Here is a 72,089-nt window from a genome sequence, read left to right as displayed (position 1 = left end):
AATGCAACTGGTGCTATGTAAAGCACTCTGACACCCGATATGGGTGAAGTTCACACTATATAAACTCTGTAAAATAAAAAAAATAAAAAAGAGGAGTGGATGCCCCACTCAATTAATAAGCACAATCCTTGTCAGGGAGAACTACAAACTTGTGCTTAGCCCTCTGGTAACGTTGCCCCAATCAGTCAGGCTTTTCTTAGAGGCAATGGATAAAGTATGTTCAACACAAATGGGGCCGTTCCAAGTCTAGTGACAGAGGTGCTCCAAGACTAAATTGTGAGTGTGGACATCTCACAAAAGGGAAGGACTGGCCTCACACACCACCAGATGTCATGCTTCATTCGCCCTCTAGAAACTCGGTTTGGTAGAGGGCGGGCATACACCTGACGACAGGGATGCACTTCTAAACTAAGTGGGGAGCCCTTGAAGAGTGAGTGAGATTTAAAAACCATTATAGTTACCAAAGAACATTTTTAATGTGACCAGCAGCTATATGGTATTAAAACAAGTGGACCGTGCACTGGGGAAAATTTACTGTCCCCTCACCGTAGGGTCAACATGTTTCTGCCGTATGGCCCAGGTGGGTCCGCGGCATTCATCAGGACCTAAAACAAGGGGGCTCCGTTCTTACCAACTTCGTGGTGAGAAGGTGCCATTTGGTGAGCTGACCTGTGTCACACTCCACCGTAGAATGGCTCACGTTAAGCCCTTGGACAAGAACCTACATGCCTCATGGGAGGAGGAAGGAAGGAAGATCCCTGTAGTTGCCTCAAGGTGCGTCTCCCGTGATTGCACCTAGGTGTATTCTCCGGTCCTCCCCGGTGGTGACCTATGGATAAAGTATGCAATGCACAAACAAAAATAAACTGAAAAAACAAAGCATAAAAAATCTCACACCAAATTAGAATAATAGAGTACACTTTAATATATAAAATTTGCAGTCATCTGGTCTTGCCAGACCGTGGAAAAGCCCCAAGTTCAGGCTGACGGCAGTGGAGCGCAGGTCGGACACAGGAACCAGATTAGTCTAGTTAAAAAGTTACCTTCTTATGTCTGGCATGAAAAGTTTTGTTTGCGTTGGAGGAGGCTGCGAGGAGGAGGCTTTTGGTTCGAACAGCAGGCCAAGCATTATGGATTTTTGTTGCTGTTGCACACAGATCTGATCATCACTGGAGCTTTACATCGGCAGTCATTGTGGACTGTCGTTGCTGTAGTGCCAATGTATTGCACTGTCGGTTGTCGCAGGTGGTAACTGTTGGTGCGAAGAGCAGGTCTCACTGGCGCTTCGTATTGCTGGTCATCACAGGTGGTAAAGTTTCAGCTTGACTGGGCCCATTTACGGACGTGAGGAACCCACCCTTCAGGAATTTCATCTTTTTCTTTGGAGGAGCTTCCACAGACCAGCCAAAGGACCATAACCTAGCGGTGAGCACCCCTTGGGGATCAAGGCTCACTTCAGCAGAGATCAGCAACAGGGCTCAGGTAAGCCCAGTTCAGCTGATCTACTGGACAGTTGTAGGGAGGACTCTGAAGCTTCTTGTGTCCTTGTAGCTCATACACAAGGTCATCCAACTGACCATTGTATTCACTCTGGGTAGCCTGGGAGCAAGCCAAGCAGGTCCAATCTTCCTTTTCAGAGAGAAAGGCTGTCCTTCAAGCAGAAGCAGGGCAGTATTTCAAGCAGCATGGCAGTCCTCTAGCAGAAGGACAGTCCTTCTTTTGAATCTTTTACAGGTCCAGGAGTGTTATGATGAGTTGCTCTGGGGATCCAATATATGTACTTGGTTCCAGCCTTTGTGTGGGGGGACTCCCTGTCCTATCTCCACATCTACTTCTGGAAAGTTGTTCTCCTTAGCCTGTCAAGGTTCCAAACTGCCTGGGGTGGCAAAAGGCAATGCAAACCTGGTGACAGGTTCCTTTGTGTGAGCAGAAGGCTAAGTCCTCTGTAGTGTAAGTGGGGCTGGGTACAGCCTCTCCCCAATCATCCTGCCAGGATGACCCATCCTGTCTACACATAAACCACCTTTGTGTTACTGCCTGGAGGCAGCACACAAACCCCAACAACAGAGATATTCACAGTGATGTGACCCAGAACACTGACAGAAGGTACAAATGGTTGGAACAAGAAAATGCCAACTTCCTAAAAGTGGCATTTTCACAATTATAACTTACAATTCAACTTCACTATTAAAGAGGATTACATTACAATCCAGTTGAGTGTGAACAGCATATCTCTACCTGCTCTCAATCTAAAGTTAGCACTTATTGAATGTAATAAGGTACCCCAGTGTTAGCCTAGCACATATTGAATGTATTAAGGTACCCCAGTAATAGTCAATGAGAGAAATAGGCCTTAGAATAGTGAAAAACGTCCTTAGGAGTTCATTGCCAGGACATGTAAAACTTAAGCACAAATACAATTCACTCTGCCCTATGAGCCTTTAAAACTTAATGTGTGGGTGATTTATATGTATTAAAGAGGACGATTTAGACCTGGCAACAGGTTTATTTTGCTAGGTCATAACAGCAGTTTATAACTGCACAACAGGCTGCAGTGGCAGGCCTGAGACATGTTTTACTGTGCTACTCAATTAGGTGGCACAATGAGTGCTGCTGCCCACTAGTAGCATTACATTTACCGGCGCCTTTGTAGTAGTATTACCATTTATTGGGGACTTACAAGTAAATTAAATATACTAATCGGGCATAGGCCAAGTATACCATGTTTTAGGCAGAGAGCACAAGCACTTAACCACCAGTAGGAGTAAATGCACAGATTTCTAAAGCCAACAAAACCAGATTCAGTAACGAAAGGCAAAAATCTGGGGATGAACGTGCAAAAAGGACCAGCACCAACATGGTGCATTTGTAATGAACAGGGTTCTATTGCATTATATCTTGAAATATAGGGGACAAAAGAAATAAACCTAAGGACTTTGAAAATATGTAGTATTATATAACAGAAGAATATATTGAACTAGCTCAAAAACAAAAAGGTGGAAATAACTTGACATTTAATTGTTATACAAGCCAAAAAACTTTAACTATAATAGATAGGATTAGTCAACCCTACTAAAAAGAACCATAGCGAGCTTACCATTTTGATATAAAATGTTAGAAGTGAAACATTATGAGATGAAAGATGATTTTGGCACATTTAAAACAGCTGAAGTGAAATTAAAGATGTTATTTACACTTTGCTGAGTATATGTGCATAAAGCATTTTTTGCAGGAGTGGCTGAGTCTGACAGATGATTCTAGAGTTTGTGTTGGATAATCTAATACACCCAGGCAATTGTCAGATGCACAGTTTCTTATTCCAGAGATATAAACAGTAGTCAAGGTCAATTAGGTAGTAATATGAATACATTATTACAAAAAGAAAAACTTGATTTTTATGCAATGTTTCATACCAGACTTATGCTGTTAAACCAAATTCTACCACTAGTCATTTTTTAGGGCTCGCGCCCTAGCGTTGCAGTGTGCAGGCGAGAGCCCTTTTGTAGGGGGTTTTAAAACAGAGCCTGTAATCGCACACGCTCGTGTGTGTGCTTTTCCTTTTGGCTTCTGCGATTGGCCTTTGAGTGCGTGTATTTCCCAAAGACGGCACGCAATAGGCCAAAGGCAGACGCATTGCTCCGCTGTTAAATGGTAGCGGCAGTTTCAGTCGATAACCCTTCAAGTATTGCCCGGCGGTAATCGCCTCTCATACCATTCGATAATTTACCAATGAAAGAGGCAGGCGCCGGAGACTGGAAGGCAGGAAACAAAGTTTTATTCCGTCGGAGCAGAACACATCAGATCAGACAGCAAGGTATCGTCACGAGGTGCTCTAACTGCATCTCTGAGGCCTGGCCTCTTATACACAGGTTTATGACTTTATTGCAGAGTTATCATACATGGCACATTCTTGAGATTGTTTTGGAACATAAAAGAACATCCTCGGAATCCCCACTTCGAGCTCGTTCCCACACATATCTACAGTGGAAGTCCCCACCCCATCCACAGTAGGAGATGGCTATCACACAGCTGGACATTCCGCCAATTCCCGGGGGTGGGTGCGACCGGCCGGGTCTCAGGGGGTAGGGGCTTTGGTCTACTGTAATCCCTTTGATGTGGGGTGTTTCCCTTACAGTAGGGGCAATAAACTGCATCCGCAGGGCTAGGTGATGGCCTGGGATCGGTTCGGACAATGGGGCGCAGAGGAAGGGGGTTATCAAAGAGATGCATGACCATGTATGGGATGTCGGTCGGGCGTGGGATGTGGTTCCATGGCAGGGTCGTGCAGAAGGAGAGGGTTTATGGCCCGCGTATGAGAGAGCGGGGGTGGCCGGCGCGCGGGGGATGCTCGCAGCGCCAGGGGAATGCGCTGGCGATCGAGAATGAGCGGGGAGAGAGTGGGGTGCCTAAAATGGCGGCCGTGCGTTCGCTGTGCGTGGCTCTGGGGAGAGGCAAGATGGCGCAGATAATGTTCAGTTACAAGCTAAATTTCCACAGTCCTCCCTTTTAACCCCTTCCATGCTCATGACGGAACGGTTCCGTCATGAGCCACGGTTGAGCTGTGCTCATGACGGAACCGTTCCGTCATGAGCCCGCCCGCGCTCGAACCCTTCAGCACCGCGGCGGAATTCGCCCAGCGCTGAAGGGGTTAACATATCTCGCCAGCTTGCCTGGCCGACGTTTACCTTCGTTAACCTTCAGCTATAATATCGCTAATGTTTTTCGTACATTCCTTAAAGATACAGAGTTTTTAGGGCAGGCAGGAGTAATCTGACACATTTGTACATAGTTACATACAGGTGGTAAAGTAGGCGAGGAGGTAGTACATACAAAGTTACATCAGCTGCGCCGCATGTCAGGCCCAGGGGTAGGAAGAGGTGAGCTTGTTTGAGCACAAATAGGATACTGTAAAGCAAAAAAAATGTTTCTGGCAAAGCAAGGGATATTCCGTACATTACATAAGGCACAGACTTCGTGTGGATCAAAGAGATAGTCAGTATAGTCGTGTGCAAGGCTGGTGTTGTATGAATGTCATTATACAAGGTTAGATTTTCTAAACTTCTCAGTGTGCAGTCGGAAGTGACTGATGCAACATCATGAAAACTCGATAGGAAGATAGTTAATATAAAAAGGTGGTTGGGAGAGGATTTTCGACTTAACATGGGTTCTTCTTTCCAGTGTCCTTTTATAAAGAGCCATCACTGGTAAGCTCTTATTGTTGTTCTTCTTTCGTTGGCACTGTTGAGCACCGGCGGTGGAGCTAAGGTCCAGCTCAAATCCAATTTCTCACGTGGCAGGGTGTGACCATTCGCTGTTCTTCGATCACAGTCCTGTTCCTTAACACAGTTCATCATAGGTACTTTGAGACAGGGTACCTGCTTTTTGTTCTTCTGTAGTTAAGTCAAATTCATAATCCATATAAAAGGGGGAGAGGGAGAGAGAAGGGTGTGACGTGCTTCGGGATGCCGAGGGAAGAGGGGGTGGAGTGGGATCGGATCAAAATGCGGACCAAGGAGAGCAGAATCTTCCAGCACTGGGCCCATCAATCGGGCCCGATGGGTTGGGACTTCAGGCACGCTGGTCAGTGAGCAGGGGGCCTTGATATAGCCCTTCGTTCTATCACTTATCATCCTGATATTGGTGCCTCGTCTCACGCCCTTTTTGCTTCGATGGTTCCCCCTTGGTCGATGCCATAGATGTTCCATGGTCCGCAGCCAGGCTGTGCGTCACGTCCGACCCTTCTCTTCCGATGGCCACAGGTTATCTTTGAATGGGTACAAGAAACAAAAATCTTAAAGAGTTGGCAGGGAAGACATTTACATACTTCATCCTCTCTCCCAACCACCGAGTAGTTGCGGAAATGCTTTTATCGGTTGCTGTATGATTGGTGTCTATTGACTCTGATGTTTGTGTGCGTGTTACCAATCTATTAATCATTGCTGTGGTGCAGGTTTCTGTGGGTGTCCCTGTCCATCGTCTGGCCTTCTAGGTGCCGATTCCTGCGTCCTACAATCGTTGCAGGAAGCCTGACATCTGTCAACCTTCTGGTCTATTAAAAAAATTCGAACCGGCTTCTCCGGTAGAGACTCGTTCATCTCAACACAAGTTTTGTTAATACATATTTTCCTCCGCGGACTGCTAAGTTTATGAAAGAGTGCGAGGTGCTACTGTCATGCATTCACGAGTATCCATTTCGGGGAGGAACATAAGCTAAGCATTATTTTTGCTGGCGACAATAGGTAACCCTTTATTAGTTTAGGCGATGTATTATTAGAGAATAAGGTCATCAGCTGTTTCGTTCGGAATACTCTGAGACGGCTAGTATAGGGCTGGGGTTATCTTTGGGGGAACGGGGTGCCTTAGACATTCTATTTCGGGGTAATTGGGCGGGGGTAATTCTGGGCGGTGGAGGTGGTGTTGTTGAAGCTCTAAAGACAAAAACCACTGACATATAGTCCCCGTGATGAGGGCCAGATTGGGAGACATCAGTCGTCTTACCTGTCCCTTCTTTCTCAGCCAATTAAGCTCAACATTTGCAGAAAGGAGAGGTAGTAACGTGGTAAAGTATGGTCGTTTTGTTTCTGTCAATTTGTTCGAACACCACCGTGTTTCAGGCCAATTATACACTTATCGGAGAGGTATGTGTCGTTAATTTATTCAAAAAGAAAAGAGGGCAAGAAAGCCTTTAGTGAAGGAGGGGGAGAGAGAGAGAGAGAGAGAGAGAGAGAGAGAGAGAGAGAGAGAGAGAGAGAGAGAGAGAGAGAGAGAGACGTGTGCATCAAGTAGGCTATTTGGCATATGTACGACACAAAACGAGAGAGAGAGACATGGGTATGATAATAGGCCACTTGGTGCACACACAACATGGAGTGGCATGGGTCTGTTCTATGTAAGAAAACACAAGCGGGGAAAAGACATAAATTCGGTGATCACGTACACACAAATACCGGATAGGGTGGGACAGTACATGCATCAAGCGCAGAAACTTAAGACGGAGACTCAGGGCTACGCTGAGTATGGGGACCTCTCCTTTCCTGTCCTCTTTCCTAAGCATGCTGCGTATTTTCAGTATTTTGTAGTTTATCTTGGGGGGGGGTGTTGGACCTTTTACTCTCCTCCCTTTGATCGATGGACGAGCACTTCAATCATACGGTGACGCTCTTTTCAAGTGACCCAAGCATGAAATGCATACACAGTCATACCGTATAATCGTAGCACACACGCACAGTCATACAGTTTTTTTTTTTCATGTTCCCAATGGTGGTCTGCACTTTACGCACTATCCCACAACGTTTGTCTATGTTTTTCCTGATATCGAACACGGTGCGGTCCATGTCCACTCCATTCTTCAGTCGGAACTTCGTCGTGACCTATAGAGGGGAGAAAAGAGGGGAGGGGATGTGCAGGATTCAAAGTACCTTAGCGCGCGTAGACACGAAAAAGTTCTACTTACCACGTACCAGGCTAGCCGCAGGAGTGGGTAATACCACAGACCTATTATTCTTTTTGTCCGAGGCAAAGATGCTCTATTTCATTCATCTCCTAAATTCGGGTTCCCTGGTCGCGCATGCCTTTCTCAATCGGTCGTGTATTATGGTGCAAGATATCATACCTTGCGTTCGGCCTACACCTTAAGCTATAGTTGACCATCGATTTGACAACTCTTGGAAAAGGACAGGTGTGATGGGTACAAATTCCGTTAATCAAAAAGATTCAGGCAAATGGGGTCTGCATTATCTGTTGCCTATTGCTTGGGAGTAACAATCATTTATTCAAAAGAAAAATCTTTATCAACCTATATGATTTGTCATGACACTGATTCAGTAATCCTTTCAAGAAGCCCTTTATGTAAAACAATGTCAGTATACAAATACGGGCCTACAACCGTTCAGGCCGGCCACGGCGTGAGAGGCGTCGAATATCATGAGCAATACTATCTTAGCTAAAAATAAAAATGGGTAGGTCAGCAATCAGTAAGGTTGTACGTATGCTCGGTCAGTACCCTTCCCGTCCCTCTGCTCATCATGTGTGGGAACATCACATTCATATCCTTTTAACACAAATGCCACGTGACTGGAACGCCACAAGGAGTTGTAGGCCTCTTCTACATCGGCGCCGTTTTGGGGCGAGGTCGGGCCAGTGTACAGTCTAAGTTTTTCCATGAATTAGCTGTTGGACCAGAATTCCTTTCGGTAGTTCGAGAACTTTCGTTAGCGTCAGCTTGCGTCAGCATGGCGTCACCGGGATCTTGTAGCAATGCCATGGTCCGTTCTTGGGGCGGGGCAGCAGGCGGGTTCTTCCGCCGACGTCTTGAATCAGTCTTTCTCACTGCACCAAGCGGAGGCAAGGTGGCTGCCGCCCGGGGCAAAGAACAATGGTGGCGGTTTGTCCTTACCGGAAGTCCGCGGGAGTCGAGTGCCAATGACTCTCACAGACTCTGCAAAGCTGAGGGGGCATTTCGTCAAGGGTGGGGCCCACGCCCCAGCAGACAAGCTTTCGAGTCCAGAATCGCCTCACGGAGGGCTAGGCCTGGATCCGAAGAACCGACCGCCGGAGTCCAAAGGCAGCAGCAGTAGCAGCTCTTCGGTACAGCCACCGGGTGGGCCCAGTAGCAGCGACAGCAGTTTGGATGGTATCGCCACCGGGGTGATTCCAGTAGCAGCAACAACAGCAGTTTGGATGGTATCCGCACCGGGGTGATTCCAGTAGCAGCAACAACAGCAGTTTGGATGGTATCGCCACCGGGGTGGGTCCCCGATTACTTGGCTGCGGGGGCCCACTCCTCGCGTCAGGCGCTAGTGGCGATCCTGGTGAACCCGTGCTTGGGTGGCCGTCCGGCGGTCGAGCGCAGGGGGCCCCAACTTGGCTGGCCGGTGAAGAGAGACGGTTGGGGTGCCCTCATCTGCTGGTGAGCCTCCACCTGGGGAGGTGGGGGAAGCCCGTCCGCGTCGCTTCCCCCCGCCAGGGCACCCTTCGTTATTGAAGGAAGAAGAAGAAAATGGGAAGATCCGCACGACGTGGCAGGCTCCGCCTTGGCGCTGCCAGAGCTTCGGCGCTTCGTGCAGCCTCCGGCCTATTCGCACAGTCGTCCGCCACTGATGTCAATGGATTTTTGCATGGCTTTTATAGCCCAAAACCGACTAAAAGGACCGCCCAAAACAGGCCAATGTTGCAACTTCGAGGAAGGAGAGGCGAGGACGGTGTCACGTGGACGTAAATGCTTTGGGATGCAGGTCGCAGCAGACTGTCATGTAAATAGTTGCTTAAAACGTGTTTTAACCTGTTCATCTTGTCGGAATGTTGTTATACCTATAAGTTATTAAAATGTTTAACCATACCACTTTGTTGGAGTGTTGTACATATTTGCAATTTAGTTAGTGTAATCGGAAAATGGCATTGTCCAATGGCGCGTGATCCTAGTCAAGTTCGGTGACGTTGATGGTGGGTATCAACGGACTTCCGGTTGGGTCTATTGGGTGGGGTGGGTGGTAGGGCAGACATGTTTAGGCAGTGAGAGCGATGGGACCGGGCTACCTCGTGGCCGTCTTGACCGTGAGCTTGGTTCCTTCCCCTAGTTCCATATATCCTACAAAGGGCTATTTCCTAGCGTTTCTTTAGTTTTGTAGGGTCAAAAAGGATCCTACCAGTGGCCACTGACTCTCGGGGTCCCCCTTTGTATATTTTATGCCATAGCTTGCTATAAACTACTACCCCTAACTACATGTCCTTATTAGGGGTGCCTTCCAGAGGAGCCGGATGGTTCACCTCTAATAAGCGGTCCAGGCAGAACCAACTACCAATCAGTGGGGAGAAGATAGGCATGACGGGTTTCAACGGGGACAAAAGTCAGCACTACCTATCTTTTCACTGCTTGCAAAGACTAGACAGAATATCTCTATTCCTCGTTATTTGTAAGCAGAGAATACCTCCAAAGGACCAATATCGAACAACTAGTGTTCGGACAATCAATCAATCAATCAATGGGGAGATAAAGATAGGCACGACGGGTTACAACGGGGACAAAAGTCTGCGTTACCTACCCTTCACTATTTGCAAAGACTTGACAGAATATTTCTATTCTACGTTATTTGCAAACAGAGAATATCTCAAAGAGCACTATTCTTCAAAACAATCAATGTTCGGACAATCAATCAGTGGGGAGATAAAGATAGGCACGACGGGTTACAACGGGGACAAAAGTCTGCGTTACCAACCCTTCACTATCTGCAAAGGGAGAGAGAGAGAGAGAGTATTTCTACTCCTCCCCGTTTGTAGACAGCGAATATCTCAAAGAGAACAATCAATGAGCAATACTAGTATTTCAAAACTTCAAACAATCAATCAATTATTTCGCAATTTGTTGTGTATCACGACCTTACCCGGACCACGTGGACAGTTTCTCGTCTTCCGCCTCCAGCGCCCGATCGTCCTCTACTCTCCGTATTTGCCGCGGCACTCCTGATGGTTCCCAGTCAGGACCGTAGATCACTCGAGAGAGGTCTGCTCGGAACCAGTGAAGTTCGGATGATCGGCTGCCAGACGAGGGTCTATTGGGCAGGAGCTCTCCCGATCGTTGCAGTCGTTCACTCTGTCGTCAGGACCTCTCCCACTGGATCCACGTGTCTCTGATGGGCCCCACGCTTGGGACGCCAATTGTTAAATGGTAGCGGCAGTTTCAGTCGATAACCCTTCAAGTATTGCCCGGCGGTAATCACCTCTCATACCATTCGATAATTTACCAATGAAAGAGGCAGGCGCTGGAGACTGGAAGGCAGGAAACAAAGTTTTATTCCGTCGGAGCAGAACACATCAGATCAGACAGCAAGGTATCGTCACGAGGTGCTCTAACTGCATCTCTGAGGCCTGGCCTCTTATACACAGGTTTATGACTTTATTGCAGAGTTATCATACATGGCACATTCTTGAGATTGTTTTGGAACATAAAAGAACATCCTCGGAATCCCCACTTCGAGCTCGTTCCCACACATATCTACAGTGGAAGTCCCCACCCCATCCACAGTAGGAGATGGCTATCACACAGCTGGACATTCCGCCAATTCCCGGGGGTGGGTGCGACCGGCCGGGTCTCAGGGGGTAGGGGCTTTGGTCTACTGTAATCCCTTTGATGTGGGGTGTTTCCCTTACAGTAGGGGCAATAAACTGCATCCGCAGGGCTAGGTGATGGCCTGGGATCGGTTCGGACAATGGGGCGCAGAGGAAGGGGGTTATCAAAGAGATGCATGACCATGTATGGGATGTCGGTCGGGCGTGGGATGTGGTTCCATGGCAGGGTCGCGCAGAAGGAGAGGGTTTATGGCCCGCGTATGAGAGAGCGGGGGTGGCCGGCGCGCGGGGGATGCTCGCAGCGCCATGGGAACGCGCTGGCGATCGAGAATGAGCGGGGAGAGAGTGGGGTGCCTAAAATGGCGGCCGTGCGTTCGCTGTGCGTGGCGCTGGGGAGAGGCAAGATGGCGCAGATAATGTTCAGTTACAAGCTAAATTTCCACACCGCCCATGGCCTATTGGTGTCTATTACGCGCACCAAAGGTCATGTGGTTTCAATTATTGTGCCCAGACACAGGCGCGATAATTGAAAACCTGACACAAACCCCACTTAGGCCCGGGATCTGCAGCGCCAACCTTTGGGAAAAAGATATTAGGCAGGATCACAGCACCTCCTAGGGCATGAAAACACAACGTGCAGACCTTCAGCATGAGACCTACACATGAGGCCTAGAAGGAAAACATCCCTGCATCATCATATCAACATCAAAGTATGAGCATGGGAACATATGGGCATGGAGGCATAACATTAGGCACGAACCTCAGCAGTGGAAATACCCTTAACTGGAAAGGCAACATCACATTTGCACAACTCAAAGTAGGCCTGCAACATGAGCAATACATTGGGCACCCTCCTGCCCTCGTTGGCGTAAATGCGGGAACCTGGGGCAGCTAAACAACACCGTATGCATCACCTTAGGCATTCACACACGTGCATAAATCATGAGGCTCCTCCCTAGGCATAAATGCCCACCATCAGCATGGCAACCCTGTGGGGAAAACATTAGGTAACATTATGAGCATAAGGCATCACTAGATACATCGTGCCACGTTTAGCAGTGGAACCATTAGGGAGTAGCTGTGCCTGTTATACGTGCCACCAACGTTACAACTGCCCACTGTCCAGCGGGGCTGTGATATATAGTCAGTCCTGGCCTGGTAATGTCCAGTTGGGAGCCCCTACTCTGGGACTTACACAATATCACCCCCAAAAGAACACTGGGCAAGCTGGAGTCCCCTTCTCTGGGGCTCAGAAATCAGGAATGCTCCTTCGTTGCAGCTGCCGCTTCGGCGGTGCAGCTGTGTCAGGCCAAAGAAGGAACTGGCCCCAAAAAAGGGAAAAAACATTTGTGGTGCGGTGGGGGGCCCCTCCTTCCAGGGCTCTGCTCTGCGGGTCTCTGGTGCCCCTAAATCAGCACCCGCGTCGCCCCTCAGAGGCCCCACTCACAGGGCTCACAGGAGAAATCGGCTCTTGGTTGGGGCGGCAGCCGGCAGACTCACCGGCCCGTCGAGGACTCTTCTCCCGGCTCCTCCGGCCGCATGCGGGGCTCTCCCCGGTCCAGGGAGCCCCACCTTCACAGCTCCTTTCACCGGCAGCTCTCCGCACTTCACACGGGCCCCCTCCTGGGACCCGGGACTTCTACGCGAGGCTCGCAGGGCTCTTCTCACACGCGAGAGCCCTGCCTGGACTCCGGCAGCACTCGGGGCTCTCCTCCGCCTCCGGAGAGCCCCCACCACGGAGCGAAGACTCCGTCGACGTGGCTGCTGGGTCAGCGCGGGGTAGGCTCCCACCTGACTGCTCACGGCACCGGCGTCTTCCCTACCCGCGCGGGGTTCCGACCGTTCACCGTTCGGCCTCACCACCACTTCCTGCCTCGACTCCGCCCACGCCAGGCAGTTTGCAGGTCTTCCGGGTCGCCGCGGGCAGCGCGGCGGCTCTACTCTTCTCCTGGCCCTGGGCTGCGGCGGTGATTTATTTCTTGGTGGCAATACGTGGGGTGGGCACCAACTTAATTTAAAAGTACACAAAGCGCCGCCATTACGTGGGTGGGCACCCGCTGAAAAATCAAGTACCGGCGGCAGAGACACGGGGTGGACTCCCGCGGTTCCAATATGCAAAAATACTGCCACATCACGGGGGAATCGAAATGCAGCACCCACCAGGTGCTAGGGAGCAGGCAGCTAGGATTGCAGCACTCACAAGCAGAGCACAGTCCATTAAAATATAGCGCCCACCGAATATAGCGCTCACCTACCCCTGGCAACTTGAATATAGCGCTCTCCTTATGCAGGGAATGCAGTCAGGGTCCCACGAGGTGCTAGGGTGCATGCAGGGAGTCCAGTCATTTAAGTGTAGCGCCCACGCTCCTCACCTCCTGGCCAGTCAGGCGGACAAAGTAGAGCGCTCACGAGACGCTAGGGCGGGTGAGGGGGCAGGTAATGCTGGGTCAGATCAGCAGTCAGGGGGCACTCATCAGTATAGGACAGCTGTTCCTGGAAACAGGCAACCCTCGTAGCGTGGCACTCCTCCAGGCATACAGTCTGCACTCCAGTACAGGCTCTCCCTGGCCCGGTGGACAGCAGAGGGGGAACAGATGGGCACAGGGGCCAGCACACAGGCCCTTGCGGCGGTACCTCCTGGCAGTATGACCCCTCACATTCAAGTCCACGCTCCGTCTGAGCACATGGTGGCCCAGCCCCCCTACCAGAAAGGGCTGGAAGCTTCTGGAAGGTTCCCTGGGAACCGGTCCCAACTGGTTTAGGGGAAGGTGTAGAGCACCCTGGGTGCCAGGCTTCCCTCCAAAAGCTGGGGGTGTTGGGAAATAAACGACTAGACTGGTAACCCACCTCAGTCAGGCGGCACATGTGCAGACAGGAATGGCGTTCATTTTAAAACTGACATTTTACACAATGGTCAAAATAAACCTGTGTACACCATTGTATAACATTTAACATTTGTATTTCAAATACATCATGACATGTTGATTCCCACAAAAGCGAAAAAATTCAGGGAAAAAGGTCCAAGTCCAACACCTTCTTTACAGGTTCTCTCCCTCTCCAGGCCTTGTCTCTCCTGGCACAGCATGGGCATTCCATCTCTGGCTCCTGTGTGGTGTCTGCGGTCTAATTACAGCACCCTCTCTGCTTGCACCCAGTGAGTCTCATACGTTGTTATCCTCCGGTCTAATTTCTTTGTAGCAGGCAGTAGTAGTCACCACTCAATAGTTCCATAGAACAATTAATTATAATTAAAAGGTTTCGTTCTCTGCGTCATCTTTCAGATGGGCCATATTCTGGCCTGGTGGGATATGGTATGGCCCAGTCCCTTTTAAACCCCCGGGTATAGTTTAGCCTAGGACACTTTATCCTCCTGGGTATACTTTGGCCTGGGCCAAACTATACCTGAGTTTAATCTGGGAAGGGGTATTTTTGGCCTGCTACACCTTTGCTATGTTGTCATCCGCTTAGGGTTTGCGGTTTCTCACCTTTACATTGAGATCTTGCTGGTCGTCATTTGGCTCTGAGACACAGTGCCTCCAAAATCCATTCCGGGTTTTCCCGAACACCAGACCTGCAGGAGTGTCTGTCTTTCTTTCTCTCTCTCTTTCTCTCTCTCTCTCCTGCTCTTGCTTTCTCTCTCTCTCTCTCTCTCTCTCTCTCTCTCCCCCCTTTACCCCTTGTCTCCGTAGCTTGGGTCATTTTTAAGATCCTTATTTCAATGCAAGGGGTTACGTTGACCTCCAGAAGGGGACAGAGGGTTTGGCCTTTACAACCATACTCTCTAAACACTGTGTACATGATAAATCGTAACTTCTGGCAAAAAGCTAAATAAAGGCACTGTTAAAGAGAATCAAATATTGTTCATTGAATAAAGGGTATACCGAAAGACAGCTTTAACAATTTTAATGATTACTTTGTATGGTTGAGGAAGTTGTCTGTGACAGAGCAGAATAGCATTTTTTACATATACTCAGCATTGCTTTGCTTCTTTTGTTTGTTTTTGTACACTCAAAACATACGGTTAGCGTGACTTTTTTTATCGCCGTCTGCCATGGGAAATTATCGCCGTGTTAGCGACGTATTAACAACAAGCCGCTAACAGGCGATAGTTTCTCTCACCGGCTGAAATGTCCGGCAATAAAATTTGCGGGACGGCGATAAAAATTCTTGCGCTAACGTTAAAAAAGTGGTGATAAGCCCATTAGCGATAAAAAAACGCACGTTAGGCAGCCCACATGAGTGATTTTTCCCTCTAACTTAAAAAATAGCCTAACAGTCCACCTCACATAGAAATGAGGCCCAAAAAAAAATGTAATGCAGATTGGAGCAGCCAGGGCCAAGTGCAGCACACATCAACAACCCCCTCAAGCCACCCAACATCCAGGATGACCAGGATGAGAGCCTGGATGCAAAGCTGGACCTGCGTCTTGAGCCTGTATGCCTCCCTGGACCTGCATCTGGAGCCTGGATGCCTCCCTAGACCTGCGCCTGGAGCCTGGATGCCCGCTGGGCCTGCGTCTTGAGCCTGGATGCCTCCCTGGACCTGCGTCTGGAGCCTGGATGCCCCGCTGGACCTGCCTCTGGAGCCTGGATACCCCGCTGGACCTGCTTCTTGAGCCTGGATGCCTCCCTGGACCTGCGTCTGGAGCCTAGATGCCCCGCTGGACCTGCATCTTGAGCCTGGATGCCTCGCTGGACCTGAGTCTGGAGCCTCGAGTGGGATGTGGAGGAGCTGTGGAGTCGATGAGCCGTGGCGGGAGATATTGATGCATGATGATCGCCAGTACCTGGTGGTGAAGTCTGGCAGGTCACATGGAGCCACGTAGCTGACCTGTGTGAGAAGACCGCCTTGCAACCCTTGGAGCAGTTAATGGTAGAAGTGCTCCTGCGCACCAATGTAGTGAGGTCCGCATCACATACTACAATCCACCACTACACCGGCGTGCACGGAGGGGATTACCAACGGTGTGTGACCTCTCCCTGCATCACAGGCCGGATGATGTTGGGCTGGCCGTATGCTGTGGAGGCTGAGGCCCCTTGCTACAGTGTACTTGTGTGGCGTAAGCGCTGTGCTTTCACGGCTAAGGGAACCCTGCTGCATCAACTGCATCGGGAAGTCCACCAGCATACTAGGTGGCAACTGCTGTACCCAGGCGAGTGAAATCACACCTTGCTGAGGCTCCTTCCATGCATGCAATCCAATGCAGGCCAAATGTGAGTTAAACACACATCATGTGAGAATTCACCAGAGGATGCCAGGTGAAAATGCCTGTTCACTCTACTGATCATTTAAAACTAAAAACACAGTATGCTGCCATCACCTCGCTCATGCTACCTAACCCCCGGTGAAGTCCCCCGGTGAAGTCACTAGCCTTGAACCACTTGAGAGTAGCGCTGTGGGTGCCTCCCTCAGTCTAAGCTGAATGCAGTCCATGAGACAGGCCTACATCATGACACACACACACACACATGATCCACGTGTCCTCATGACTAAAAATCATTACCAAGGATTCAGATATAATCATAGCTGGGCGCTCAGAGCAGGGGGTACCCATCTTTCACCATGCAAGGGACTTTACAGTCCCAACAACAAGTGAGATCAGAGTTTTAAAATCGTCCCACGGATATCTTTTCCAGGTTTAATTAAGCGGATTGAGAAGTAATGGAGAGATTACTGACCTTCAGGTGTTGAAGCTTTTGAGACACACAAATGATGAGCTGCTAAGTTGGATTGTCTACGGCTATAATGAGCAGGCCTGACTGTAGTGAAAGCTAATGAAGTGAAGAGAATACAGTGATATTGTGATGGAAGATGCATTAGGAGGGTTTGATGGCAAATGTATTGCTCGGCAGAATATATGGTGTGAGTACAGCGGCGGCCGGCCCAGGTAAACGCGGTGGGTTGAGGCGGCGGGGAGGGCGGAACCCGAGAGATGACAGAATAGGTATAATTTAATAAATAAATAATACCTATTCCATCGTCTGTCGAATTTCACCCCTCTCTCCCCGCTGTGCCCTGCCCCTCCCCACCACCTCGCTTACCTGTGCCGGCTGCCGCTGGGTGAGTACAAACAGTAAAATCAGCTTCAAGACAAACTGAGTACCCATTCCATCATTGGCCCTCTGGGTGGAAGCCCTGTCTTAATTTGTCCTCTTTCTGAAATAAGATTGTAGTACAAAAATAAGACATTTCTTCGGTCTTTAAATATCCAAGCGGGTGCTATTCTGAAAATTCTATAATAGATACTTAGAAGCACGTTATCCTGCTAACATCCGTGAAGCATACATTTTAAAACACTGTGCATTGTATACTCTTCTACCCAGAAGGGATCTTGGAAATGGTTGCCTGTTAGGCAAGTAAAAAAAAATACCCATACAGTTTCATAATCAGAGTATAAACGTAATTTACATTTTAAAGTCCTGTCCTTTGATTGGGTCATAATGCATATGCAATACGCTCATGGATTTTTCCAACTGTATGCTCTATGGACAGTAACTCAGAGAAGATGCTGCCTATAGAATGCCGCGTTCAGCTGTGGCATGCACATTTGGATTACTGAAAAGGAGATTTCGAATACTGCATAAAAGTAGACGAGCACTTGATGAGTATTCTCCAAAAACCTATTTTTATAGTAATACAACATTTTTTAAATATAAACATAAAAATTAAGTGTTTTCTTCTGCCTTCACCTAATGAAGAGTGGCCTCTAACATCATCACTCCCTCAGATCATCTGCTCCTTCTACGCTTAAACTCTGCCATTACAAATATCAAGACACTACTGAGGCTAAAAGCCTACTCCCTTTCACACCACAAGAGCAGTCTTTAACTCCTCCAATGTAGAGTTAACCTGAGCGGGACCTTTTGATACATCACCAATCTAGTGGCCAATTTTAATTTGTAAATTTGCAGTGACAGAGATAATAAGGTGGTGGAATTAGTAAGATCTACTCATTGAATCAGTTCTGCTAAATAAATGTCTCCGTCCCATTGGTTGCTCCTTATGTAATCATACCGAAAGGTATGTGATGGTGGCCTTTACCATTACCTCTACTTAACCTGCCAAATTACTTTATCAATCCTGAATGTTTGTCAATCCATCCTTTATGGTTTAAAATAGTGTCCCAACTTTAGTGATAGGTTTAATTACTACCTTCAGTTGTTTCTTTTGGACAGCAATCGTTAATCAGCAAAGTACATGAAAAGACTAGGGACGTTTTCCACTCCATGCTTCGCATGGAGCACGGAGTTTGGCAAAACTCTGCCAACCGCCGGTGGAGCAGAGTTTACCGGTGCACGCTCACCCCCTACTGGTGGTAGCAAGCTCATAGCGGAGGTGTTCCTTGATAAGATATCCCTCAGAGAGTAACTATAGTGATTCCAAGATGGCTGCCAATTTAGTCATGGATAGTGGGCCGTCTAGTGCACCTGAGGTTCTACTGTACACTTGGCTCGCGGTACAACAAACTGTGCTTCGCTCACAGTTTTGTTTGAACCGACACTGGTGTTCTGTTGCCACCGTCGCCATACCGGACCCCTTGCACAGCTTGCAGGAGGAGGCTGCCTGTGCAGTCTGCCTGGAGAACTCTCGTGACCCGGTGGGAATGGATTGTGGCCACAGAATCTGTCGATCCTGGATCAACTAGACCTGGCAGGGGCCTGCAGTGCAACTTCCTGTGCTCGCAGCGCCACAAGGTATCCATCTGGAAGAAGCAGCGACCTAACCGACACCTCGCTAACATGTCCGAGTGGAGCTCATGGAGCAGCTGGTGTGATGGTAGGCTTGCAGCTACCCAAAGCACCATGAACCCCTGCACCTCTATTGCAAGCATGACCAGCTGGCCCTCTTCCTTGTGTGCCGAGACTCGTGGAAGCACCAAGTGCACACAGAGGTGACCGTGGATGAAAGTGTACCGAGTATTAGAAGGTATGAGCACTTCCATATATGTTTACTTTTATGCAGTTTTCTATATCGTGAACTGGACTCGAAGGGCCCGATTCACAGAACTAACTTAAGACAAAATCCTAAACTTACTACTTTTGGTATTCACAGAAGTTAGGATTTAGTCTTAAGTTTGTCTTAAGTCTGTCTTAAGACAAAATCCTAACTTCTGTGAACACCAAAAGTAGTAAGTTTAGGATTTTGTCTTAAGTTAGATCTGTGAATCGGCCCTGTTGACATTGGAGTGCTTTGGAGTACCAGTTACATTACATAAGGCCATGTTCATAAGGCCTGGGGACATAAGTGATTTGCATAGAATCACAGGATGATGTGTCTGGTAATACTGTGCGAGTACACACAGAACATGGGGGCAGAGTGTGTGTGATAATATTGTGAGGACATACTAGTATACATAAATTACAGAGGAAGAGCAGGCAGCATGCACATTAATCACTGTGTACTCGCACAAATGCATGCATTACTTAGGGAAACTGTGCGCGAGGGCAGGTGTGTCCTCCTGCAGCGCCTGCTGCACGTGTGCATTGCTTAATGAATCTGCATCTGTAATTAATGCATTTCTTCAGTGCACTGATCAGGGAATGGCGTGTGCACACTTGCATAGATCTGCATCACTTGACTCAATACAGCAACTGTGCCAAGGCCTCCAAGAAGTATTGCGTTCCTCTAGTACAGCGTGAATCAGCTCTTCGTGGAATTTGGTGTTGTTTTTCAGTTACTCTGTGGAATAATGCGAAGTGAAAATCTGCGAGCCCTGCCCCGGCCTAGAAACGACCTAGCAGTAGCTATACCTGCTTCAGACTCCTGAACATGAGCAGGTAAACCTAAGTGTCTGACATAAGTATGTATATTCTTTCTGTTATTACACAGACGAGCATGATCAGATTTATGTTGAACATGCCGATGTTGTTATCCTCTGCATCTGCCTCACTCCTCAGACACCACCGGCATATTTGGAGGCTCATTGGAGATGGGCATAGGTACTGAAGTGAATGTCTCTTCCAAGTCTGATATAGCAATATCAGGGTTAAATAATAGTGTGTCCTGAACCACAAAAATTACAATACCCCTCACCAATATCAGATGCAACTTCACAGTATAAGGGTGCTATTTTGAATTAGACTGGCTTACTGGCTTTGTCTAGGGATGCACACATGGATAATAATAAAGGCATGTTATACTTTGCCAGGCTAATACATGATAAGTGGTAACAATATATCTAAGACAGGCCTACTTGCTTTGTTAGATGTCTAAGAATATATATATATATATATATATATATATATATCACTGAAAAAACCATAGGTTTCACACATGTAATAGTTAGCTGGACATTTCACTCGTAAAAAACCATTGAAATTCCCCCGTTATAGTTAGTTCAGCTAATCCACTACGGATGACGTCACATATTACATCACTCATGACATGGTCAGTGACATCACTCATGACATCACTGATGACATCTCAAATGACATCACTGATGACATCATCCAGTGAATATGTGTCTTTCTGAAAAATAAATATTTTTTATATATGTATATCTAAAGGTTAATGGAAGAATAAATGGGTAAATAAGTGTCTAAATGGATGTTTTTTTTTGTAAAATTAATTGTATAACTGACTTATTAACAGTATCTTAGTGAATACAGTGATGTAATATGTGACATCATCAGCAGTGGATTGCCGATGGGATCCCGACAGAGTTCTATAATAAATTTATAGAACAAATTAGAGCAATCATGACAGATCTATTCGTACATATTTTTCAGGGTGGGATACCACCGGCCTCTTGGTCGGATGCCAAGATAGTGGTCTTTCCCCAAAAAAAAAAAATAACTACAGAAATGGGATCCTATCGCCCTATAACTCTGATAAATGGGGATTCCAAAATATAGTATATATATATATATATGAAACTTTTAGCCTCTCGATTAGCACCAATTACACACAAAATTGTATCTGAACGACAACATGGGTTTATCCCTGGTCGATCTACAATAGATCATGTGCAAAGAGTTATCTCCTTATTTGATTATACGGGGACAACAGGAGACCCCATGGCGCTTATTCTGCTTGACGCAGAAAAGGCATTCAATAGGGTCTCCTGGAGATTTCTCTGGGCTGCCCTATCGCACTCTGGGATCACCGAGAAATTTATAAAAGCTTTACAAAAACTGTATATCAATCCGGGGGCTTGTGTCCTGATTAATGGGCTCCTCTCGGAAAGACTCACTATTACTCTGGAAACTAGACAAGGATGCCCTTGTTCTCCTCTCCTTTTTTCGATCTACATCGATTCTTTTATTTACCATCTAGATAACCATACGCTAATCTTACCTAATCAAATACATAATCATAAAACCAATATTTTAGTTTATGCAGATGATATAGCAATTGTTACAACTGATCCTCAGAGTGCTATAATTGCTATAGAAGAGGAGGCAAAACAATTTGGAAATATTTCTGGTTATAAATTAAACCCTGGGAAAACTCAGATTGTGCTGAATAATAATATTAGGATGAAGGATACAAGAGTTATAGATAATGCTGTCTATCTAGGGGTTGATATTAGTGCTAAAATAGAAAGTATAGTCAGTATTAATATAAAGCCATTAATTACACATACAAAGAAAGAATTGACTCGATTGAACAATCTACATTTGACAATAGGGGGTAGATGCAACGTAATTAAAATGCTGTTTTTGCCAAAACTTTTATATTTTTTTCGAACTATTTGTCTGGAGTCCCCCCCAGAAATACTGAAAGCAATTGATGCAATTTTCTCGGGGTTCATTTGGGGATATAATAAACCTCGCCGGGCACTCAGATGGATTACTTTACCTAAAGAAAGAGGGGGATTAGGATTACCCAACTGTAAATTATACTATTGGGCCACTGTTCTAAAATATAGTGTACATTTGATTTCCCAGGACCCCTATGATCATATCATACCGACACCTCAAGAAATCATTGTGTGGGGGGTGTGAAGGATGCTTCTGGCGACATATCAATGACTGTTATTTCAAAAAAACTAAGTTTAAGACTATATCTAGTATATATAAAGTCTGGTGTAATTTACGAAAGATAATTGGGCTGGGACGCTATTCATTTTACACCCCCTTAAATAATAATAACGATCTTCTGGAGATCTTTCAAGACAGCTGTATGAAACGATAGTTTTTTTCCGGGCTGAGGCAGCTAGGCTGTCTCTATACTACGAATGGTTTTAAGACATTCTCGGAGCTACACCTCAACTATGGAATCAGCAATAAAGATTTCTTCAAGTTCCTTCAAATTAGAGATTTTTTATCTAAGAAGGGGGGGGGGGTTAACATTTCAATCAAGTCAATTCATAGATAATCTATGTGGAAAATCTACCCCTAAAATTGGGGAATTATATGATGCTTTGAATTCGCTACTCCCGGATGATATGGAGAAACATTATATAAGCTGGGAAACAAAACTAGAAGTTCGATCTGAAATTCCTCCTCTAGCGTTTGAATTATCACAGACATCCTTGATGTCCATTAAATTACAAGCTCAATTCTATAAGACATTCTTTTCCCTATACTATACACCTTATAAAATCGCAAAGTGGGGACCTGGAGAGGGAACTACATGCCCGCGATGTCTGCTATATGAGGCCGATATTATTCATATGTTCGCTTCATGCAATATGCTTACAAACTTGATAACAGGAATTTCTGGTTTTCTTTCAGATATATTCCAAATCAAGATGAATATAACAACGGAAGAGATTGTATTAGGGTTTGACAACCAGAAGAGGTTAAAACATATGCAAGGCTTAATCTTTATTGCTATGGCCGTTTTACGGATGTGTATCGCAACATCCTGGCTTGACCCGAATCCACTCACTTTTATACATTGGAGAAGCAGAATTTTGGCGACATGTAGTCTTGAGGTGGCCATCTATAAAAATAAAGGGTTTAATAAAAGAAAAAGAGGTATGATAATCTGGGAACCACTACTGTCATGGATACATAGCCATACCTAATTGGGAGTTTGTTTTGCGACCTAAATTGTTGGTTGTATACTGCACTAATGACCATGATAAGCTTCTTTTTGTAATATAGTTCCCTTGGTCTGGATGATGTGGGCGAGGGCCGGGGGGGAAATGCAAAATGAAATGTTTTTGTTTCAATAAAAATGTTTAAAACATTTTTTTTTTTAAAAAGCAGTGGATTGCGGTCGCGCAAGTTACATTTAGCTAAACTACCTATAACGGGGGGATTTCAATGTTTTTTTACGAGTGAAATGTCCAGCTAACTATAAAATGTGTGAAACCTATGGTTTTTTCAGTGAATTTACAAGGTTTTTAAAATGTTAATTCCTAACTATAACGTGTGTGAAACCTATGGTTTTTTAAGTGAATTTGCAAGGTTTTTTAAATGCTAATTTCTAACTATAACGTGTGTAAAACCTATGGTTTTTTTTAGTGAATTTGTAAGGTTTTTTAAATGCTAATTTATGTATGTATTATTATATTTTTTATATATTTATTTTACAATAAACTACCTATGTATATAGTTATAGATTGACTGTATCCTGTAATATGGAATGGCTCGTTTACAATGTTTTTTTTTTTTAAGGGTTTTTCACCGTGCGCGCACCCCGCGATTTTTTGAAACAAAAATAAAATGTTTTTTTCACCCTTCGGGGTTCTTCAGGGACCCCCTGACAAAGGCTAGGGGGTCAGGAACTCTCTACCCTGCCCCCTTTTCACGTTCTCCACCTTTGTTTTTCACTGCCACACACAAAATGGCGTCCGACACTTCCTGATTTTGACCGATTCGAATGTTGACTGACATCTAACCACCAATCAGAATTACGCTCGCGCACGGCACCGTGCACGCACGGTGCGCGCATATAGATATTTATGTACTTTTAACTGCAATTTTCTCAGGAACTACTGAACAGAATGACACCATATATGCAAAAGGCACATCCCTGACCTGAGGACTACCTCTTTGCCAAATTTCAAGTAATTCTGTTCAGCCGTTCGGGCTGTACCTTCGACTAAAGGTCCTATGGGAAAATGCATGGGGAAAATGCGTTTTGGGACCCCCCTTTTTTCTCAGCCCCCGCTTGACGAATCACCCCGAGACTTTCAGGGTAGGAGCTAAGCAGAGCGCCCCATTAGTTTTGAAAAGTTCACGAAGATAAGTCAACCGGCGCCAAAGTTATTCAAAATAGAATTTTCAGATTTCCTATGGGAACTCGGTCCTAACTATAACTATCTACTGGCGACCGCCAGTAGATAATATATATATATATATATATATATATATTCACTGAAAAAACCATAGGTTTCACACATGTTATAGTTAGCTGGACATTTTACTGATAAAAAACCAATGAAATTCCCCCGTTATAGTTACTGTAGGCAACTATAACTCACGCTACCGCAATCCTCTGCTGATGCTAATACTGTATTTAGACACTTATTTGCCCATGTCTTCTTCCATTAAATTTTAGCTATACATATATTACAAATATTTTTTTTTCATAAAGACACATATGTCATCAGCAGAGGATTACGGTCGCGTGAGTTATAGTTGCCTACAGTAACTATAACGGGGGAATTTCATTGGTTTTTTATCAGTAAAATGTCCAGCTAACTATAACATGTGTGAAACCTATGGTTTTTTCAGTGAATTAGCAAGGTTTTTTAAATGCTAATTCCTAACTATAACGTGTGTGAAACCTATGGTTTTTTCAGTGAATTTGTACGGTTTTTTAAATGCTAATTTATTTATGTATTATTTTTTATATATTTATTTTACAATAAACTACGTATTAAAAATTATGATTATTTTTTTTTTTGGTTTTCACCCTGCGAATTATTATTTTTTTTTTGTGTTTTTCAGGGTGCGCGCACTGTGCGCGCACCCCCGCGATTTTTTAAAAAAAAAATTTTTTTTTTTTGCCTTCGGGGTCCTCCAGGGACCCCCTGACAAAGGCTAGGGGGTCAGGAACTCTCTACCCTGCCCCCTTTTCACGTTCGCCACCTTCCTTTTTCACTCTCGCACTGAAAACAAACAAAATGGCGGCCGACACTTCCTGATTTCGACCGATTCGAACGTTGACTAACATGTAACCACCAATCAGAATTGCGCTCGCGCACGTTAGGGTGCTCGCACGGTGCTCGCACGGTGCGCGCACCCTGCGCGCATATATATATATATATGCTTTTAAATGCTATTTTCTCCGGAAATACTGAACAGATTTACACCAGACCTACAAAAGGCACTTCCTTGACCTAGGGACTACCTCTCTGCCAAATTTTGAGTAATTCTGTTCAGCCGTTCGGGCTGTAGCTCGTTCTAAAGGTCCTATGGAAAAATGCATGGGAAAAACGCGTTTTGGGACCCCCCTTTTATCTCAGCCCCCGCTTGACGGATCCCCCCGAGACTTTCAGGGTAGGAGCGGAGCGTAGCGCCCCACCTATTTTGAGAAATTCGCGAGGATTCGTCGACCGGCGCCAAAGTTATTCAAAATAGAATGTTGAGGTTTTCCTATGGAAACGTGGTCCTAACTATAACTACCTACTGGCGACCGCCAGTAGGTAATATATATATATATATATATATATATATATATATATATATATACATATATATATATATATAGCCAGTTGACTTGGTCAAAGGGTCACCACATTAATAATAATAATCACGTGTTATGATTAACCAATATGCCACCATTAAAATTGATGGGGACAATAACCATACTGACTAGAAACATTACAAGTATAAGTATTGCAATGTACACCAGCAAACGTATCAACATAGCATTTGTATTCAAAACAACCACAAACATATATGTCAGACCTTTATTTTTACTTGTAGGGAAATATTTTATGAAATATTTGTTGAGGGTTGCTCCACCTCTTGCATACAATAGGTAAACAATGGCAGTGCCCCTGTCCCTCCTGGCGGCACCACACATGCAGGCAAATATGCGAAACGTACCCTAATGGGGCATTTTGGGACGCTCCCAGGCCGGGGCTATGACTATCAAATGAGTGGCGACAGCTGCGTTGCATCGCGTTGCACCAATATTAGTAAATCTGGGCCTTTGCCCACAGTAACAAGGCAGTAAAAAAGATGAAATGCAAATGGTATGTTACCTTTACTTTGTTTTATATATAATGTTTTTATTGAATCAAAAAATAGCACATACATACCCTGGCATTGGGGAACAAAATTAATATCAAACCAGAATCCGAAATAAAGCACCTGATTGTTTTTTCTAAACCAAATTAGTAAATTGTTAGATGTGGAAGGGAGAAGCCCGGTGAAGAACAGAATTAGCAGCCTGATCTGAGATGTCCTGCCAAGCAAGCACTTCCTTCATCCAGAGTTGATTTGGATCCCATACCCTTCCCAGACTCGATCGATGTGGTGCATTCTCCACCAGTGTCATCTCCAGAATGCTAATGTTCAAAAACTACCATCATCAACTCCAAGGATCACGGTTCATGCTAGATAGCCAAAAACGTGCAAGTACAGACCCGAATGATGAGGTGGGATGACCGACGAGAGACCAAGAATAATCAATTTCGTCTTGGCCACCATACGAAGGTTTAAAATACTATTCATTTTGCCAAAAACAAAAGCCAAATACAAGCGAAAGACTGGGCAAGAAGCAAAAATATGGACAGAGTCAGTGCTCTTCCAGCTACACCGGAAGCATTGATCGTCTGCCTGAAGCTTCATAGCTAGAAGATGATGTTGGGTATAGTAAAAGTCATTAACACATCTAAAGCGGTGCACCTTAACCCGTGAGACATTAAGAATTGTTTGCGCTACTACGTTACTAGTCTACGCTCAGCAGCAGTAACTTCTGTATTGAGGACTCTGCCCCATTTGATGGCATTGCTCTGGAATGGATCCTCTAATACCTAGCATGCCAATAAATTAATTAAAAAACTAAGTCAATATTTCTCTGTACTGGTGCCTTCGCTACCATGTGCAACAAGGAATTATGGGAACACCGTAACTCGTTGTCATCAAAACTGGATATGAAATATCAGACCTGAACATACCTATAAAAGCTGGTATGAGCGAGAGAGTACTGCTGCTGCAGATTATCTAAAGAAAGAAAAGGACCACACCCAGAAAGAGTTGACCCAAGGTGAAGAGTCATGCCTTCTCCCAGTTCTTAAGATAGCAATCATGGACACAGGAGGGCAGGTTAGGAACGTTACCAAGATAAGTTAACTGATTGAAAGGAGCACACTCACTGAAAATTCACTTTAGAGCGCACCAGATAGAGTGAAAAACCTAAAAACCTTCAAGGTCCTGAATCGGGTCCCTTTGAAATACATAGTACGAATGCTGCCGACGCCTGGAGCAATTGAGTCCCTCAAAGGCAAGAAGTCAGCGAACATGCCCGCTTGTTGCCACATCTCCCATCCCACAACCGGACGAAGTCGTGCGAAGAACAAAGCAAGACAGTAAAGGTCCAGCACAGGGAGTGAAACCCCACCATCCTCCTTGAGTTGTTCAAAGAGCTGAAACTTACATCGTGGTTTTTGGTAACACGAGATGAACCCCTGCAAAAGAGCCTCCACCCTACTAAAGAAGACCCCGTGCAAAAATAGCGGGGTGAAGTGAAATAGATAAAGGTACCTCGGGAGGATAATCATTTTTATAAGGTTACAGTGACCCTTCAAGCCTAAATGAAGACAATTCCATTTAACAAAGATATTAGCCAAATGTTGATACAGCTTCCCATAATTATCCTCAAAGATGTCCACCATTTGAAGCTATAGGGTAACCTCGACCGACCGACTGTATGCATCTTTTGTCACAACCAGGAGAAGTAATATTAGATGAGTGTAGACCTGCATCTTGTTTGTATTGATCCTATAACTGGATTCTTGTCCAAATACTTAGGCCATAACTACAACTACCTTGAGGCCTTTCATTTGGGTGGAGGTTAAGACAGCCAAATCATCGACGTACACCAGAACCTTCGCCTCGAGATGATGTATCCTCAAAGGCCCTGTCTCCTCATCAGCCAACCTCAAATATTAAATAAAAGGCTATATATACACACACACACACACATATATATATATATATTCACTGAAAAAACCATAGGTTTCACACATGTTATAGTTAGCGGAAATTTTACTGATAAAAAACCAATGAAATTCCCCCGTTATAGTTAGTGCAGGCAACTATAACTCACGCGACCGCAATCCTCTGCTGATGCTAATACTGTATTTAGACACTTATTTGCCCATGTCTTCTTCCATACATTTTTAGCTATACATATATTACAAATATTTTTTTTTCATAAAGACACATATGTCATCAGCAGAAGATTGCGGTCGCGTGAGTTATAGTTGCCTGCACTAACTATAACGGGGGAATTTCATTGGTTTTTTATCAGTAAAATTTCCGCTAACTATAACATGTGTGAAACCTATGGTTTTTTCAGTGAATTTGCAAGGTTTTTTAAATGCTAATTCCTAACTATAACGTGTGTGAAACCTATGGTTTTTTCAGTGAATTTGTACGTTTTTTTAAATGCTAAGTTACTTTACGCCATTCGTGGCGTGCGCGCCCACTTAACGCAGTTCGTTCCGCGCGCACGTTGCGCTTCGCGCACCGTGCGCGCACAGTGAGCAGGCGGTGCGCTTCGCGCACCGCGCGCCCACTTTACGCAGTTAGTGCCGTGCACGCACGGTGGGCACGCGGTGCGATGACAAAGCAAGAAAGCACGTCAACAAATCTGTTTCTGCTTTCCTCCGTGACTATGGTATGGGTGCCATTTACCACAACAACTTGCGTTATGACATGCAAGACATTTATAGAGGAGATGGTGTGCACTTCAATGATGAAGGGAACAGAGTCTTCCTCTTGAACCTTAGACTCTGCATCGGTACTTACTTGTAGGTACCACTAAAAAATCATTTCATAAACACAACGGCTCTTTTTAGAGCCCCCTAATATCTAAACACTTAAATCTGATTTTCATTTTTTTTTTTTTTTTTTTTCTACCGTACGCTTACCGTAAGCTTACCGTACGCGTACCCCGTGATTTTTTTTAAAATCAATAAATGTTTTCTTTGTACTTTACAGTCCTTCTTTGACCCCCTCACAAATGTAAGGGGGTCTGTAACTCTCCTCATTGCCCCCATTTCTTGTTTTCACTCTTTTTTTTCTGAGTGAAATACACAAAATGGCGGCCGCCGCTTCCTGGTTTCGGCTGATTCGAATGTTTACTAAGATCTAAGAGCCAATCAGAATCGCGCTCGCGCACGCCACCGTACGCTTACGGTAAGCGTACGGTAAGCGTACCGTAAGCGGGCTCAGATATATATATTGATTTAAAGGCTATTTTCTCAGAATCTACTGAACAGATTTACACCAAACCTACAAAAGGCACTTCCTTGACCTAGGGACTACCTCTCTGCCAAATTTCGAGTAATTCTGTTCAGCCGTTCGGGCTGTAGCTCGTTCTAAAGGTCCTATGGAAAAATGCATTGGGAAAACGCGTTTTGGGACCCCCCTTTTATCTCAGCCCCCGCTTGACGGATCCCCCCGAGACTTTCAGGGTAGGAGCGGAGCGCCCCACCTATTTTGAGAAATTCGCGAGGATTCATCGACCGGCGCCAAAGTTATTCAAAATAGAATGTTGAGGTTTTCCTATGGAAAAGGGGTCCTAACTATAACTACCTACTGGCGACCGCCAGTAGGTAATATATATATATATATATATATATATATATATATATATATATATATATATATATATATATATATATTCTTCCAAAAGGTTGTCCCCCTGCGAGGCTGCACTATTTATTTATTTATTTATTACCTACTGGCAGTCGCTAGTAGGTAGTTATAGTTAGGACCTATTTTCCATAGGAAATCCGCAACATTCTATTTGGAATAACGTTGGCGCCGATTGACGAATCTTGGCAAAATTTTCCAAACTTTTGGCCTGCTCCGGTCTGCTCCTATCCTGAAAATTTCACGGTGATTCGTCAAGCGGGGGCCGAGATAAAAGTGGGGTCCCAAAACACGTTTTCCCCATGCATTTTCCCATAGGACCTGTTGACGCAGCTACAGCCCGAACTGCTGAACGGAATTACACCAAATTTGGCAAAGAGGTAGTCCTCAGTTCAAACTTGTGCCTTTTGCTTAAATGGTGTAAATCCGTTCAGTAGTTCCTGAGAAAATTAGAGTTAAAAAGATAGATATATCTGGGCGGAGCCTAACCACACATCTCATCGTGAGATCTGATTGGCTGTCAGTACTTCATCCAAGAAGTGTTGGCAGCCATCTTGGGATCAATATACATGATAGCACCTCATTAAAAAGCATTGCAGTTAATAGAAGGTTTTAAGACTTTAGTTACATTATAAATCATTTGTTGATGGTACCATACTCATTTTAGGAATTGTGGTGTGTTCTAAGGTGATTTTACCATGTGAAAAAGCCTTCTGCTGTGATATCATGAATCATGTTTGAGAGAAAACTATTTTCTCATGCTTTTCCCACAGAGGTGTGGAAGGTGATCTATAAGCTAAACTGAGAGCATATTTTCTGTAAATTCCCATTATCTTTCTCAGTTATGTGAGAATGAAGTCTGACATTCTCAGTAAAACATGTACATCCAACAAGGGCAGAGACTGTCAGTTGATTCCTTTGTGTTCTACTGCAGCTTCCCAGAGTGTTCTAAAGAACAACTAGAGCGCTAACAGTCCTACTTATGACAAACGTATTGCACACCTGAAGCCATCTTGATTGGAATAAAGTGGTAACTCTTAAAACATTTAATTTAAAAAGGAACAAAATGAGGGGGTTCATTTTGCCATAGAAAGTATGATTAGTGCTGCAGTAAAATTAGGGCACATTTTGAGTGACTTCTCAAATCCTCTTCTATTTCATTAAAAAATTCTGACATGCAGACTGAAACATGCACTTTCAATACCCGCAGCAGACTTCCCTGGTGAGCAGTAGCTTTACTACAGTGATCTAATAAGCAACTAGAGTGCTAACATTCCGAATTTATGGCAAATGTGTGACACATCTGAATGCCTTCTTGACGGAATCAAAGTAAAAAACTGAAAGTATTTTCTACTGAGGAGACTGTAGTAAATGAGGAAATTAGGAAACTTCATAACAAATAAGTCTCCCAAAATGGCCACCAGAGACAACAGAGCCCAAATGTAGCCCAAATATCACCCAGATGTAGCCCAAGTATAGCCCAATGACAGAATGTCCCAGAGTGTTCTTAAGAAACACTAGAGCTCTTACTGTCTTACTTATGACAAAAGTATGGCACACCTGAAGCCATCTTGATTGGAATAAACTGGTAACACTTAAAACATTTAATTTAAAAAGGAACACAATGAGGGGGTTCATTTTGCCATAGAAATTATGATTAGTGCTGAAGAAAGAAAAATTAGGGCACATTTTGAGTGACTTCTCAAATCCTCTTTTATTTCATTAAAAAATTCTGATATGCAGACTGAAACATACACTTTTAATACCAGCAACAGACTACCGTGGTGAGCAGTAGCTTTACTCCAGTGATCTAATGAGCAACTAGAGTACTAACATTCACAATTTATGGCAAATGTGTGACATATCTGAATACCTTCTTGATGGAATCAAAGTAAAAAACGGAAAGCATTTCCTACTGAGGAGACTGCAGTAAATGAGGAAATTAGCAAACTACATAACAAATAAATCTCCCAAGATGGCCACCAGGGAACAAAATAGCCCAAATGCAGCACAAATATCACCCAGATGTAGCCCACATGTAGCCCAATGACAGAAGTGTGCAAAACACTTATTTCTTGTGTATTTGCAGTTTTATATAGTGCAGACTTGTCAGGTATTGGAGTGCTTTACATGAGCATTGGTTACATCACACAAGATCAGATTCATTTTGGTTGTAGACATGGGGAGATTAAGTGATTTGACCAGAATCACAGAATGTTGAGCTGAAGCAGAAATTCCAACCTGGTTCCCCAGTTGCAAAGTCTGCAGCTCTGGAAGTAACACCACATCCTCTCCCCTAGGTGCAACATTTAATCAAGTGGTCAACTGGATAAAAAACATAAAGATTACAAATAATTTAAAAGTTCTTTGTCACTATTTGAAAACTCAGAAAATATGTCCTCATTTTAGTTTTTTAGAGCACTAACCATAATTATGATGCAAATAAGACCCTCTCATATATGTACTTTCTAAAGGAAATTCTCTAGGTATTACAGTTTTGATTACATCAAGATGACGTCAGGCGTTCCACACTTTTGTATATAATATATAATATTAGCAATCTAGTTTTTCATTGGGATACTGTTGAGAGGCAGAGGCCAGGGGCACGGACTCTGAAAATTGAAGGCAGGTAGGAGAGTGCAGAGGCAACAATTTGACCACACTGGACAGGCAGGAAGGGCAGTGGCAGCACAACAGACTATGGAGGGCAGTGGAAAGGGGGGCAGGGGCAACAAATCAACAATACAGGACTGGCAAGAGAGTCTGTGGCAATATAATAGACCATTGTGGGCAGAAGGAAGAGGCAGTGGTAGTACAACCATACATGCCAACAGACCCGTTGCAGCCAGGAAACGTCCAATGTTTTTAAGCTCAAATGGGCTTTATTTGATCTTTCTCCTGTCTACAATCTCCTCTTTTTCAATGTAACTCAAAGGGGAAAATCAATACCCCAGTTTTTTTTCAAAATTTCCCTCTTACCAAGTTCAAAATGTTCGCAAGTATGGTATGGATCATGGTAGGCAGGAGGAATCGGTGTAGGGACATGGACTCGGATGACAGAGGACAGAAGGGACATGGAGAGGTACACCAAACTGACCCTACAGGGCAGGCATCAGGGTTTGCAGCAGCACAATACACCACACAGGGCATGCAGGATGGGAGTGCAGCACAAAAATCCATAGAAAGCAATAGGGAGGGGATAGGACCATGCACATGGACAACAGAGAACAGAGGGGAAAGTGGCAATGGTAGCTAGCTGACCATAATAGACAGACAGGAGAGAAAGCTGCATCATAACAGACCATAAAGGGCAGGAGGGATGGATCAGTTGCATTACAATGGAACAGATAAGACAGGAGGGAGGGAATAGAGGTCTGCACATGGAAACAGAGGGCTGGGGGCAAGGGGGCAGGGTAGGAGCAGCAAGATGACCATGGAGGTCAGGCAGGATGGGCACTAGAAACAAGACACACCATGGAGAGCAACAGTGAGACTATGATGGCATACACACAGACCATGGAGGGAAGGTGGGAGGGGGTCAGGGGCAGCTAGCTGACCACACAGGGAAGGTGGGAGGGGCCATGGCAGCACAGAAGACCATGCATGGCAAGTGGGAAGGTTAGTGGCAGCACAATGGCTATGATGGGCAAGAAGGAGGGTGCAGGGGCATGCACAAAGGACCATGGAGGATAGAAGGGAGGGTCAGGACCTGGGCACTGACAAGAGAATTCAGGGGAAGGGGCCTCACAACAGACCGTGCGGGGCAGGCAGGAGGAGCAGTTGCAGCACAACAGACCAGGGAGGGCAGAAGGGTGTGGCAGTAAAATGGACCATGGAGGACAGGAGGAAGGGGATAGGGGCATGGCATGTAGGCAGGCAGGGTGGAGGTGGCAGGGACAGGTTACAGTCATCTGACAATGCTAGGCAGGTGGGAGGGGAGTGGCAGCTCAACAGAACACTCAGAGTAGATAGGAGTGGCAGGTCCATGGAACATGGTGGGCAAAAAGGATGGAGCAGGGGCATGCACAAAGACATCGGAGGGCAGGGGGAAGGAGAATAGGGGCAGCAATCTAAGCACAGAGGCTAAGCAGGAGGTCAATGATGGGCCATAGAATTGGGCAATGGAGGGCAGGAGGAGTGGACTGGTACATTATGCTAAATGGAGGGCAGGGGCAGCACATCAGACCATACATGGCAGGAGGGAGGAGGCTAGTCCATGGATTCAGACAACAGAGGATAGGGAGGAGGTGGATGGGGCAGCAAGCTAACTGTTCAGAGAAGGTGGGTATTAGGAACTTTATTGTTTTTAAAATGTGTGTCTGTGCGAACTACTTAAAATATGAACAAGTATGCAGCATAATCTCACTTTTATTCAGGAAGAAGAGGACGTTTGTGACTGTGACTCCAGGCTCACTTAGCAGAAACACCCCCTGACCCTCCACCCCCATCGCAAAATGTAATGCCTGTGAAAAGGGTAGGTGGACGCAGTGTTATATAGAACATAGTCCTGAGAGCACGATTGAAAATGAAAACTAGATATAGTATATGGTATAAACTATGCACCAAAAAGTGTGATATAAGATGAACCGGGGCGTGAAATATAATATGCAATACATTGGGTGCAATGACAGATTCATTGGAGAGCGCGGGATAGCACAGGCACTAGCGCGTGCTATGCGATATGCACCTTGGAGTGTAATATGCACAGGGCAGTGTTGTGTAACCTAACTAGTCTCTAAAGTTGTAATATAAAATATGTGCTGGGGAGTGTAACGTTGCATATGCACTGTGACAAAGATATGGATCCCAGATTGTAATATGTATGGCATAGCGCTGTGCGTTATAACAGAGGCATCGAGGAAGGCACGTTAGATGGGGCAATATAATCCGTGCGAAGGTAAGTGTGGCATGACATATTCACGGGGTGGTGTTACAGTGCACTTGGGCTAGAGAGTGTCATAGCATACGCACTAGCTGGTGGAATACAACACAGACACAGAAGTGTGTGGCACTCGGCGGGCACTGGTGGGTGTAACACAGCATTGGGCTCAGCCAGGAGTACGCTGTGACTCTCAAGTGAGGTTTGTCTCCTTTCCAGAGAGTAAAATAAAAAGTATTACACATCCAGCGGTGGATGTGTGTTTTATTAACCGTGAGGGGGATTTCTTGCATAGTTTGGTCGAATTTTTGTCGAATCCCCTTTGAATGGCTTGGTGTGCGTGTGTATTAAATGTGCCCATCAATAGCTACCCATGTTTGTATAAATAAACGACAAGGGTGTCTCCTTGGAGAGTACCCACCGGCGGGGGCGGTAGGGCTTCAGACACATCAGAGCTTCACTAGCGGTGTAAATACATTCCCCGTGGATTCATTGTATGCATAGTCGCCTTTTAATGAATATCACGCAAATCGTCATGGTGATAGGTACATACGGTGTGTCCAGCATGTCCTAGGTGTTTCTATAAATATATATATTTTTTAAATAATAAAAAACAAAGGCCGGCCCCGGGGATGGGGTCCCCGGGGCCATAAGTGGCCTGAGGAGGGGGGCAACGCAGCCCCCCTCCTAAAGAATTTTTCTTTAAAAAAGGCCAGGACCCGGGGGTTGGGGTCCCGGGCCGATTAAGGCCTTGGGAGGGCCAAATTAATTTTTTTCAACAAAAATCATTAGGGTGCAGACCCTGGGGGATGGGGTCCCCAGGGCCAATAAATTAGAAAAAGAAGAGGGGCTACACAGCCCTCCTTCTTAAAAATATAAAATGAATAAAAGACCGGCATCGCGCCGAAGGCCACGCCCCCTCCTTGCAGCACTCTGCAAACGCGCCCCCTGGACAGTTGTAAGTTGGGGAATTAATTCCCCTTCAATACTGAGGGTCCCTGAGGGCCAACTAGCCCAACAGTTATCTCCAATATGCACCAGGGAGCTGCGTTGCAGACAGGTGTTCTGAGGCCATGCCTCTTTTTACACCTCTTTGCAACGCAGCTCTGTGGCGCTTACTGGAGGTTCCTAGTGGGCTAGTTTGACCCTAGAGACCCTTAGGATTCAAGGGGACTTAATCTCTCAACTTAGAACGGCCACAGGGCGCGTTTACATAGTGGTGAAGAGTAGGGGTGGGCGGAATTTGCGGAATTAACCTTCGCAAATTATCGCGAGAATGTTTAAAATTATCGCAAACAAGCAGAAATATCGCGAAGATGCGGAAGTTTTTTTCCGGCATGTTCGCGCGATTTTCTGCATGGTTGCGGGTCGCCAACTTACCCATGTGGCTGCTTGCGGGCGCGGCCATCTTGTTTTGAGTTGTTCTCGCGGTGCATGATCGCGAGAAGAAAGACGTGATCGCGCGACGCATGACGTCACTGCGGGCGCGAACTGTCGCGAGACAGCGCAAATGGCTAAAAACAATACAACATCTCATGGAGAACGCGACCGGATCAAGAAAACTTGTCGGCGAACGCAGGGATTCAGGTAAGGCGATCGCGCGCGCGCGAGAATGTATCATTTTACAGCGCGAGCAAGAAACAAATTATCGCCAAGCTGCGGAAACCGGAATTTTTGACATTTTCGCGCTCTCCGCGGAACGCAAAAATGTCAAAATATCGCAATTTCCGCGAACGGAACGAAATTTTTGCCCAGGCCTAGTGAAGAGAGGGGACGGGGCCTGAGGTGACGTGTGCAAACACGCCCTGTGGCGCGTTTTAACTTGGGGAAATAATTCCCTTTCAATCCTGAGGGACCCTGGGGGCCAACTAGGCCACCAGGTGCTTCCAGTAAGCGCCACTGCTCTGCGTTGCAGAGAGGTTGTGCAGGCTGTGCCCCTTTTTACTAGGGGTGGGCGGAATTTGCGTAATTGCGTTACGCAATTCTCCGCGAAACGGTAAAAAATCTCCGCGAACACGCAGAAATTCTGCGAACACGCGGAATTGCCTGTTCGCGATGCTTTTTTCCTGTTCGCAATTGCTGTTTGCGTGCTCGAGGAGAAATATCTCGCGAACATGCATTTTGAGAACGCGAACAAGCAAACATTTCGCGAAATCGCGGAAAGCAGACTTTTTAGCAATTTCGCAATCTCCGCGGAACGCGAAATTACGCAAATTACGCAAATTCCGCGAGCGGAACGGAATTTGCCGCCCAGGCCTACTTTTTACACCTCTCTGCAATGGCGCTTACTGGACGTACCTAGTGGGATATCTTGCCCCTAGGGACCCTCAGGATTCAAGGGGACTTAATCTCCCAACTTAAAAAATGGCCACAGGGTGTGTTTACACAGTGGGGAAGGGAGGGGACGGGGCCTGAGGTGACGTGTGCAAACACTCCCCTATGGCGCGTTTTAAATTGGGGAAATAATTCCTCTTCAATCCTGAGGGACCCTGGGGGCCAACTAGGCCACCAGGTGCTTCCAGTAAGCGCCACTGAGCTGCGTTGCAGAGAGGTGGTCCAGGCCGTGCCACTTTTTACACCTCTCTGCAACGCAGCTCTGTGGCGCTTACTGGAGGTACCTAGTGGGCTAGTTGGACTCTAGGGACCCTCAGGATTCAAAGGAACTTAATCTCCCAACTAAAAACGGCCACAGGGCGTGTATACACAGTGTTGAAGGGAGGGGACGGGGCCAGAGTTAACGTGTGCAAACACGCCCTGTGGCGCGTTTTGAGTTGGGGAAATAATTCCCCTTCAATCCTGAGGGACCCTGGGGGCCAACTAGCCCACCAGGTGCTTCCAGTAAGGGCCACTGTGCTGTGTTGCAGAGAGGAGGTCTAGGCCGTGCCCCTTTTTACATCTCTCTGCAACGCAGCTCTGTGGCGCTTACTGGAGGTACCTAGTGGTCTAGTTGGACCCTAGGGACCCTGAAGATTCAAGGCGACTTAATCTCCCAACTTAAAACGGCCACAGGGCGTGTTTACACAGTGGGGAAGGGATGGGACGGGGCCTGAGGTGACGTGTGCAAACACGCCCTGTGGCGCATTTTAAGAGGTAGTTTAAATCCCCTGCCCTATTATATACTAGGAGGGATCACTGACATAATATCGACTACCAAAATATAGACCTACAAAAATATCGATGCCAAAATATCGATTGCCAAAAAATCGAATTCCTATCTACAAACAGGTAAGTACAAAAATATCGAGTCTAAAATATCGTTGTAAAAAATATAGTCAGTCAAAATAACTTAAAAAATGGCCACAGGGTGTGTTTACACAGTGGGGAAGGGAGGGGACGGGGCCTGAGGTGACGTGTGCAAACACTCCCTATGGCGCGTTTTAAATTGGGGAAATAATTCCTCTTCAATCCTGAGGGACCCTGGGGGCCAACTAGGCCACCAGGTGCTTCCAGTAAGCGCCACTGAGCTGCGTTGCAGAGAGGTGGTCCAGGCCGTGCCACTTTTTACACCTCTCTGCAACGCAGCTCTGTGGCGCTTACTGGAGGTACCTAGTGGGCTAGTTGGACTCTAGGGACCCTCAGGATTCAAAGGAACTTAATCTCCCAACTAAAAACGGCCACAGGGCGTGTATACACAGTGTTGAAGGGAGGGGACGGGGCCAGAGTTTACGTGTGCAAACACGCCCTGTGGCGCCTTTTGAGTTGGGGAAATAATTCCCCTTCAATCCTGAGGGACCCTGGGGGCCAACTAGCCCACCAGGTGCTTCCAGTAAGGGCCACTGTGCTGTGTTGCAGAGAGGAGGTCTAGGCCGTGCCCCTTTTTACATCTCTCTGCAACGCAGCTCTGTGGCGCTTACTGGAGGTACCTAGTGGTCTAGTTGGACCCTAGGGACCCTGAAGATTCAAGGCGACTTAATCTCCCAACTTAAAACGGCCACAGGGCGTGTTTACACAGTGGGGAAGGGATGGGACGGGGCCTGAGGTGACGTGTACAAACACGCCCTGTGGCGCATTTTAAGAGGTAGTTTAAATCCCCTGCCCTATTATATACTAGGAGGGATCACTGACATAATATCGACTACCAAAATATAGACCTACAAAAATATCGATGCCAAAATATCGATTGCCAAAAAATCGAATTCCTATCTACAAACAGGTAAGTACAAAAATATCGAGTCTAAAATATCGTTGTAAAAAATATAGTCAGTCAAAATATCGAATTTTTTGAAATGTATTAAAAGTAATGTAAAAATAATAAAATAATACATATAATTAACTAAAACATATTTAAAAATACTTAAATAACCTTAAAAATAATAAATAATTAATGTAACTTCAAAAAAATAAACTTACATTTTTATTCTTTAATAGATATATATAAACATAATATTAATACATTATAACTAATATTTTTACCATAGGATAGCGGCTGGGTAAAATGTACCATTACCACTCCAGTGAGTGCAACAGTAGGGAAAGCGTCAGATAGCGTAGAGGTAAAAATAACTATTCCCACTTCAAAGAGTGCAACAGTAGGGAAAGCGTTGGATAGCGGGAGGGTAACATTTACTATTCCCACTCCAGTGAGTGCAACAATAGGGAAAACGTTGGATAGCGTATGGGTAAAAATTACTATACCCACTCCAAAGAGTGCAACAGTAGGGAAAACGTTGGATAGCGTAGGGGTAACATTTATTACTCCCACTCCAAAGAGTGGAACAGCAGGGAAAACATTGGATAGCGGGAGGGTAAAATTTACTATTCCCACTCCAGTGAGTGCAACAATAGGGAAAGCGTTGGATAGCGTATGGGTAAAAATTACTATTCCCACTCCAAAGAGTGCAACAGTAGGGAAAGCGTTGGATAGCGGGAGAGTAAAATTTACTATTACCACTCCAAAGAGTGCAACAGTAGGGAAAGCGTTGGATAGCAGGAGGGTAAAATTTACTATTCCCACTCCAAAAAGTGCAACAGTAGGGAAAGCGTTGGATAGTGGGAGGGTAAAATGTACTATTCCCACTCCAGTGAGTGCAACAATAGGGAAAGCGTTGGATAGCGTATGGGTAAAAATTACTATTCTCACTCCAAAGAATGCAACAGTAAGCATAGCGTTGGATAGCGTAGGGGTAAAAGTTACTATTCCCACTCCAGTGAGCGCAACAATAGGGAAAGCGTTGGATAGCGTATGTGTAAAAATTACTATTCCCACTCCAAAGAGTGCAACAGTAGGGAAAGCGTTGGATAGCGGGAGGGTAACATTTACTATTCCCACTCCAGTGAGTGCAGTAGTAGGGAAAATAATAATTTAATATTTTTATTAAAATAATTTAATTATTAATACCAATACAAAAATTATGAAAATTAATTACCAATAACAAAATATTTAATAATCAAATAATTATAAATACCAATAAATATTGTTTATTTAATTAATTACCTATTAATAATTAATTAACAAACAATTAATTGTCAATACCAAAAATGATTAAATACAAATAATACCAATTAATAATTAATTAATATTAAATTAATTATCAATATACAAAATTAATTTCAATAATTAATTATTTAAAATTAAATTACTTCTTACCATATTCCCCTATAAACCCACAACCCACTACAAATAATAAATTAAAACAATTAACATAATTATCAATTAAACAATTAATAAAAATTAATTACCAATTAATACAAATTAATTACCAATTAATAATTAATCAACAACCAATTAATTTTCAATACCAAAAATTGATAAATAATAAAAAATGCAAATTAATAATTAATTAACAGTACATTAATTATCAATACCAATAAATAAAAATAAATATTTACTTAATTATTATTAAATTACTTCCCACCCTATTCCCCTATGAACCCACAACCCGCTACGGAATTAAATTACGCAAAAATGTATTAACATACAATTCATTACTTTTAAAAAATTAAACATACATTACTAAAAATATTATACACTTTTAACACATATACTAACATGCAAAACACTTAAAAAAACGATATTAATAAAAAATCGATATTTTTTCATGCCTATATTATGACATTCGTTATTACTTACCTGCAATTCGATATTTTTAACGACTATATTATGTCCATTCAATATTGTGTCCATTCTATATTTTAAACTCGATATTATGTTCATTCGATATTTTTTTTCGATATTATGTCTAGTTACCACTAGGAGCTTACAGTGGAGGTCATGCTAATCACAGGGGGACCCCAACGCATAGTGTTCCCTAGTGTATGTAGGTGTCTTCACTGTATTCTGAGTATCTTTTAACATAGCACTGGCTCTAGGACTGGTTAGTCACACTCAGTTACCACCAGTATCCGTCTGAAAAAGTTGAGGGTACAGGATGATTTTGCAACAAGGCTTCTTTCTGCTCTTCTGTTTGTTCTTTCTGCACGTTATTCTTCTTCCTGCACTTTTCTTTGTCTTTGAGGACTTCAGTTGCTTCTTTCTGCATTTCTTTTTTTTCTTTCTGTTCGTTTTTTCGTCTTTCTTCACATGTCCTATCTCTGTAGGCATAGTTAGAAATAAGTATTTTAAAAACCTTTGAAATTCACTGAAAAAAACATAGGTTTCAGGCACGTGATAGTTAGGAATTAGCATTTAAAAAACCTTAGAAATTCACTGAAAAAGCCATAGGTTTCAGGGGCGTTATAGTTAGCTGGACTTTTCACTCGTACAAAACCATTGAAATTCCCCCGTTATAGTTAGTTCAGCTAACTATAACTCGCGCGCCCGCAATGCACTGCTGATGACGTCACATATTACATCACTCATGACATGGTCAGTGCCATCACTCATGACATCACTGATGACATCTCAAATGACATCACTGATGACACCACTGATGACATCATCCTTGTGATAGAGTGGCAGACCTCCTCTCCCCCTAATATAACCTTTGATACACACATTCAAAAATAGAAACTAACATTTTCAAAACAATGGACATACCAATACCAGTTACAACAACCTATTCAGTAATTCTAAGATCCACATACACATCCACTCATTCACCAACAGTCCTATACAGTCACTCATACATGTACTCACTCATCATATGTACTCATACACCAATACATCCTGTTACACAACGCCACTCATCCATAGAGTTACTCACACACATAGTCACTCATGCTAATAAAGAATCAAACATCCATTTACTTGCATATACAGTTATACACACACCACCACACTTAGTGCTACAGAAACTTACACATACTAAGGTGCCGATCACGATCCGGCAAAAACCGGGTACGAACCGTCGGACGGAGCACAATCTCCGTCCGACGCGTACCCGGTCGTCAATTTTTACAAACAAGGAATTACGATTCGCACGGGTACACCAGTACCGTACGAATCGTAAAAAAGCCCGACCGACCCAAAAAAACCTACCAATGCGATCCGGAAAAGCGCCGACCTGACGTCGGGACGCTCGCAGCCAGCCATTCACGACCCAGGAATCACGATTCGCACCGACGTCATCCCGCACGGTGAATATTTTGCGGCAGCCAAAAACTGCCGGGAAATCAGGACGACGCGAACAAGGACCACCAGTACGCGACGGACAGACGACGACGCGAACAAGGAGGACCAGTACGCGACGGACACACAGGACCACGCGACCAAGGAGGACCCGTACGCGACAGGACGACGCGATCAAGGAGGACCCGTACGCGACAGGACGACGCGATCAAGGAGTACCAGTACGCGACGGACAGACATGGACCCGAACCTACGAGTCATAGCAGTCCACCTCCTCTACAGGTTACGACGCAGACGCCGCAGAAGGTCAGAATAACTAAGGGAGGGGGGAAAGTGGGGTGGGGTGGGGGTGGCAGGACCAGGGCAGGCCACAAAACAACCATATAAGTCACACACCACACATGGCCTGGACATACCTGACTCCCATGCCCTGGTCACCACGAGGGGGGTGGGGGCGTGTCCTGATAAGCCAGCGACCGCCACAACGGAAGTCCGTCACCACGCGAACCGGCAACACAACCAGACAGGTACGTCCCGTACCCACGCCTGAAGAGCGTGGGTACGAGTCGGACCACGCCCACACACGTCACCCCAACAATGGCGGGACGGATCGCACCCACGTGGCAAAGGCCTGGGTACGGGCCGCACAAGCATCACATAGCGTGGGGACGGATATGTACGGACCCTACCCCCACCCCGTATGCAAGGAGCGCACCCCCCACCCCAACAGTGAAAGTACGACCCGTACCCCCACCCGCGTATGCATGGAGCGTACCCCCACCCCAACAGTGTAAGTACGACCCGTACCCTCACCCGCGTATGCATGGAGCGTACCCCCCACCCCAACAGTGTAAGTACGACCCGTACCCTCACCCGCGTATGCAAGGAGCGTACCCCCCATGCCAACAGTGTAAGTACGACTCGAACCCTCACCCGCGTATGCATGGAGCGTACCCTCCATGCCAACAGTGTAAGTACGACTCGAACCCTCACCCGCGGACGTACGGACCGTACCCCCACCCCCACCAGTGTAAGTACGACTCCTACCCCCACCCGCGGACTCACGGACCGTACCCCCACCCCAACAGTGTAAGTACGACCCGTACCCCCACCCGCGTATGCATGGAGCGTACCCCCCAGCCCAACAGTGTAAGTACGACCCGTACCCTCACCCGCGTATGCAAGGAGCGTACCCCTCACCCCAACAGTGTAAGTACGACCCGTACCCCCACCCGCGTATGCATGGAGCGTACCCCCCAGCCCAACAGTGTAAGTACGACCCGTACCCTCACCCGCATATGCAAGGAGCGTACCCCCCAGCCCAACAGTGTAAGTACGACCCGTACCCCCACCCGCGTATGCATGGAGCGTACCCCCAGCCCAACAGTGTAAGTACGACCCGTACCCCCACCCGCGTATGCATGGAGCGTACCCCCCCATGCCAACAGTGTAAGTACGACTCGAACCCTCACCCGCGTATGCATGGAGCGTACCCTCCATGCCAACAGTGTAAGTACGACTCGAACCCTCACCCGCGGACGTACGGACCGTACCCCCACCCCCACCAGTGTAAGTACGACTCCTACCCCCACCCGCGGACTCACGGACCGTACCCCCACCCCAACAGTGTAAGTACGACCCGTACCCCCACCCGCGTATGCAAGGAGCGTACCCCCCAGCCCAACAGTGTAAGTACGACCCGTACCCTCACCCGCGTATGCATGGAGCGTACCCCCACCACACCAGTGTAAGTAGACTCGTACCCTCACCTCGAATGCATTGAGCGTACCCCCACCGTGTATGTTCCAAGCGTACATATCCTGAAATCGGAGGTGTGTGTGCAGAGTCCACCCAGCAGTGCCCTGAGACAGGAGGGGTGGGTGTGGAGTCCTCCCAGCAGTGCCCTGAGACAGGAGGGGTGGGTGCCTATCACTAACAGCAGTGCCCTGAGACAGGAGGGGTGGGTGCCTATCACTCCCAGCAGTGCCCTGAGACAGGAGGGGTGGGTGTGGAGTCCTCCCAGCAGTGCCCTGAGACAGGAGGGGTGGGTGCCTATCACTAACAGCAGTGCCCTGAGACAGGAGGGGTGGGTGCCTATCACTCCCAGCAGTGCCCTGAGACAGGAGGGGTGGGTGTGGAGTCCTCCCAGCAGTGCCCTGAGACAGGAGGGGTGGGTGCCTATCACTAACAGCAGTGCCCTGAGACAGGAGGGGTGGGTGCCTATCACTAACAGCAGTGCCCTGAGACAGGAGGGGTGGGTGTGGAGTCCTCCCAGCAGTGCCCTGAGACAGGAGGGGTGGGTGTGGAGTCCTCCCAGCAGTGCCCTGAGACAGGGGGGGTGGGTGCCTATCACTAACAGCAGTGCCCTGAGACAGGAGGGGTGGGTGCCTATCACTCCCAGCAGTGCCCTGAGACAGGAGGGGTGTGTGCAGAGTCCTCCCAGCAGTGCCCTGAGACAGGAGGGGTGGGTGCCTATCACTCCCAGCAGTGCCCTGAGACAGGAGGGGTGGGTGTGGAGTCCTCCCAGCAGTGCCCTGAGACAGGAGGGGTGGGTGTGGAGTCCTCCCAGCAGTGCCCTGAGACAGGAGGGGTGTGTGCAGAGTCCTCCCAGCAGTGCCCTGAGACAAGAGGGGTGGGTGCCCATCACTAACAGCAGTGCCCTGAGACAGGAGGGGTGGGTGCCTATCACTCCCAGCAGTGCCCTGAGCCAGGAGGGGTGTGTGCAGAGTCCTCCCAGCAGTGCCCTGAGACAGGAGGGGTGGGTGCCTATCACTCCCAGCAGTGCCCTGAGACAGGAGGGGTGTAACACATGTGTGTGAGGCCAGAATTATCCACATGCATACTGGCTACAAGGGAACATGTCCCCATGAACTCATGTCAACAGACTCCACACACAAGTACAGTGATCACCAAGGATGCCACGATTGTTGCAGGTGGAGACATGGCCCTGCATGCATGGCCAAAGTAGAAGGGCTCCGTCACACACACAGCTCATGTAGACACAGCTCTGCGCTAAACATTGGGAACACCCTGCAGGGAAGAAAGCTGGGTACACAGAGGAAGGAATACACCCTGGGACAAGTGCACCATGCAGTAACTGCTTACATGAACAAAGAAAGTTAGCCAACACCTTGTGATGGCACACAGATCCCAGGGTCCCACCAATGAGCATTACACTACTACATATCCCACACACCCAAACCCTTACACACCACCCAAAACCATGTAGCAGCCCCACCAACACCAATACCAGCATAGCAGTAGTGTGATAATGAAAACAAAATTAAGCTTTATTCAGCATGAGCACAATGTCCGTGGATCGCAGGCAGTTCAATCTTCACAAAGCCCATAGGGCAGTCAATGATTCTCAGCTGGATGGGGGACACAGTGGGATGCGTGTCCCCTACCTTGCCTGCACAGTCAAATGGCATCGTCTTCCACACTGGTGAGGGCATCAGGGGGGGGGGAAGCAACAGGCACCGCAGGGACATCAGGGCAAAGGGGCGGCGTTGTGGGTGCAGGGATGGAGGACTCCACCACAGGGGGTGGGTCAGTGCCAAAGGCGGAGGCCAGGATGGCACTACACACCTTTGCAAGGTCCTCCAGGGAGTCCCCTGCACCCGAAGGGACCTCAGGCCCCAAGGAGGGGGGGGGTCAGAGGGATGGGTCGCAGCGCCACCGGGGGAGGGTGGAGACAGGGGGGGAGACTCAACCACCCTGACCGGGGACCTCCTTGACCGCTTGCGTGGTGGTGTAACTGTGGGGCTCAGGGACAGAGCAGCCATGAAGGAGTCCTTGGGGGAGATGTGGCCAGGAGAGCTGAGGGGAGGGGATTTGGAGGGAGTGGACTGGGTGGAATGCGGACTCCCACTATGGCTGCGTGTCACACGTTTGCCCCCCGACCCAGTGGGTGTGCCTACCTCACCCTGTGTGTGCGTGTCAGGAGGAGTGCGGTGGACCTTCCCTGCTGGTGTGGTGCCCGTGTCCGTTGATGTGGGTGCATGCCGACGTCTGGGTGTACGTGGGACAGGCATGGGAGTGGGAAGTGTGGATGGGGCAGGGGTAGGTGGGGGGAGGTCGCGCTGCAGGAGACCCACTGCTGCAGTCAGTGTGGAGTCTATGGACCTCAGCAAGTTGCGTTGGTCAGCCTGCGATGAATGAATGCCCTCCAAGAAAGCCTCGATGTTGGTGAGGGTTTTGCCGTGGGCATGGAGGACATTAAGGATCACAGCCTGACCAACCTGCAGTTGCCGCTGGATGTCCACAGACTCTGCATTGGCGGCAGCAGTGGAGACAGGGGCAGGGGGTGCGGTGCCTGGCAGGAAGGAGACATGCTGTGACCGGGCATGCTGGGAAGGGACACGAGCAAGTGGGAGGCGGCTGGTGGGAACTGAGGGGGCGGTGCGAGGTGTTGTTCCGCTGTCAGCTGCTGGTGCAGCCACCGCCCACTCGGAGACATCCTCCTCGGACCTGTCAGCTTCGTATTCTGACGTGCCAGTCGACAGGTCCTCGGCCGCACTATCCTCCACCTCTGTCCCACTCGATGTGCCAGCCCCGATGTCACGGCTGGCACTGGTGCTCGGTCCCTCCGCCTTGCCTGTGTCCATGTCTCCCTCTGTGTCCCCCGACGATGCTGTGGGCAGGGTGGAGAGACAGAAATTAATCAGACAGCTGTACACATCAGTCACATGAGTCCAATCGACATAGGTAACACTGCATAGCCTGAAAAGGAAGATCCCTAACATCTACTAAACAAGGTACCGATGTAGGGCATGAAACACACAGTTGGTTGAGCCACCATGCCACTGAAATACCATGGAGAGCATGAGACAATAGCTAAACACAGGAAACGGAGTCTGACATAGCACCCAGGCCCTGGGGACAATCCAGCACTGCATCTGCACCACACAGCGTTGGCGAAAATACCGATGACCAGGGACCATATCCATGAACTTGAGACACATGCTGCATAGGTAATGCTGAAAACATGCCCAACATGACTCGGTCACTGCACATTGCGTGTGTGTCCAGACACATCACACACTGCCCAGACCCAGCAAGTAGAAATCAGGATTTGACACATAGGCATTGCCCGCCCCAACAAGACCCTACACGAGGCAAATTGTTGAGACACAGGTGGCACCAACATCTCATAGTCTGGGTGATACACACAGGGGCAGGCAAAAAGCAAGATTGGACGCCAAACAGCCAAGGTGCGCCTGTACAAATAATGAGGTACCAGTGCCCATCCTCAGATGAGTATAACAAGACACACAGGCACTGGCAACTGTGAGTATGAAGAAGGACAATCAGGTCAGGCTGCACAGTGGACACCTGTACAAAATAGCACGTCTATATACATGGTGACAGGGGACAATGGCACAGAGCACAACCTACGCTGTAGACACTGAGATTGTCCACGTTTATGATGACACATACACCACTGAGGAAAAGGTGCCCCAGGGGACAGTAGTGGGCACGCAACTACATGCTACTGAATGGTAATGACTGCAACACACGTCACCATCCCTGCACTATGTGTATCGCACACTCATGCACATCATGTCACAGGCCACTACATAGGACATGCGCGCTGTAAGGCATGACAAATGAGAGACCAACTCCCATGTCTGGAGTTAGCATCAGTGCCAACTGACATGGAACCCACATGCAGTGAACTTGACAGTGCACAGGCAAGGTCCCACAACCTGTTACACACCACCCCCACACATGATGCTACAGTCATTGTTCTCGTGGACAAAGCGCCAGCCTACATTACCTTGTGAAGGAGTGACTACACACAGACCAGGGAACACATTGCAAGGAGGGGAAGGGTGGCAGGGGCGCAGCGCTATACTGGGGCAAACAGGATCTGCACAGCACCTTTAAACCCTGCCAGTGAATTCATGCTACTGTGCCCTTACAAATGCCGGTGACACACAACAAACACACATGTACCTACCCCCTTCCGGCTGCTGCATCGCCTGTAAGCGCCTCTCCAGGTCTGGAAAGACCACCGGCAGCACACGCCTGTGGAGGTGGCTCAGACGGCGGCGGCCGCGGTTCTTGTGGCTCTCAGGTGAGTCCCCCAGCAGGAGCCGTGCAATCCTCCGCGTCCAGCACCGGATATCCTGCCAGCGTTTCCTCACCTGGGGCAGGCTCCGCCTCCGACCATCCACACCCCTCACGGCACTGACGGCGGTCAGCCAGATCTGCTCCTTGGCAGTGGCGCCTACCTGTGAGGAGGAACAAGTGACACCACATCAATACACCAGCCACATGTCACAGAGAGACATATGGGTACAAATTAGCTGGTTACAACAAGGCATGTCATGCAGCCAACGCATTGCACCTTTGTCATAGGGACATCATCCCCTGGTGAGGGAAAAAGCAGTACGTGCCACAGTGGGTACACAGGTGGAATGATGGCAATGTCACAATCAGTGATCAAGGCTCACACTGTGCATCACACCCACCCCTCCTGTCTCAGGGCACTGCTGTGAGTGATAGGCCCCCACCCCTCCTGTCTCAGGGCACTGCTGTGAGTGATAGGCCCCCACCCCTCCTGTCTCAGGGCACTGCTGTGAGTGATAGGCCCCCACCCCTCCTGTCTCAGGGCACTGCTGGGAGGACTCTGCACACACCCCTCCTGTCTCAGGGCACTGCTGTGAGTGATAGGCCCCCACCCCTCCTGTCTCAGGGCACTGCTGGGATGACTCTGCACACACCCCTCCTGTCTCAGGGCACTGCTGGGAGACATCAGGCACCCCCCCCCTGGGACCCCCCTGACAGTACATGGCATGTGTGTTACACCTGGACACAATGGCAGAAGTCACAGTCACAACATAGGGACAGTCTGTGGCAGTGGCCTATGCACTCACCTGATACCCTGGTCGCCCATACAGCATGGAGTACTGTGGGAGGATCACATCCAGCAGAGCCATGTTCTCCTCCAGGGTGAATGGCTGTGTCCTCTCCACAGCCCTTGACATGGTTCCAGGGAATCAGTAGCAGCAGCTGGGTCGACGAATGCAAAGATGTGCAGGCAAGTACTCCCTCATGGGACCTGGCTGCCTTATATGTGCCCTTCTGCCCAGTCTCATGCACAGGAGTACAGAGTGATTGGTCACTCACATTTGCATCCTATGTTTCCACCAATCCCTTCAAACCTAGCAGTCTGTGGGTTCTCTATCGGTTTCATTCTCCTGCATGATGTCAGCCCCACAAACACAAACAAAGTAGAATAATTCCAACTGACTTCTGCTGTGCACCTTCCAGAACAATTTCGAAATTTGAACTTGGTCTCCATGACAACCAGCATGCATGTAGGCCTTAATACTTGTCCCCTATGTAATTTGGAGCATCACACACAGGTACGGTGCGTTTCGGGGCCCTAGGGCAGCCCAAATGCATGGCAACGGCCCGTACATGCATGCCTACGTTCACTATCACTATGGGTCTGCACGCGTATGCGTACTCGTAGTGGTACGGGCCGTACACTCGCATGTACGCTCACTATCACTACGAGTACGCATACGCGTGCAGACCCATAGTGATAGTGAGCGTAGATGCGTGTGTACGGTCCGTACCACTACGGGTACGCATACGCGTGCAGACCCATAGTGATAGTGAGCGTAGATGCGTGTGTACGGTCCGTACCACTACGGGTACGCATACGCGTGCAGACCCATAGTGATAGGGCCGTACACACGCATCTACGCTCACTATCACTATGGGTCTGCACGCGTATGCGTACCCGTAGTGGTACGGACCGTACAAATGCCTGTACGCTGGCCATCACGATGGGTACACATACGGCAGCACTCCCACAGTGATTTGGGAACATACACAGGCCCTCTTAGCAGCAGTATGGCGGTTTTTACACATCACAGTGGTGATAGGCGACACACAGGTAGGAATAGGGCGGACATACTTGTCCATGGATGGACATACTTGTCCATGGATGGACATACTTGTCCATGGATGGACATACTTGTCCATGGAAGGACATACTTGTCCATGGATGGACATACTTGTCCATGGATGGACATACTTGTCCATGGATGGACATACTTGTCCAGGAATGGACATCAAGGCATCGTCTGTGCATTACTACATGTGTGGGGCACAGGTGTGACAGGCTGTGATGTGGAACATGCCTCCTGAGTGGAGAAGGCACCAGATGTATGATGAGATGTGCATAGGTGTACTGTGTGACGGTGCAATGTGTGCCAGGCATGCCCTTGACTCCTTTGACATGTGTGCATGTCGTACTGCGCACTTGGGGTGAGCGTCACTGGCATGGCACGGACACCAACACACGGAAGTGTCCCATGATGCCCGGTACAGGGGTCATGACACATGACTTGTCACTACCCACAGTGCACAATGTGACTATGTCATTTATGTGTCCGGGATTTTCATCAGGTTGATGTTGTAGCACCCTCAAAAGCTGCAGCCGTTGCAGCAACCAACATGTGTCTGTGTGTAGATTGTCATTGCACACTGTTCCGCACACCATGCCACATGTGGTATCGGATGTGAGGTGCACATGTATGCATGGGACACGGAGTAGCGTGACAAGGCCATGTCAGCATCCTCACAAGGAATGTGTGGTGAGTCATGACATGTGCACCTTCATGGCAAGGTGTGTGGGCAGGCCTAGTGTAATGTCATGTGACCTGTGGCTCTGGTGTTCCGCAACCAGTCTCTGCAATCGGCATCCCACTTCTGCTGATGTGTGGGTGTATGTCACTCCTGTCTTGCGTCGGGCTGTTCACTTGCACTGGGACACAGCTATTCCCATGGCGTGGCATGGGGAGGTTCTCAATCTCCGTGTGTAGCTGGGTCTTGGAAGGAGTGTCACCTTGCATCCATACGTGTCCTGGGCATGTAGCACATACCTGACTCCCTATGTAGCATGTGTGTATTGCCAGATTTACATGTGCTCAGTAGACATGAGTTGTTGTCGTAGTGCACTCACTCCTCCTTGTCACTTCCAAATTACTGCAGAGCGCCGCCTCTTGCCCGAAGAATTCCAGACTTGGCTGCCATGCAGGAGAATGACAGGATCCGGCTCTACCGCTTCACCCAACCGTTGATCCTGGAGCTGACGGCGAGACTGGCACCACACCTGCAACCGCAGCACAGGTATCCTACGGCACTGACACCCCAGCTGAAGGTAATGGCTGCCCTACATTTTCTTGCCACGGGTACCTTCCAAAATACCATAGCTCATGTTGGTGGCATGTCCCAGAGCATGTTCAGCGGTGTGCTGCATGATTTCTTGGAGGCCATGTTGATTCACCTGGATGACTTCATCAAGTTCCCAACCCCTGAACAGATGACTGAGGTCAAGCGTGGATTCTATGCCCTGGGAGGGATGCCCCATGTCATTGGGTCCATAGATGGGACACATGTAGGTTTGGTACCACCACACGCACGGGAGGTGGCGTACCGCAATCGGAAGCACTACCACTCCATCAATGCCCTTGTGGTGTGTCTGTCCAATATGGTGATTTCACATGTCTGTGCTCGTTTTCCAGGATCAGCACACGATGCCTACATCATGAGGCGTAGCGGGATGCCTGATATGATGATGCAGCTGCGCAACGAACGGGCATGTGTTGTTGGTGGGTACAGTCTGTCTGTCCTGTATTCTGTATAGCCTACCAGCACGACCGCTTCACCAGTTCTAACGATGTCCATGTGCTTCCCATGTAGGGGACGCTGGCTATCCCAACATGCCTTGGCTGCTGACACCTCTCCGCAACCCCATCACGCCGGCCCAGCTCCGCTATAACACCGCCCATGGCCGGACAAGGCGAGTGATAGAGAGGACGTTTGGCATGCTGAAGAGCCGATTCCGGTGCCTCCACAAGACCGGCGGTGCACTCCCTTATGCCCCGGCGAAGGTCTGCAAGATCTTCATGGTCTGCTGCATGCTGCACAACATGGCAGTTGAAAGAGCTGTGCCACTCATCCTGAATCAACATGACGAGGACCATCCACCCGTGGAGGACGAAGGGCTTGGCAATGGGGCTAGTGATGTGGAGGATGTGGAGCCGCAAGAGGACATCCGGACTCGGCTCATACGCGACTTCTTTGCTTAGTGGTGAGTACCAGTTTCTGAGTGTGCACGCATTGGTCCCCGTGTGGCATGCGTTGTGATGTGTGTCTCCACCTGCATGTATGGCACGTGGGTCAGAGGTGTGTGTGGGTGTGTCACTGGAGTGATGGTGGCAGTGATGGTAGTATTTCCCCAGTCATAATTGTGACCTAGCATGTTGTCATCCATACATGTGTCGAGTAAATGCACATGCAAGTGGCTGTGCTTTTTGTGGCTGACTTCTTGTGTGTCTCTCTTCCCCAGGTACCTGCGCATGCCGTTTGCTGGTTGCATTGTTGTGGCACTGCTATTCCTCATGGACATGACATCGTGGGCTGACTCAGCGTTACAGGCACGGACACGTTTGGAAGTCTCCATGGGGTAAGGGATGCATCTGGGGTGTATTGGGTGTGGCAGTTGTTCACGATGTGTGCACACTGCCCCTGTCGGGGTTTGGTTCCTCTGCAGCCATGTCGCATCCCCATGGGACACGACATGCAGCTGTGTACACCTGAATAGATGGTCTGCCTGGTTGACAGTCATCAGTGATGGGATAGTGGATTGTGATGATGGCATCAATGTGTGTGACACTGCCCTCGGACACATACGGTTAGCATTGGCTTGACATGGTGTGGGACTTCCACATCAGCGGATCTATGGTGTATGGCAGGCTCTCCGTGTGCAGCTGTGGGTATTTAGCTGTTAGCCGACGCTTGTGTGCCAGTACCATGGCTATCACGCATTTGTGCTGCAGAAGGGGGGTGCCAGTGTTGGACCCACATGTCACTCCACATGATGTGTTCATGTGTACTTCGAGTTGCCTCTGCAAACCCGAATACATGACTAATAAAGGTGTCCCTATGCCTCCAAGGTGCCTCTTCTCAGTCAATGCTGGTGTGTTGGCACGGTGCATCCTGCATGTCTGGCATGGTATTCCCTGATTGTGGCTATGTGTCAATGTGTCGATTCGCAAGATGCAAGCTGTGTGTGTGGGCTGTGACTGTGTATTGGGCATGATGTCCATGACTGCGTGGGTATTGTGACATGTGCCATCCCCATGCATCCAACATTGTCCAGGCCCCCATTCTCTGCATCCACCGGACTGAAGCTTGCAGGACATGGTTCTGCCACCTGTCTAAACATACCTGGGTGCCACCCAGGACACTGGACTGGATCCCTGACCTCTGCGCATGACTGTTGGTGTACTCAATGTGTGTGTCAGCACGGTTGTTCGGCCACCCCCTCAGCTGGTTGTGCCCATCACGGGTGTGTATGGTGCTCCATGTCTGTCTTGCCTAATAAACTGTGACCCATGTGTCCTGTGCCAGACTCAGGCCCCAGGGTGTGGATGGTTGAAGAGAAAAGATGACTCAGGCATGTTTAGACTTTACAAGACACATGTTAGGTAATAATGCTACCAGCAGGCATATACTCTTCATAGTGTGATTTATTATTGGGGGGGGGGGGGGACAAAGTGAGGGTCTTTCCGGGATTAGGGAATCCAAAGTTCAGTAGGGGAGTTGGTGTCCTTGCCATTGGAAATCCTCAGAGTCCATGCCACAGTCTTTGTCAACATTGGTCAGCCAGTGACCAGCAGGGCCATGTGGCAGAGAATGTCTCTTGATGCTGTGATGCTGTTGCTCCAGTGGGCCAGGTGCCAGGCCAGGTGTCCTGGGAGATGGTGATGTAGCAGCCACCCTCACGGTCCTTTCCGTGGACGACCCGGCCTCCTGCGGGGAAGCTCACCAGCAGGCCGTGACGACGTCTGGGATGCTCCGTCGGATGTTTCCTCCTCCTCCTCCTGATCCCTCCCTGTGGGTGGTGATGTTCTCCGCCTTCTGACACAGGGAGGGTCGGCCATGGTGTCGGCCATCCGACGGAGTGTAGCGTGAATCCCCTGGAATGCCGTCACTTGCTCAGCCTGTCTGTCCTCCATCCTCCGTTGGTGTACCAGTAGACAGGCAATTAGCTCCGCATGTTGCTGGGCCTGCTGGGCCTTGATCCCCTCGAGGACGGACACAACCTGGGCCATGCCCGTGGTGTCCTGCCGGTATGAGTCCAGGATGTTACGGACATGGGAAAATACCGGATCCCCAGCCAACTGGTCAGGCTCGTGCCTCCGCCGTCCTCCACTCCCACCACCCCTGCCCACTTGCGCCTGGCCTGCACTTGTGGGCACATGGGGTCTCCGGGACCCCTGAGGGGTGGCATTGGCGTTGTCGCCTGCCTCCTCCTGGGTGCCCGGGACACCGTGTCCCTCCTGGCGAGCCTGGCTGCATTGTGGTGTTGGGGCAGGGATCCTGGGTGTCTCCTGGGATGTGGCAGGAGTGGGGGTGGTGGTTGGCACAGTTGTACCTGACGCAGGCGCTGCAGGTGGTTGGACACCAGAGGGGCCAGGTCGGTCGGGGTCGTCCGCAGAGTGGTGAGAGTGGTCGCTGCCGGTGGGATCGGGCTCCTGCAGATCCGGGTCCTGTGAGTGTTCCCCCCCAGTGTTGGGGGGTGCACCACGACGTTGACCTGTGTGTGAGAGAGACAATGTTAATTTTGGTCCATGCAACATCCATGTTTCATCCGTTTCAAAGTTGGCACATTTCCTCTTGGAATTAGGATCTGTCTTGCATTCCACTCACAGTGCACTTGTGCATGGGTGTGTCCCTTGGCCACCACTTTGGCCCCTTTAACTATGTGTGGCACAGTCTTACTTGCTGCGTCAAGTGTGACTGCAGTCAGCAGTGGAGTGGGCAGGTGTGGCGAGCCATGCATTGGCGCCTTCCGTGTAGCACTGTACATGCGCACATGGAGTGGATCCACACACTTATATGATCCAGGTAGCTTTCCTTGTGCTCGTGTACATGGCCCTGTGTTTTGCCATGGTGAAGAGGGGGGGTTCTGGCACTGGCCACCCTTGTCTACATGCACGCAGTCTACCTGCTGACGAGCAGACATTCACACATGCAACACGGCTGATTAGCTCTCCCTGTGTCTCGCTCCCTCTGTGTCCCCCTCTCCCTCCCTCCGTGTGTCAGCCTCCTCCCTCTGTCCGTCTCCCTCCCTCTCTGTCCCCCTCTCCCTCCCTCTGTCCCCCTCTCCCTCCCTCTCTGTCCCCCTCTCCCTCCCTCCGTGTGTCACCCTCTGTCACCTCGGCCCAGCTTCCTGGGCACACACTGTTAGCAGATCTTTGAGTGGCCCTTGGCTTGTTGATGTGAGTTTGTTTCTGATCTCCAGGCACCCATTGGGTGTGATGTGTGTCTGTGCGCTGCTGCTGTGGTGGTGTGTGCTGCCACTCTTTCACAATGTTGGCAGTTCATTAGCTGCTGTCATGTGCAAAACAGTGCCTTCACCCCCATGTGTTGATGCAAGGCGTCCGCCATTTGCTGGCAAGTCATTCCTGTGTTGGGACACACTGTTTGTCTGGCTGTGACCTAGGCCATATGGGTAGAGTGAATTGTTGTCTGCTTCTGAGTTGCACTATGTGCTTTTTTGGGCCCAGCCTCCCGCCATCCGGGTTACCGTGTCATGTGTTGTTGTCTTCTGTGGCCTGTGACTTGACATTGTCCAGCTGGGTGCATGGGGCATGGTGGCAGCAGTGGCATGTGCGTGCTCATGGAGTGTGATTGAGTCATGCGATGGCTTGTGGTGGTTGCGTGCCTGTTAGTGATGTTGGTTGTGGATGCCGTTCCCCCCATGTGAGGTGCGTTGTTTGTGTACTCACCCGGGTCTCGGAGTCCTTCTAATCCTTCTACTGCCTCCACCGGCAGTATGGCCATCACCCTCTCCTCCCAGGGATGGTAGTGTACGGGTCTGCGGGAGGGCCCTCCTCCGGTGGCGTTGGCCTGGTCGTGTTCATCCTGCCTCTTGGCTCGGACCCTCCTCCGCAGATCGTACCACCTGTTCTGGCATTCCTGCCTGGTCCGTCTGGTGTCCGCAACAGCATTCACAGCATCGACGATGGTCTGCCACATGGCTGTTTTTGCTGCCTGGCTGGTGTTTCTGACCAATGTTCCAAAGATCTGTGGCTCGACTCTGAGGATTTGATCAACAAGAACCTCCAACTCTCGGTTACTGAACTTTGGATTCTTGGTAGTGGGCATGATGAGGGGTGTGGATGGTGGGGGGGGGTGTGGATGGTGGGGGTGGTGTGTGGATGGTTGTGGGTGTGTGGGTGTGGTTGTGCAGGTGCGTGTGTGTGTGAATGTGATGAGGGTGTGTTTGTGAAGGTGGTTGTGTGAAGGTGTGCAAGTGTAAGGTGTAGTAAAGGTTGAGGTCTGGTGCTGTGGGTTGTCTGTGGGGTCTGGCAGCAGTGGGTCTGTTGCAAAGGCTCATGGTTTGTGTGTGTGGGCCCTTTTTATTGGTCCATTGGTGGGTGTGGCTGTGTTTGAATTGTGGGTGGGTTGGTTATAAGGAGTGGTGGTGTATTGGGCCTCTGTTTGTTTTTGGCAGTTGCAGGTCAGTGAAGGTGTTGTTTTGGTGTTTTTTGGCCATGTTTAGTGGCTTTGTGCCATTCGAATGGTGTATTCTTGTGTTGTTTTGTTTTGTCCTGGTTGTGTCCGTGCGTTTTGAGCGTGTGTACGGTGTGTACATGGGCCATTTGGTTGTACGGTGCTGTCCTTGTGTGTGGCTTGGTACGACTCGTACATGCGGTTGTGATGTTGGGGCCTGGGGTGCGCTCCGTAGTTAGGAGGTTGTGTTGGGGGTAGGACTCGAACGTACTGGGATGTACATACACGGTGGTTCGACACGTACAGGGGTGGGGGTAGAACTCGAACGTACTGGGTACACGGTGGTACGACACGTACTGGGGTGGGGGTACGACTGGAACGTACTGGGGTGTAGTTTCACGGTGGTACGACACGTACTGGGGTGGGGGTACGACTGGAACGTACTGGGGTGTAGGTACACGGGGGGTATGACACGTACTGGGGTGGGGGTGGGGCTCGAACGTACTGGGGTGTAGGTTCACGGTGGTACGACACGTACTGGGGTGGGGGTACGACTGGAACGTACTGGGGTGTAGGTTCACGGTGGTACGACACGTACTGGGGTGGGGGTACGACTGGAACGTACTGGGGTGTAGGTTCACGGTGGTATGACACGTACTGGGGTGGGGGTACGACTGGAACGTACTGGGGTGTAGGTTCACGGTGGTACGACACGTACTGGGGTGGGGGTACGACTGGAACGTACTGGGGTGTAGGTACACGGGGGGTATGACACGTACTGGGGTGGGGGTGGGGCTCGAACGTACTGGGGTGTAGGTACACGGGGGGGTATGACACGTACTGGGGTGGGGGTGGGGCTCGAACGTACTGGGGTGTAGGTTCACGGTGGTACGACACGTACTGGGGTGGGGGTACGACTGGAACGTACTGGGGTGTAGGTACACGGTGGTACGACACGTACTGGGGTGGGGGTACGACTGGAACGTACTTGGGTGTAGGTACACGGGGGTATGACACGTACTGGGGTGGGGGTGGGGCTCGAACGTACTGGGGTGTAGGTACACGGGGGGTATGACACGTACTGGGGTGGGGCTCGAACGTACTGGGGTGTAGGTTCACGGTGGTACGACACGTACTGGGGTGGGGGTACGACTGGAACGTACTGGGGTGTAGGTTCACGGTGGTACGACACGTACTGGGGTGGGGGTACGACTGGAACGTACTGGGGTGTAGGTTCACGGTGGTACGACACGTACTGGGGTGGGGGTACGACTGGAACGTACTGGGGTGTAGGTACACGGGGGTATGACACGTACTGGGGTGGGGGTGGGGCTCGAACGTACTGGGGTGTAGGTTCACGGTGGTACGACACGTACTGGGGTGGGGGTACGACTGGAACGTACTGGGGTGTAGGTTCACGGTGGTACGACACGTACTGGGGTGGGGGTACGACTGGAACGTACTGGGGTGTAGGTTCACGGTGGTACGACACGTACTGGGGTGGGGGTACGACTGGAACGTACTGGGGTGTAGGTACACGGGGGTATGACACGTACTGGGGTGGGGGTGGGGCTCGAACGTACTGGGGTGTAGGTTCACGGTGGTACGACACGTACTGGGGTGGGGGTACGACTGGAACGTACTGGGGTGTAGGTTCACGGTGGTACGACACGTACTGGGGTGGGGGTACGACTGGAACGTACTGGGGTGTAGGTTCACGGTGGTACGACACGTACTGGGGTGGGGGTACGACTGGAACGTACTGGGGTGTAGGTTCACAGTGGTACGACACGTACTGGGGTGGGGGTACGACTGGAACGTACTGGGGTGTAGGTTCACGGTGGTACGACACGTACTGGGGTGGGGGTACGACTGGAACGTACTGGGGTGTAGGTTCACAGTGGTACGACACTTACTGGGGTGGGGGTACGACTGGAACGTACTGGGGTGTAGGTTCACGGTGGTACGACACGTACTGGGGTGGGGGTACGACTGGAACGTACTGGGGTGTAGGTACACGGGGGTATGACACGTACTGGGGTGGGGGTGGGGCTCGAACGTACTGGGGTGTAGGTTCACGGTGGTACGACACGTACTGGGGTGGGGGTACGACTGGAACGTACTGGGGTGTAGGTTCACGGTGGTACGACACGTACTGGGGTGGGGGTACGACTGGAACGTACTGGGGTGTAGGTACACGGGGGGTATGACACGTACTGGGGTGGGGGTGGGGCTCGAACGTACTGGGCTGTAGGTACACGGGGGGTATGACACGTACTGGGGTGGGGGTACGACTGGAACGTACTGGGGTGTAGGTTCACGGTGGTACGACACGTACTGGGGTGGGGGTACGACTGGAACGTACCGGGGTGTAGGTTCACGGTGGTACGACACGTACTGGGGTGGGGGTACGACTGGAACGTACTGGGGTGTAGGTTCACGGTGGTACGACACGTACTGGGGTGGGGGTACGACTGGAACGTACTGGGGTGTAGGTTCACGGTGGTGTGGTAAATATTTAATTACCTGTACTATTTTTTTATGCGGTAAAGTCTAGTAAGAATAACTCAGTAAAAATAAGAGGCAGAATCCGGGGTATTAGAGGTTCTGAAAGGCTTTATTCCTTACAAGGAATTATGGTTCGAACCATAGGCATCAAATTCCATCACCACGAGGGTTCAGGAAGGGAAGGCAATACATTATTGACAAGTAAAGATATTTATATGAAAAACATTACATTAAGACAGATGCAGGAGGCGTAACAGCTGATAATATAGATAATAATACACATACGTAATGTAAAAAAAGGCGTAAACATAGGCGTAGACTAGAAACGTCATTAAACATGATGTCACAGGTGGGTGGATCCATAAGAGAATCCTGCAATGTCAGCAGAAATACTTGGCAGAGATGCGTGCGCAGCCGCATGACGTGTGATTGACGTGCAACTAGAGGGTAAAGGGGACTTGACATTTAGCCCTACATGTGGAGACAGAAGACTTCTGTCTCCACATGTAGGAGACCTGGGGTGTCAGGTCAACCTAATCCTAAAACATATCTAATATCTTATGTTTAAAGAACTGTATTATCTAAAAGGAAAGGTCTCTCGGACGGGATCTATTCTATACTGACTGTTAGTGCGTGTACAAGCGTCTAAGTGTCTACATGAGATGCGAGGGGGCAGGAATCCTCCATAGTAACAGGGGCTAGGAATTACTTGCATGAGGACAGTGAGGCCTGGCCCTTTGCTCGGTAGCTGGAAGAATGTTTACCTAAACTACTAGACAGGAATGCATCGGATGAGGAGCGGAGCAGATAATCTTGAAGGTGAAATACAGTTTTTGGCAGGCAACAGGCCGGATCAGGCACCGTTAGCCGCGCAGGGAGTAGGACAAAGTTCATGGATACAGATGCGGGCTCGGACTGGAGCTTTCAGAGGCAGAAGGCAGGAAAAGGCTTGATGGCAGAATTCAGGGCCTACTCGCCTGAACTGTAAAACGTGGAAAGTGAACCACATAAAGTCGGTGGCCTTTCATATTTAGGAACGGAATATCCGACTCATTCATGGCGGATCTGAAAGAGGACATGTTGACGGTGGACGCACATGTATTTGCGTCTTCATAACTGGAACTGGAGGGAACATACATGTACGTGTAGCATGTACATGGAGCCGTTGGGGTCTAAGATAGGGGACACAATTGACCATAAAATTCATATTTCCTCATTCCCTCCTTGTCCCCTACGGACCCTCAGGCGATATCGATCTTCATCAATCCATCAATCTGTTCATATAGCATCATTTGTTCTTCTTTCTTCTTCCGGGACCTTGAATGAAAACTTGGATGCGGAATACACGATGTGGCACACAAACCACAAATCGCGGACACCCGCGCATGCGCATTTCTCGCGAGAAATGCGCATGCGCGGGCGTCTGCGCATGCGCATTTGGCAGAAGAAATTAGAAACTGAAAGAGGGAGCCCCGGAGACGCCGCGCTTACGGGTAAGTCGACTTACTTTACTTTATTTTTCATTGCTTATATTATTTAAAAGAATGGCGGGTGGGAGGTGGGTGGCACGTAGTGGGGCTACGCGAAGCGCGTAGTGTGCGTAGATTTGGGCACCCTACGTGCTGCTTCACGTAGCCCCACTACGCCCACTACGCCCACCCTTACTATTGTGTACTAAATGGGTATTTCTGTGATAGTCAGGAGGGGCTAGGAAAACAGGTGGCAGAAGGAATGCTATGTAACAGGTACCATCCCAATCTAGGGGTAAACGTATATATGCAGTCTGGCCACATATGAAGTAGGAATGACGAGAAGCTCTGAATGTAGACTTGCCTTGATCACTGAATTTTATCACAGTGGTGCATTTACTATGGCCCATGTGTATGGAACCATTCTTTCTTACACATAATTCACCTTTAACTGGAAATACTGACATAGCGGGCAAGATTGGTGTAGCTTCGGATTCAACATTCAGAATCATGAGGTTAAGTGTAAAGTTACCTAATCCATATACTTCATTTTCTAGATCAGTTCCTGTTCTTTTGGGAAGTCCCTCCTTGTTAGGGTAGCAGACTTTAAGCAAAACTAGGTTCAGGTTTCCCCATACCCAGTTGTCTTGATAAACTACGGAATTTGAATCTAGGGAATTAATCAAACTAAACCATGCTCCACAGGAGCCATTGTGTGTGAACGGATACGGAAAGAGAGGCAAAACTCCCTTATAGTTCTGATAGGGAGGGAGTCGGCCACATATCCAACAATTGGTAGCATTGTTGGTCTGATGGGAATGATGTAACATACTAATAAAAGTGTTGTTGCGCAGCGCAAATCTATAAGACAACTCATGCGGAGGTAATTCGCTAAAAGAATGTTCAGCAGTAGCATTGTAAACACGCTTAGAAATAGGGTAATACATATGTAGCAATACACTAGAAATGATAATCAGAAGACTTAGAAAAAACATAATTAATAATGTCACTATGCAGTGACTACGAAGTGATTTACAGTACGCATATTTTTTAAGATGTATCTGTCTATTTCTCTCTCTATTTCGGTCTAGAGGATACATGTCAGAGACAAATTCAACCGATTCACCTTGGAGAGGACTTAAACAATCAAATTGTCTGACTTGCTAGACCTTAGTTTCAGTTTATAGAGTTCGTTCTCCGTCCTTTCAACCAAGGGGAGCTTTGAGTCTGTCTGTGAGGGAATGCAGGGCTGAGTGTTCACATCGGACGGTAGTCCATAAAATTTTTTGATATGGCTCGAGTGCAACCAACCTTTACGTCCCTCAATCTTCACGGCTGTCCTTGTGGTCAGCAAGACGAGCTTGGGCGACTGCCACCTGGGCTCCAGCTGGGTCTTCCGGTCGAAATTCCTCACAAGAACCAGGTCACCTGGAACCACGTCATGGGGCTTCACCTCAGTGTTATCGGGAAAAGCTGCAGCTACCTGCGAACGACAAGATTGTAGTGCAGACATCAAGGAAGCCAGGTAATCTGTCAGCATATTACAGTCAACATCAGTGATTTTACGAGGTATAGGCGTCCCCCACATATTTGGTGGTCTACCGAAGATCACCTCATACGGGGATAGCCCTGTTCGAGAATGTGCTACCATTCTCATGTAAAAGAGCGCAACTGGTAAGGCTACTATCCAATCGACACCTTTTTCTCTACATACTTTGGACAATCTAATTTTCAGAGTTTGATTATGACGTTCCACGAGACCTGCTGCCTCGGGATGTCGGACACAGTGGAATTTCCATTGATAACCTAACAGAAGTGAAACGTGTTTCATTAGTTCGGATGAGAATGGCTGGCCGTTATCTGAGTATACAACACGTGGTAAACCGTATTGTGGGAAGAATTCTCGAACTAACTGTTTGGCAGTAGTCGGGGCAGTGTAATCTGAAACCGGGTAGGCTTCTGTCCAACGGGAAAGAGCACAGACAACTACGAGGACATATTTGAATCCTCGACATCGTTCCATCTGGATATATTCCATCTGGAGGACTTCAAAAGGGTGATCGGGAGGTTGAAATCCACCCTGCTCTACGGGAATGCTTTTACCTGGATTAAACTGACAACAAATCATACAGGTACGTATTTTCTGTTTGGCTGCTGCTCGCAAGTGTTTGTTGAACCAAAAGTGTTGAATGCTGTCTAGCATAGCTTTTTCTCCTAGGTGCGCTGGACTATGTATTGTGTTAATGATGACTTGAACCATGGAGTCGGGAAGAAACCATATAGATTTTCCCTTCGTCATCCATCCTTGATCCGTTTGGATCCCTCCTAATTCAGTCCATCTCTTTATTTCTTCTGGTGTAGCATGTGTCTGTATGTCAATTACATCAAGGGCGGGATCCTTAACTGTCATGCAATGTGTTGGTGTCGGAACTATTGTCTTTGTCGTGTCAGTTGTATGAGTCTGGCTCTGAGCAGTCTGTTTAGCTGTTCTGTCAGCTAGGTCGTTACCCTGAGAAACAATGTCAGTCACTTTCGTATGGGCCTTGCATTTCATAATCGATATTGCAGTAGGTAGATGAATCGCGTCTAATAGAGCTTGAATGAGGGGACCGTGTTGGATGTGGGTACCGTGAGAAGTTAAATAACCTCTCTCTCGCCACAGTACGCCGAAGTCATGGACGACTCCGAATGCATAACGTGAATCTGTGTATATGTTGACTTTCTTATTTTTGGCTTGAATACAGGCTTGTGTCAGAGCGATGAGCTCTGCTGCTTGAGCTGACAGAGTGTTAATACAATTGGTTTCAATGACTTCAGTGTCTGTTGTGACTGCGTAAGCGGCCACTAACTCTCCTGTACTTGTTCTCATACATGAACCATCTACATACAATGTTAGGTCCGGATCTGATAAAGGGATATCTGTCAAATCTTGTCTGGGTTTCGTCGTGATAGTAATGACTTCAATACAATCATGTGCTAATGGATCTGTTCCGTTTACTGGCAAAAGTGTGGCAGGGTTTAATGTATTACAACGTCTGATTTCTATGTGTGGCTGAAACAATGTTAATTCATAACCGGTGAGTCTTGCTATAGTCAAGTGTTGTGTTTGTGTGCGGTTCAAGAGAACCTCTACTGCGTGTGGTACTTGTACTGTCAATTGATGTCCTAATACTATGGCATCGCTTTGTCTGATTGCTAAAGCTGTTGCTGCCACCGATTTCAGGCACGCAGGAAGAGCCTGAGCTACGGGATCCAATGTACTAGAAAAATAAGCACATGGTTTGTGTGATCCTGCTTGTTCCTGAGTGAGTACTGACAAGGCAGTACCTTCGCGTTCTGTAACAAAGAGTGTAAAAGGCTTACTGTAACATGGTGTTGCTAAAACAGGTGCTTGGCATAAAGCTTTCTTTAAGCTTTCAAAGGCATGAGTATGTTCTTGAGTCCAAGGGAGGACAGTCGATGTGGCTGCCTCCTGTGTTGTCAACTGAATGAGTGGTTTTGCTAGAAATGCATATTGAGGGATCCACTGCCTACAGTATGAAGTGAGGCCTATAAAAGCCCGCACCTCCTTTTGTGTCTTAGGTGGTGGCATGTTAGCAATTAACTGGATGCGGTCGGGTGTAAGCTGTCTCCCCCATTTGGACAGCAAGTGCCCAAGGTAAACAACTTGCTGGACACAGAATTGCAGCTTAGAAGGGGACACTTTGTGCCCCTTGTCGGCTAAGAAATGTAAAACCGTCAGTGATGCTTTTTCACATTCAGGTTCGCTTCGTGCGGTGATCAGCAGATCATCGACATATTGAAGCAGGGCAGTGTTAACTGGCATGTGGATACTGTCAAGTTCTCGTTTCAGTGCTTGGCTATAGATGCTGGGGCTTTCTGTGAATCCTTGAGGTGCGCGTGTGAATTTAAAACTTCGTCCATTTAAACTGAATCCGAACAAATATTGACTTTCCGGATCTATTGGGACGCTAAAGAAGGCATTCTTGAGATCAATTACAGTAAAGAACGTTGCTTCTGAATCAATAGCTGTCAATAATGAAGAGATATCTGGGACCACAGGGTATTGTGGTACAATACATTTATTTAATTCGCGCAGATCAATAACTAATCGATATACTGGTGGTGCCTTTGGATCCGTTCTTTTAAGGATCGGAATTATCGGGGAATTACATACATTGGAGTCGGTTTCCACAACCACTCCTTGTGCAATGAGCTCGTCAATGATTTGCAGCAAAGCCACAACAGCATCTGGTGGTAACTTGTATTGTCGCATTCGTGGTAGTACCACTCCTGTTTTTAGTGTGACTCGATATGGTGTAATGTGCATACAACCTACATCAGTGGGGCCCTGTGCCCATAAATGTGCAGGTAGATTCTGTAACCGGTGATCCATGTCTCTAGACACGTAGTGACCCTTAAAGTCACGCAAAAAGAGTCGCACTCCTTCCGGAGAACAACATATTACAGCTCCTAGAGCCTTCAATGTTTTTATACCTAACAAGTTTTCTGGACATGATTTAGTAAGCAATAAATCTGTAGTTCGTGTCAATGGACCAACCGTAAGTGGAAGGGGTTGCGATACTTCATTAATGATAGGCTTTCCTGAGAATCCAAGGGAAATATTCTGTGAGCCTGAGAGGGGTGCCCCTGGAACTTCACTGCGTCGTATAGTTGTTCTGCTTGCCCCTGTATCAAGTAAAAACTTTCTGTCTTCCCCTAATAGTTCACTATGTACATAAGGTCCCTCTTGATCTACAGGAACCTCGATAAGGGGTAAGCCAACTTCCCTCTCTAGGCTATTTCATGTGTATCGCTGATAATCGGGATAATCAGTTTGTGCGTACTGGTACATCTGTTGTGTCGTTGCTTGTGTTGCAGCAATAGGCTGCGCTTGTGGTGTTGCTACGGTCTGTTGTGGAGCTGCCTGTTGCGGAGCTGGCCTCGATTGTGTATGCTGAGGGATTTGTTGTTGGTTCTGATCCTGTCTAGGTGGACGTGGTCTTTCCTGGGTTTTACCCGTGGCGATATTATGTTTCAGAACTGCACAATCGTGTATATAATGACCTGGCTGTTTACAATAGTTGCATGTCCCTTTTACAGGACCTACTGGATCACTGGACTGTGTCGTACCCTTTCTATGACTGTCAGCTGGAACTGACTGAGCCACAAGCATTTTCATTTTCGTGTCTTTCATACGTCTTTGTTCATGTTCTTGTTCTTCTCTAATTCTATTGTGGTGATATTGTAACATCTGTAACATCTGTGACGGGGTGTTACCTTGCCAGGTACTCTCGAATTTCAATACTCTATTCTTAACTTGCGGTAGGGAATTTTCAACTAATTTTGTCACAAACAGATGTGGATATGACTCACTACTTGCTTTTATGCCACTATTAATACCAAAACATTTTTCAAATCGGGAATAGAAATCACTAGTGTCTTCATCTTGTTTTTGTTTACAGGCTGAGATTGCACCCCAGTCTTCCTTTTTCGTAGTTAATAAACGTGGTAGTACCTGCACTAATAATCCTGGTAATGCTGTAGTCCTTTCCCCAAGCCCTGAACCTGCAGCTCGGGCCTTTTCTTCGTTTTCTAATACTGTCCAATCTATCTTTTGGTCTCCCACCTCCCATTCCTTTTCTTTGAGTTTCTCGTAAATACCGGCGGGTAATAGGACTTTTAATATTTTCATAATGTCCGGGTAAGTATACTCTCCCATGAGTAACATGTCTTTTATCTCACGGTGAAAACCTGCTGGGTCTTTGTCATGGCTAGGTACTACTTTCTTCATCTCTAATAATTCAATTTTAGTTATGGGCGCGTACACAAACACGCGTTTAAAAATATTGTCCTCACCTCTGACTGGGTGTACTTCGCGTAAGGGGTTCTGTCTATCTATGTGATACATTTTTCTTCCCATAGTGGGAACTGGAACATGTTCTGGGCATACGAAAACTATATACTGGTTTCGAAATTCTAGAATTTCTTTAATTAAATCAGTACCTGAACCTCTCCATTTATTCGTGAGTAATTCTGTCAATATGTCAGGTAGGGGTCCAGGATCGGAGTGTTGGCTTTTATATAATATAAGGAGGTGTTGAATCATGTATATACCAGCTAAACGCTGTTCGTCTGGGGTAAGGTTCAGAAACGTGTGTGCTAGTGCATCATCACTGTATTTGCCGGGACTGTCAGCCCATTGTACTGCTGACCTGGCTAATTCTTGTTCATCCATGGAATCGAGCATATGGTACCCCTTTCGGTCTCGGAGTAGTTTATCAGCAGCTTGGAATAGGTGTTCAGGAGACCTTATATTTAACATAGGGGCTTGAAAATTTCTGTTACATTCTGGACGTATCGGACGTATTGGATCATTAAAGTATCGGATATTGTTACAAGGTCTTCCTTTACCTACATAAGCCATTGTCTCTAAGTGTCCTGTAGGCATTTCCGATTCTTCCTCCTCCTCTCCTTCTGATTCAGTTTTGTCTGCCTCTAATCTTTCTTTATGTATTCGTTCTATTTCTTTGCGGATCTTTCGGCACATAACTACTATACATGTCTGTTTATCATGTTTCCCTTCTGATATATTCTGACCCCATCTGGTAAGTACTTGTATTTCCTTCTGCTCTACCTCAGGCCTGTCTTGGTTTCTGATCACACAGTTTATGAGGAAGCGTAACAGTTGTCTCTGTACATCCACTTTCTGATATTCCATGGCTTTGTCAATACTTTCAGGGCCTCGCCCTGATTGGACAAAGTGATATATATTGTCTAAATGTTCCACCATTCCTGGTAGCGTCGCTAAATACCTTGAAGCTCGTCGTATACGTAGTGATGACTGCAGCATACCGTCCCGTCTACCGGGCACAGGATCATATCTACAATCCACTAGATGCTCTTTAAACATGTCGGAAGTTGCTAGTTGGGGTGTACGTTCGTATGCTAAATCTCTAAGGGATAATTTATTTCCTCGGGGTGGCGTGGCGAAAATTTCTGTCGTTCCTCCTGTCGCACCGTCTGAGGTGCTAGGCACGAAAGGATTTGTTGGATGTAAGATAGAAACTGTAGATGTGGGAAAAGCGGTAGAAACAGATGGACCTGTGGGAATGTGCGTAGGAGTTTGTTGTTGCGGGGATACAGACGGATGATCTTGGCGTTGAGCACCATCGGTAGGCGGTGTGTGTGGCGGAACATTAGCATATTCAGGAGCTGCATCGTCTAAATAGGAAGAAAGGAAAACATCTTTTGCTGTTTTGGGATGTGCTTTTATCGGGAGTAATGGAGGTGTCAAGTCTTTCGGTATTTCCGGGGTGGCCTGAGGTAACCCTTCGGCCAGAAGAGGATACATACCATTCATAAGGGTGTTTCTTTGTCTGTCTACTTGTTCTGCTTTTACTCGGGTACCTTCCTCAATTAATATATTTTCTCGGGCTTTATTCGAATTCTCTCTACTTTTCTCTTCCAGTCTGAGCGCTTTCTCTGTGCGCCTATGCGATTCTTTACGCCATAACTCAATGGCATCTTTCTGTGACTGTCTGGCTTTCTTTTTCCATAATTCTTCTTCTACTCTCATGATGCAATCTGCATCCCAGGTCCCAGCTGCGGGCCACCTCTGACTTTCTGGTAAATCTTTGGTGTAGTCCACCCATAAATCAAGAAATAATACGGCATCTAGGCCATGCTTATGATACATAAAGTACCCTGGAGTGTCCCTAGGTGGAATGGGAACAGCTTCTTCGAGTACCCCTTTTCTGGTTTTGATCTGTCTTAATTTTGAAAAGAGCGGCATTTTTAGACCTTATTACTTATTCTTGAACACACTTAATACAATAAACACAATAATGAACAATCATTCACACCACAATATGTGGAACGTATTAAAACATTTAACATTTAACAGTTAACGAACAATGATAACTAATAGGAAACTAGTTACTGACATAATACTAACACTAGATAATACTGAATTATATGCAAGACATACTAGATATACTGCTAAACAGTACATATACACTGCTGAAACAGTGCAGACCGGATTTGTGTACCCAAACCCGTCTTGACCGGCACAACCTAATGTGCACGTCTAAATGCCTCCCCGGCAACGGTACTCACCGGGTAGCACGGAACGGAAGGCCTCGGAACTGAACTGAACTGGACCGGACTGGACTCGACTTGACTCGGAACTTCGGAACCTGGTGGGCCTCTGTATACCTCGGATCTTGCTCTCTCAGCTAGGCTCTGGTCGGGATACTTCGCACTTCTCACCGCCTCGTCTGGGTGTTGATCGCAGCCTCAGTCGCCCCCGCTTGGCCGGAGGGAGATACAGGAAATCCTGCGGGTACGCGTTGTTGTCTGTCCGGCTGTGGCAGGAGACCGGGCCTGCAACGCACCTCCGGCGCGTGAGATGAGAAAGTGTCCCTGTTCGGGCGCCAATTTATGTGGTAAATATTTAATTACCTGTACTATTTTTTTATGCGGTAAAGTCTAGTAAGAATAACTCAGTAAAAATAAGAGGCAGAATCCGGGGTATTAGAGGTTCTGAAAGGCTTTATTCCTTACAAGGAATTATGGTTCGAACCATAGGCATCAAATTCCATCACCACGAGGGTTCAGGAAGGGAAGGCAATACATTATTGACAAGTAAAGATATTTATATGAAAAACATTACATTAAGACAGATGCAGGAGGCGTAACAGCTGATAATATAGATAATAATACACATACGTAATGTAAAAAAGGCGTAAACATAGGCGTAGACTAGAAACGTCATTAAACATGATGTCACAGGTGGGTGGATCCATAAGAGAATCCTGCAATGTCAGCAGAAATACTTGGCAGAGATGCGTGCGCAGCCGCATGACGTGTGATTGACGTGCAACTAGAGGGTGAAGGGGACTTGACATTTAGCCCTACATGTGGAGACAGAAGTCTGGGGTGTCAGGTCAACCTAATCCCAAAACATATCTAATATCTTATGTTTAAAGAACTGTATTATCTAAAAGGAAAGGTCTCTCGGACGGGATCTATTCTATACTGACTGTTAGTGCGTGTACAAGCGTCTAAGTGTCTACATGAGATGCGAGGGGGCAGGAATCCTCCATAGTAACAGGGGCTAGGAATTACTTGCATGAGGACAGTGAGGCCTGGCCCTTTGCTCGGTAGCTGGAAGAATGTTTACCTAAACTACTAGACAGGAATGCATCGGATGAGGAGCGGAGCAGATAATCTTGAAGGTGAAATACAGTTTTTGGCAGGCAACAGGCCGGATCAGGCACCGTTAGCCGCGCAGGGAGTAGGACAAAGTTCATGGATACAGATGCGGGCTCGGACTGGAGCTTTCAGAGGCAGAAGGCAGGAAAAGGCTTGATGGCAGAATTCAGGGCCTACTCGCCTGAACTGTAAAACGTGGAAAGTGAACCACATAAAGTCGGTGGCCTTTCATATTTAGGAACGGAATATCCGACTCATTCATGGCGGATCTGAAAGAGGACATGTTGACGGTGGACGCACATGTATTTGCGTTTTCATAACTGGAACTGGAGGGAACATACATGTACGTGTAGCATGTACATGGAGCCGTTGGGGTCTAAGATAGGGGACACAATTGACCATAAAATTCATATTTCCTCAGTGGTACGACACGTACTGGGGTGGGGGTACGACTGGAACGTACTGGGGTGTAGGTACACGGTGGTACGACACGTACTGGGGTGGGGGTACGACTGGAACGTACTGGGGTGTACATGGACGGTGGTTTGACACGTACTGGGGTGGGGGTACGACTGGAACGTACTGGGGTGTAGGTACACGGGGGTATGACACGTACTGGGGTGGGGGTGGAGCTCGAACATACTGGGGTGTACATAGACGGTGGTACGACACGTACAGGGGTGGGGGTACGACTTGAACGTACTGGGGTGTACCTGGACGGGTGGGGGTATACATACACGGGGGGTACGTGTCGGACGTACGGGGGCTGGGGGGAGTGTTGGGCGCGTATGCGGGCACATGTCTCCATGGTTGCTATAGGAGTTCGGTGCGGACGGTGTTTTTTCCATACGGTTGTACGCTCGGACGCACGGGATGGATCGTGATTCCTCGGTCGGACTTGGCTTTTCACGTTTGTAAGGTAAATCGTCCGAGGACGTGTCGGACACATTTTCCGACCCGAGGACGTGTGGGGAATGATTCCCAGTGCGGTTCGTATGGACTTTTTACCATGCGAATCGTGATTGCCAGTTCGTACGGCACTTGTACGATTCGTACGGTAAAAAGACCCGATACGAGTCGCACAGGGACATTTTTTACCGGATCGTGATCGGCACCTAAGTCTTTTAAACAATCACTTATAGAAACACATACTTATTCATACAGGAACTCTTTCAATCTCTCACTCTAACATATACTCACTTATATACACCAATAGTCACGTATACTAGTTTAAAACATATGTAGATACTCATAAAGACACTATTGAGACAGTCATTCACTCACTAACACACCCATGCACACACTCATCCACCCATACAGTCCTGCACACATGCTGTCTTCAACGCATACAAACAGTGAGTCACTCATTCATGCACCTATGCACTACGTAATACCCCCCACCGAACCATACAGACACTCAGACACTCATACTGATACTCAAAAAACCAACTAATAACCTATATAGACACTCATGTAGCTACTCACCAACCCATGCAGCCACTTATACGCAAAGTGAGAGACTGATACAGATATTTACATATTTAAACATTACTCACTAAGCCATGTATTCACTAAGATACACTTAAACAGTCAGTTATACAATCAATTTTTTAAAAACAAATCATCCATTTAGACACTTATATACCCATTTATTCTTCCATCAACCTTGAGATATACATATGTAAAACATATGTAATTTTCAGAAAAATACACATTCACTGGATGATGTCATCAGTGATGTCATCAGTGATGTCATTTGAGATGTCATCAGTGATGTCATGAGTGATGTCACTGACCATGTCATGAGTGATGTAATATGTGACGTCATCAGCAGTGCATTGCGAGCGCGCGAGTTATAGTTAGCTGAACTAACTATAACGGGGGAATTTCAATGGTTTTGTACGAGTGAAAAGTCCAGCTAAGTATAACGCCCCTGAAACCTATGTTTTTTTCAGTGAATATATATATATATATATATATATATATCTCCTTTAGTCTAAAGGAGGTAGTCTGCCCAAAATCCTCGCTTTTTTAGGAGCTGGACAGCTGGCTGACACGACAATCTTTAACCGCCCTGTCCCAAATTTGCTTTCCAAGCTTTGCCCGCAAAACCATAGATTGCTCCAGAAAAATCTTAGACCGAGGCAAGTCCCTGGCTATAATACTG

The sequence above is a fragment of the Triturus cristatus genome, chromosome 1_2, assembly GCF_964204655.1.
Source record: "Triturus cristatus chromosome 1_2, aTriCri1.1, whole genome shotgun sequence".
In the NCBI taxonomy this organism is placed as follows: Eukaryota; Metazoa; Chordata; class Amphibia; order Caudata; family Salamandridae; genus Triturus; species Triturus cristatus.
The sequence above is the reverse complement of the archived record's forward strand: the minus strand, read 5'-3'. Positions refer to the sequence as shown.